Here is a 60948-nt window from a genome sequence, read left to right as displayed (position 1 = left end):
TCTGCTCAGGTGTCCCTGGCGCCTTGACGAACTCGGCCTCTCCAGTTCCTCACCTGGTGAGACCTCAGGACAGCGGACTGATTTTCCGAGGTCCCAGACCTGGCTTTGAGGGGCGCGGCTCGCAGCGGCGGGTGTAGGGGCGACTGCCAGCCCTCACGCCGCCTCAGGGTGCGTTCGGAGGCCGACACCTGGCGGACGCCTCCCCGCGGGACGCCACGCCTGCGCGCCGGGGATCTGGGATAAGAAGTGCGCGCCTGGCTTGGGCTGCGCGTCGCTGGGACACCAGTTTGCGCGCAGGGCTCAGGCGACCGTGCGGCCATGGACATGCCGCGGGGCATTGGCACCTTCGTGGTGTGGGACTACGTGGTGTTCGCGGGCATGCTGGTCATCTCGGCCGCCATCGGCATCTACTACGCCTTCGCTGGGGGCGGCCAGCAGACCTCCAAGGATTTCCTAATGGGCGGCCGCAGAATGACGGCTGTGCCCGTGGCGCTGTCCCTCACCGCTAGCTTCATGTCGGCCGTCACCGTCCTGGGCACCCCCTCCGAGGTCTACCGTTTTGGGGCCATTTTTAGCATCTTTGCCTTCACCTACTTCTTTGTAGTGGTCATCAGCGCGGAGGTCTTCCTCCCGGTGTTCTACAAACTGGGAATTACCAGCACCTACGAGGTAAGGGGCAGGGTGGGCTGGGACCGTGGAGGGCGCGGGGTAAGGGGACTCTGCAGACCTCTGGAGGCGTTTTCTTGGGGGCAGACTCTCACCGCCACATCGAAATCTCTCCCCGTCCATCATCACCCTCCCTACATTCCTCCCTGTCCCCCGACCCTCCCCTGGCATCCCTTCCCTTCTACTGAGAGGTGTCCTCTAAGGGTGAAAAAATCCTTGGGATTTACTCTCCTGGGCTTAGTGAAAAAAAAGAGGCTTCCAAAGTGAACGGATTGGAATAGTAGTGCTCGCTAAGATCCTTTCTACCTTTAGCATCTTTGATTCCCGAGCAAGAGGAAAGATTTGGGGGGAAGGTAAGTTCTTCAGGTCTCAGGCCCTGCTTCTTGAAATGAATCCTCTTGTTTCAGGTCCTCAGTGCCATTCACTCTTCCAAGACGGTGAAGAATTTGTGTTCCCCTTCCTTCCCCTTCCACACACACCCCCTTTCCACTGAAACAGGCACCAAGTGGCTAAGGTGTACCAGTAACTGTATTTGGGACCAGATTCTACCACTTACTAGCTGGGTGACCTTGGATGACTTACTCAACCTTTTGTGCCTATTTCCTCAAAAATAAAATAATATCACCTACCTCATCCAGTTGTTGGGAGGATTAGATGAGATAATGCAAGGTGTAGCATTTAGAACAGTGTTTGACACAGAGTAAGTGCCAGATAGATGTTGGCCATAATTATTGTGGTGGTGCTAGTTGTGGTGGTGGTAGTTATCTTGGGATCAGTAAGAAAATTAGGCAGCATGGTTCTCAAACAGCTCTGCCTTCTCTATGGAAAGATAATTAAGGAAAACTGTCTTTCCTCTATTGCACAGATCCCCTGGCTATAGGTTTTCTCAAGTTGTCTGCAGGAAAGGGCTTTGAAAAGATGATGCATGTTTAGTTTAAAGAGCTGTTTAATGGGAGGCGGGGGCGGGGGGGGGGGCGGGATCAAAGCTCAGGGAAGTGGTGGGGCCCAGTTCAGTGCCTTCCGTGGTCTCCTTTACCCAGGCACTGATCCATGAGCTCCATAGAACAAACCTTCAAAAGTTTCCTCTCTATTAAGCCATTACCCAGAGAACTCCAATCCAGGGGTTCTGGCAGGTGATTTCCTAGTGAGGCTGGTTCAACTGGTGCTGGAGACAGGCCCTCAATGGCACAACAAACATTGGTGACACATTCTGCCTGGGCTCTAGTCTTCCAGGGCGAGGCACCCCGGGCAGCGTTGCCTTCCATTCACTCTGGTACTGTGTTTGGGAGAGCCCAGTAATCATCCCAGAAGTGAGCAGGATGCAGTTTCTCAGGTTTGCTCAGAAGTGACAAACTGGTGAAATTCCCCAGACCAAATTCAGTTCTCAGTCATTTTTTTTTTTTTTTTTTTTTTTACTTCTCCTTATAGTGAGGAGAAACAAAATATAATTTCAGACTATGACTTCTTTTGAGAACTCAAAAGGCTGGTAACACTGGGCCCATGCCCCCTGTGGCCACTGGAACTCGAGTTTACAGCTCTTGCTGTCACTCTCTATTAAACTTTGATATTGAGGTCTTTGTGTTTTCATGATGACTGTTTTTTGGTAGAGAAATTTTTATCTGCATTTATGTCTTTATCAAAAAATGTGAAAGGGAAAATGGACAGGGGTAAAGGGATCTCTTGTTTCCAGGGAGATGTAAGAAAACATATATCTTAGTGGCTGGGAGGAATATTCCAACATGTTAATATGTGAACACCTGGTCAATGTCACTTATGTATGTTACCTGATGGAACCTGGAGGCATTTGAGTCTGTGAGCTCTGATCTACAGCTAACCAATTCCCAAACTTGGAAAGGGTTTGAAGAATCTGGCATGAGGACTTCATCTCTACAGATGAATGCTGCTCTCATAATCACTGACCCATGCCTCTTCGGGGCTACAATATTAACTCAGCCAGAAACAGATTTCCCTCATGTTTGCAGTGGTAGAGGCTAAGTTAGCAGGGGTTCCAGCTAAAAATGGCAAAAAACAAAAGTTCATTGAATGCTGAACACATGCCAGGCACTGGCCTACATTGCATGTTTTACATACATTATCTGACTCACATTCAGAACAATCCTCATGAGGGAAGTACTATCAAGAGCCCCATTTCGTGGACGGAGACTCAGAGTAAGTTAAGCTACTAGGAATGTGAAGCAGTGTAGACATATGCCTAGCAGCATACTGGCTGCTTCTGAAGGCTCTGATGAGTCTGTTATAACCCCAAGCAATACTTACACCAGTGCAGAGAGAACAAGGGAAGCAATAGAGGACGCGTGAAGTTGTGGGCACACTGCAGGCATCCACCTCTGGGGTACCAGGCAGTTGGGAACAGGGAAGTTAGGCAACATGTTAAGACCCTCCCTAATGGTCATGGCAAAGACTTTCCTGTGGAGTATATTGTTTATTGTTTTATGCTGAGAGGTACAGAATCTATACAGAATATGCAGTACAGTGTTGAGTGATTGATAACCTGGCATTCTTGCTCAAGTATGAAATCTCTCCTGGTTGACATTTCTTTAGCGAAAATTAGCTGTTCACAAACATTTTTTTTCATTTATCACTGCCTTCAAAATGTAGTCCTGATAGGTGTTTAGCAACTTCCAGACCCAAGTATAATGCAGGAATTCAATTTGATCCATCAATTCTTCAAGATCTTTCTGGAGCCAACTAAATCTGTGTTTAAACTGAGTTGCTTAGACCTCATGTTTGCTTATTATTTATATATTTATTCATATCAACAGAAATGATTCAAAGTTCTGAGGACAATGAGAGACCATGATTAATTTAGGCACCTATCATTACTCTATAATTATGTCTAGAAATCTTACAAGTATTCCCTAAGGCTGCCACACAGTAACTTGGACATCTGGTCCAGTCTCCAGATATTTCTTCAGCAGCCTAGTAATTGATGACTGAAATCATAATAGACTTCTTGGTTCTATCTTGAGTTGGTCCTTGAGCTTAAATCACAGGTTTCCCTGGATCAACTGATCAACTTACATGGTTCAGCTTGGTTCAATTTATTTGTGTCTCCAGCAATTTGGATGCATGTATCTAGCATAAACAAGACTTCTCTTCTATTGATGTCCATTCACATGTTTAGTGACTCATAGAGATTTACAAAAGAAATAAACAAACAAAAAATAAACTTCTAAAGAAATACAATAATACTGCCCTGTTTCCAGGCTTAATAAACTTCTCCAATCTTCTAAAAAGGCTTCCAAAATATCCTTGAATGATTTTGATATATGTAATTCATTGAGATTCAATTTTCTTCAGGCCCATTGATTTGGATACCACTAACTTCTTAATATCTTACTTTTTGAGTTTACATTTCCCCATCCGTTTATGTCATTGAATAGTCTCCAAACCCTACAAAGTGAGAGGGAAACAAATTATTATTATGCCCCTCATTTTAAAGAGAAAGAACCTGACATTTGGAGAATGATTGCCACAAGCTGATGGAGTCAGGTGTGGGACTGGGTCAAGGGTGGAACTCTTCCTCCAGCGTACCACACAGTACTGTGTATTTGTCATCCATCAGTGATTTGGGAGTGGGGTCTTACTTTGTGTTAGTTTCATCCATTCACTTATTGAGTCTTAAATATGTAGTCAGATTGTTTATATATGCCGAATAATGTGCACAGATTTTGGCATCAAAGGTTTTACATGTGTACTGTGGCCCTGACAGGTTTGCAAAGTTGTCAACTTGGTGTTCTCTCTGAGTCCCAGTGTTCTTGTCTTTAACATGGGCTTATACACAGTATCTGGCTCATAGAGTTGTTGGGAGGACCGTGCACACAGCAAGTACTCTGTATGTGTTAGCCGTGATCATGGGGCAAAAATATCAGATGTTTTTTCCTCAGATTGTTACCTAACGCCAGTTTTTTCTTCTTCTTTTCTACTATATGAAGATTGTTGTCAGCCTTAAATTTCTTAGTAATTATATTCAAGTTAGAGAATGTCTTAGATCCCAGCTCCGAAATTCTGTGATCCTAACTCTGTAATATGTATATTATAATATATTATATAACATAGGAGACAAGCAGACTATGTTATAAGACATAGCAGATTTCAAGTAGAATGGGAAAAATTGGCATGGTCGTTGGCGCTGAACAGATACGGGCTTGGGTGATTTAAGTTTAAAAAAATTTGTTAGAAGGACATGGGGGTAGCTCATAGAACAGAGGGACAAGCTGAGTAAGCAAGGCTTGGAAAAGACAGAAACCAGGGCAGCCTTTTCAGGCCACTCTGTCAGGATCAGTCATGTTTTATCTTTGTATCTTGCCTTTAAGATTCAAATACCCAATGGAAGGAAAAGCTGATTGGCTGAGCTGGGATCATGTGACTTCCTCTTGGTCAGTAGAGGCAGGGCAAATGACTGACTATTCCATCACAAGAGTCTGCAATCAGAAAGGGTTGATGCCCCAAGTGAGTCAAGGAAAATGTATGGAGTAGATGCCAAGAGGAAGAGAACAACAGATTGCTCACTCTAAAAATGTAGAAAGTAATTTCACTTGTATGACATTCTGGAAAGGCCAAACTAGAGAGGGAGAGCAGATCAGTGATTGCAAGGGTTTGGGGGAGGGAGGAGGGCTTGATCATGAATGGGAAGCCCGAGGGAGTTTTCTGGGTGATGGAACTGTCTTGTGTCCTGATTGTGACAGGGGTTACCTGAGTCTGTGTGTGTTAAAACCCACTGAACTCTACGCTAAAACAAGAGTCAATTTTGCTGTATATAAATAAAAATAATACTAAAATAAAAATACAGAATCCAAATCGGTTATGAAGTTGCTTTACATTTCTAAATTTAAATTTTCTTCTTGAGCTTCTGATTTTAAAAAAGGCATCCAGAGGAATCACATAATTTTTTTTTTTTTTTTGCAACAGTATTTAGAACTTCGATTTAACAAATGTGTTCGTCTCTGTGGAACAGTCCTCTTCATTGTTCAAACAGTAAGTAGCTCTCCATTTATTTCATCTTTTGTCAGCTAACATGTTTTTAACCATGGCATCTGGATTAAGCTTACCTGGGAAACACATGAAAGACAAAAAAGAGGTGTTGAGAACATAAGGGAACACAAAAGGAGAAACACTTGGCACTGTACAGCATCAACCCTTAAGATCATCAAACAATGTTTCGGTAAATGCTTTACTTCCTGGAAAAGTAGAATGATTTAAGTGAATGTTAAATATTATACTGGTGAAGCAACAGTCGGAAAGTATGCTTTCCTTTATCTGACCTCCCTTCACCTCCACCAAGGTGACAGGAAGGGCATTACTACATGACAAAGATACTTACTTGTTGCTGACAGTGCGAATTCTAACAAAAGGAAGACAAGTAGCGTGTTCATAGTATTTCTGTAACATATTGAGTAATAGGTACGAAAAAATTAACTTCCATAGGAAGACAGTAGGAAATAATTTTCTTTGAAATCATGCTTTAAAAGTCAGCGCTCTTTTAAAAATTAGACTCTAAGAACCAACTAAAGCAGTCCTTAGAGTGTAAAACAACAGAATCCTAAGCTCTGGAGGAGTCTTTAAAGCCAAATACTCAATCCAGTAATTCAAGAACATGCACTTACAGATTTACTGATTGACACGAAGGGAAAGCAAGGATTTGCCAAATGGCCAGTGACAGAGAATGCTTTCCACTGTTCACCCTGCTGCTGGAAGATTGTAATGATCATTGTCACGATTATTTATATACACATTTTCCTCTTGTCAGTTAAGCACTTTAGGGCTGGGTTTGCTAATGGAGATTGTGGAAGAGATTCGCATTCTTGTCTCTAATTTCAATTCCATTTCCAGTCAAAAGCTACCTAAGGGCCAGCCGCAGTGGCTCATGCCTGTAATCCCAGCATTTTGGGAGGCTGAGGCAAGTGGATCACCTGAGATCAGGAGTTCAAGACCAGCCTGGCCAACACATGGTGACACCCCCATCTCTACAAAAATATAAAAATTAGCCAGACATGATGGCAGGTGTCTATAATTCCAGTGACTGGGGAGGCTGAGGTAGGAGAATCTCCTGAACATGGGAGGCAGAGGTTGCAGTGAGCCAAGATCATGCCATTGCACCACCCCAGCCTGGGCGACAGAGCAAGACTATTTCAAAAAACAAAAAACAAAAAAAACAAAAAACAAACAACCAAAAAAGCTACCTAAGGATTTGCTGCAGTGAGACAGACAGAGTGCCTCTGTAAATTATGTAACTCAACTTCATTTTATATCTTTGCAAATTATGTAACTTAAGTTTTATCAGTCTTTCACAACTGCAGTGTAAAAGGAAGGAATCCTTTGGGGTCTCTTAGAGAGTTGAGCCTGGTAGCTTGCATTCACCAACTGTTCAGATCTCTTTGGATCTTTGTTAGAAATGCCAACAGAAATGAGAAGTGGGGACGAGCGTTAGGAAGGTGGCCTGTGGTCATGTTTTTAAATCTTCAACTTGGACAGAATAATGACTGTGGAAAGTTAGTTCATTTTTGCAAAAAGAGGGGAGATTTAGCACCTCCCATTTGAAGGACTTCATAGTTCTACTCATGTAATATAATCAAACATTCAAAAGGTACTGAATAGGTTTTTATTTTCATAATATGCTTTTATGGAATAATCATGGAATTCACTTCTATGGGATATATTTGAAAGATCAAACACAGTAAAAATTATATTTTGAGGAAAAGACTATTTCTCTTCCTCACTATTGTACCCCAGATCAATAAATAGTTGTTAAATATATGAATGAAAATAATGAATGATATTAAAAAGATAGAATATGGTTTTTGTTGGCTTTCAGGATTTTTTAGTGCAAATTTATACTTTTGTTTAATTTATGAACATTAAAACTTTTAGAAATATGTTTTCCAAATTTTTACTGTTTTCTCGATTAGTTATGCAGGGATTAACAGTTTGAAGACATAATTGAGGGGTCATCTTTTATATTATTATTTTTTCTTTTTTTCTAATTATTTTAGATGTGGGAAATTTTTTTTCAAGATTGAGTTGCTGGATCAGTGACCATTTACACTAAGCACCATATAAAAGTCCATATTTTTACATAAGTGTGTTGCAAAAAAATGTTTTTAACTGATGACCATACCATAAACAGAAGAGTCAACTTGAATAATATTTTTCAAGTTACAAACAAATTTTATTAGGCATTTTGAAACTATTGTTTTAATTCATAATTGAAGTTATAGGAAAACAATCAGTATTTTATAACTCAGACATAATTCATGAATTTTATAATTCATTTAATTCATTTGGCTTTCTTTCTCCCCCCTAGATTCTGTATACTGGAATTGTTATTTATGCCCCTGCCCTGGCTTTGAATCAAGGTACATTTTAGAGTTGCCAGTTAGGTAACTCACATTTTGGGGTTCACTTTCAACAAGCCTTATTTTTTCCTTGGGGAGATGGGGAGATGGAGGAATGCTTCTAGTAACCTACATCAGCCTTACTCGTGGGGCAGGATGGGTGCAGTGTCTATGATAGCTTCTTTGGGTTTTTGGATGGGTAGCTCCAAAGTGTCTGTAGACCATTACAGAGGTGGACTTCTCCAGGTGGTACTTCTCTGGGATGTGCTCACCAGCCCATTCATCCCTTTAGAATTAAAGCCCCCTGTAGCCAAAGTCAGGATTGACAGCATCTCCTCCTGTGAGCCCATCTCCAGGAAGCTTCCCTGTAATTCTGCTCAGGCCTGTTGTGAAATCTGGCAGGGAGAAAAGCTTTTCTTCTCCACGCTTCTAATAAGGCCCAAAATGAAAGAGAAACAGAGGCATGTGATTTGAATGATCAGACTGCTCCTAGTGACAAAAGGACAGATGTCTGTAGCACTCTTACAAATACATTTATGAAGACTGTGCTGCTCAACGAAGTATCTATACTCTCTAGATTTGGGAAGATAAATGTAGCGAGGCTGGGATAGTTTACTGAAGCAAAGGTTCATGCTAGTCATAGTTTCAAAAGGTTTTGGGGAAACACCATGCCCTTTGAATTCTTATCTATTCGATGTGAATTTCTCTAAAACGTCCTTGTAAAATGGACATGTGGACTCTGTGATGGGAAGAAATGTGGTACGATTCCTGGGGTTAATGTGACATGAAGAAAATCTACTAACTCTACACTCTATTTTCTTGATTTTATGATAGACATGACAGTAGTTATCACCTAAGTTTATAAAGTAAACAATATTATTACCAAGAAGAACTTCATGTATAAGGTGCTCTGGAACTCTGAGTCCTGGGCATGTTCCACATCAGTATTACCAACATGACAAGAGGATCATTTCATATATCAAGAACTGAGTTATAAACTTCATAAGTTACCTGTTTAGGCTTTATGTGTAGTTCAACATCTTAGGGTTTTAAAGTGTAGTTCTGGGAATAATCAGAGGACTGACTTTAATCTGTGAAGAAATCAAGCCTTCTGTTCTTATCAGGCTCAAACCACTCCCTGAGAGTAAATTAGAACGAAAGTGAAGGCGTTTTGATGACTAGAGTGTCACTTGTGTGTTTTGCTGTGACCAAAGCTGTAGGTACAGGCATAGACACAGAACTTAGTGTGCAGTAGATGCTCAGAAAAGCTTATGTGACTGAGTTGAAACTTCACATTCTGTAGGTCTAACCTCCTTTGTTCTTTTTTGGGAAACCTCAAACAAATACTAAGAGAGAATAGAGCACCTTAATATGCTCATTCATCACTCTACAGTAATATTTATCAACTCGTGGTCTATTTTAATTCACTCCCCCTTACCTCTACCAGATTATTTTTCTGCAAATATGTCATTTCATCTGTATTTCAGTATGTCCTTTGGAAATAAAGACTTTTAAAGCTATAATTATGCCATCATCGTATCTAAAATATTAATATTAATCTCTTAATTTCATATCAAGTCAGTGTTCACATTTCCCTGATTTTTTCAGTGTTTGTTAGAATCAGGATCCAAATAAGCTTATGTGATTGCAATCAGTCGATCTCTCTTAAGTTTCCCTTTTCTGCTTTTTAAAATTGAAAACCAGTTTTTTTCTTTCTTTTTTTTCTGATCGCATGATGCCTATTGAGAAAACTAGTTTTTATTGAGGTCTATATAATATACCTCAACATACAACATACAATAAAATGCACAGAACATGGGGAAGTGTACAGTTGGATGAGCTTTAATAGTTGTGTCATAGCTTGTGTAACTACCACCCAGCTCAAGATACAGACTATTTCCATCATCCACTCCCAGAAATTTTCCTTATATGTCTTTCTAATAAACCTCCTATGGGCCCAAGAAACCATTTTCTGACTTATGCTACCATATACTAGTTTTCCCTATTGTTAGATTTTATAGAAGTGGAATCATATAGAGCCTTTTTATGTCTGGTTTCTTTTGCTCAGCAAAATGTTTTGAGATTCATTCATGCTGCGAAATGTATCAGTAGTTCATTCCTTTTTTTTTTTTTTTTTTTTTTTTTTTTTTTGCTGGTAGTACTTCATTGTATGCATCTACCGACATCTGTTTATCCATTCTCTTGTTAGAGACACTGAGTTGTTTCCAGTTTTAGGCTATGGTGAAGTGAGGGTGCCAAGAACATTCTTCTACAGGTTTTGTGCATTTTGTTTTTCTTTTTGACGCCTGTTTTCACTTCCATTGGAAATGAAATATATGGATGTAGTATAAAATTAAAAATAATTCTAGGTCCGGCGCGGTGGCTCACACCTGTAATCCCAGCACTTTGGAAGGCTGAGGCGGGTGGATCAGGAAGTCAGGAGATTGAGACCATCCTGGCTAACACGGTGAAACCCCGTTTCTACTAAAAGATACAAAAAATTAGCCGGGCGTGGTGGCGGGCGCCTGTAGTCCCAGCTACTCGGGAGGCTGAGGCCGGAGAATGGCATGAACCTGGGAGGCGGAGCTTGCAGTGAGCCAAGATCGCGCCACTGCACTCCAGCCTGGGCAACAGAGGTAAACTCTGTCTCAAAAACAAAAAACAAACATATATATATAAAAAATTCTATTTGGATCCAGCTGAGGATAGAAATATGTGCAAATTTACGAGAAATTGCCAAACAGCTTTTCCAACTGGTTATGTCGTTTTACATGTCCACTACGCAATATGTGAGAATTCTCGTCATTCTACATCCTTGCCAATATTTGATATTATTCTTTTTTATTTCAGTCATTCTAGTGGGTATTATCTATTATTTTATAGCTGTTTTAATTTTCATTTATTGCTGTTTTAATTTTCATTTTTATATGACTATTGCGGCTTAGCTTATTATTAGACTATTATGGCTTAGCTTATTGGCTCCTGAAATAATAAAGTGAATAAAGACAAATAACCTAATAAAAAGTGAGCCAAAGACTTGAACACTTCACAAAAGCAGATATTCTTCCAATATATCACATGATATATCTATTCATTCCTAGACCTTTAATAATTTCTCTTAGTGCTCACTTTGGCAGCACGTATGCTAAAACTGGAGCAATACAGAGAATATTAGCGTGGCCCTTGCACAAAAATGATATGTAAATTTGTGAAGCATTCCATATTTTTTAAAAAAGAAAGAAAAGAAATAATAAAATAAAATAAGATGTCTCAGTAATGTTTTGTAGCTTTGGATGTTGAGGTCTTTTACTATTTCTTAGATTTATACCTAGATAATTGAAGTTTTTATGCTATTGCAAATGGCATGGTTTTATAATATTTTTCAATTATTCATTGCAAGTATATAAAAATACAACTGACTTTTATATGTTGATATTCCATCCTAGAACTTGCTGAATTTACTTTTTAAATCAAGCAGGTTTTTAGAGATCCCTTAGGATTTTCATGTTGTTTATGAATAATGACAATTTTACTTCTTTTCTAATCCTCATAGTTCTTAGTTCTCTTTCCTGTGTTATTGCAATGTTAATGTGGAAAGTTACATTGACTGAGTTTTGAATATTAAACCAAGTTTTACTTTCTTGGGATAAACCCTGCTTGGTCATAATATATTATCCTTTTTATATATTAATGAATTTGATTTGATAACATTTTGATAAGGCTTAATAAATGAATTGAGAAGTGTTCCCTCCATTTTCTGAAATAGTTTATATAAAATTGTGTATTTATTACTTACATGCTTGGTAGAATTCACCCTGAAGGCACCTGGGCCTACTCTTCGTTTCTGTAGAAAGATTTTGGTTACGGGTTCAATTTCTTTTGTAAATATAGAGTTATTCATATTTTAAAAGTCTTGTGGCGTCAGTTTTGGTAAATTGTATTTTTTAGGGAATGCTTCCATTTGGTCTAACTTATCAAATTCATTGGCATGAAGCTGCTTATAATACCCTCTTGTTATGCTTTTAATGTTTATAGTATCTATAGTGACATCCCTTCTAATTATTCCTAATATTGATAAGATAACTTTTCTATCTTCTTATCTTGATATATCTTTCTAGTATTCTATTGATGTTTTAAATCTCTTCTAAGAACCAATGTTTTGACTTGTGGATTTTCTTTGTTTTCCATTTCATTAATTTGTGCTGTTTATTGTTTCTTTTCTTCTAATCACTTTGGGTTTTCTAGCTTCTTAAGGTGAAGCTTAGGTCATTGATTTTAAATATTTCTTATTTCATAATGTAAACATTTAAAGTTATTAATTTTTCTTTTACCACTGCTTTATCGGCAGCCCATAGATTTTGATACCTTGTGTTTTTATTTATTTCTCAAAATATTTTCTAATTTCTCCTGTAATTTCTTTTGCCCATGGGTTATTTAGAAGTGTATTGCTTAATTTTCAATATTTGAGGATTTTCTATCATGTCTTTTTGTTATTTATTCCTAAATTAATACTGCTTTGGTCAGAGAACTAATATGATTTTAATCATTTGAAATTTATGAATTTGTTTTATGGCCCAGGATCAGGTCTATCTTGAACATTCCATGTGCTCTCAAAAAGAACGTATATTGTATGCTTGTTGGATGTAATGTTCTATAAGGTCAAACGTTTAGTTGGCTAATAGTGTTATTATCACATCTTCCATATCTTTATGGATTTTTTTTTTTGCTTATTCTATCAATTGCTGAGAGAAGGATGCTAAAATCTCCAAATATAATTACTATTTTTTCTATTGCTCGTATTTCTCTGTCAATTTTTACTGAATGTATTTTGAAGCTCTTTTAAAGTCTCTTTTTAGATTTACAATCTCCCTTCTATTTCTTTTCATTTAAATTGCAACTTATTTGCTGAAGAAACTGGGTTATTTGTTCTGCCCAGTTTTCCAGGTTCTAGGTTTAACAATTACATCTGTATGGGGTCATTTAATGTTCACCATTCCTCTGTATTTCTTGTAAACTGGTAGTAGTTTACTAGTTGTAGTTAGATCTAGACTCTTCTTCAGACTCCGCTTCAACTTTTTGGAAATCATATTTCATAGGCAGTATCTATAAGTTTATTTCCTTCAGGAGACCCAGAATGTCGTTTAAAAAATTATCAGCAGCTATTGATGATCATTCTAGATTTATTATTTCATTAGGGCTTATAAAATGGAGTATTCTGGTTCTGTGAATTCTTCATTAGTTAGATGGAATACTGCTATAAAGAGAAACTTCCTGTTATCAACTATTTATCTTCTCTGAAAAATAGTTTGTATAGGAAAGGGAGGATAAATGTCAGATTTTTCCCTTTATGAATTTTAAAAATATTAACTTGGTTCCATACTATCCCCCAAGGGTGACTGAGATTTTAAAAAAATTATTACGAACTCATGGATTTAAATGTTTGCTGTTATTTCATAGCATTATCGTTAGTATTATTATTGATTCTCAACCCATTTTTATCCAGCAGGTGCCGTCTTAAGTTCCTCCTGATTTTAACGTTGGCTGCATATTGGACTCACTTGGGGGGCTTTCAAAAATACCAATACCTTGGTCCCCATCACCAGGACTCTGAGTTAATTAGGCTGTTGAGTGGCCCAGTTATCAGGATTTTATAAATCTCCTCTGTAGATTTTAATGTGCAGTCACGATTGAGAGCCACAGATGTAATAGTTTTAGAAGAGCAACTCTAAGCCATAATGAATAATATAATGGCCTAACACAGTTAAAAATATTATTCTTTGTTGTTCTTTTTTCTTAGGTGTATCTCAGTAGGAATGTATGTTAAATTATCGTGTTAAATATTTTGTGACATACTTCCTCTGTGTAGTAATGTCACAAACTTGATGTACAGTTAGGTTCCATTTATTTCATTTCGCACTTGATTTTTGAGGAGCTTTTTTTCTAATTTAAATTTATAATTATGTGGAATATTTATGTATTCCAAAGTGAAATGTATACATCAAAATATGTTTAAAGTAGCCTGACTTGTATCTCTGTCTTCTCTACCCGGTTTTCTCCCTCTCCTAGAAGTAATTTTTTGGCTTCAATTTATCCTTTAATTTTAGTATATGTACTGCTGAAATGAGCACAGTTCTTTTCTTTTAAAAAAATGAAATAAGACTCCCCACTTCTTAAATAGGAGCAAATTATAAAGACTTTTCTCCATCTAGATCACATTTTGGTAGCACATATCTTAGTAACACCTTCTTCAAGGACTGGTGAAATAGTGGGTTTACATGGACACACAGAGGGGAACAACACACAGTGGGGCCTATTGGAGGGTGGAAGGTGGGAAGAGGAAGAGGATCAGGAAAAACGACAAGTAGGTTAATGGGTACTAGGCTTGATACCTGGGTGATGAAATCATCTGTACAAGGAACCCCCATGACACAAGCTCACCTGTGTAACAAACCTCCACATGTACGTCTGAACTTAAAAGTTTTTAAAAAAGCATTACCGACTGGGCACGGTGGCTCACGCTTGTAATCCCAGCACTTTGGGAGGCTGAGGCAGGTGGATCATGAGGTCAGGAGATTGAGACCATCATGTCCAACATAGTGAAACCCGTCTCTACTAAAAATACAAAAAATTAGCTGGGCATGGTGGTACGCGCCTGTAGTCCCGGCTACTCAGGAGGCTGAGGCAGATGAATTGCTTGAACCCAAGAGATCACACCACTGCACTCCAGTCTGGTAACAAAGCAAGACTTCGTCTTCAAAAAAAAAAAAAAACAAAAAAACACAAAAAAAGCGTTACAGTCACCTTTGTTAAATTTCTAAAATCAGATCTGCAATCTTGAATGTTATAAAGATTACATTTGGATCCTTTAACGTTGTCTTCATTTGAAATTTGAATCTACACATCATAGCAATTTGATATTGTCATTATGATTGTCAGTATGATACATTATCCTCAAATTCAAGTATTTGCAACATAATACATAAAAATAGAGTGTTTATTTGAACTGTGTCTAATGGGGAGAGAGATAAGAAATACCCATCACAGTATCAAGGAGTTTCTTAGCTTAATTACAATATAAATGCCTTTCCATGTATTGAATTAAGCCAGTGTCAGATCTGTGTGTCTGAGGGTAGAAAATTATCAAATAGAATTTTAAACTCCGTTTGTTTTTGAGCCATTTATGAGATTTGGACCTAGTTTTGGCTTTAGGCAAGTGGGTATAGAGGAAGGTGCCTGATAAATAATATAGCTTCCTTCTCTGATGATTTTTGAGGATTATTTTTATTGTGCTATTTCTTTTTTTTTTTTCTACAGTCACGGGATTTGATCTGTGGGGCGCGGTGGTGGCAACAGGAGTGGTCTGCACATTCTACTGCACACTGGTACGTCCAGGATGTATTTCCCTTTTCACCCTACCCACTTGCTTTGCAAAATTGAAAATTCCAGTTGTTGTATACTGTAGTCTGGTTTTTCCATACCTACGTTCCTATTCCTGACCTCCCACAGGGTAACTTTTTTGTGTGAGAAATAGTCTGTAGTATAATTTGATCCTTTATAGAAAATGGAGCATAACTGAAATTTTTTCTTTCATTTGATCCATTGCAGTGGTTCCCAGTCTTGTCTCCTGATTCATCTGTACGGTTGCCAAGTTTTTATATTTGTGCTCATACTATTCCTCAGCTGAAAAACCTATTATAGGTCTGGGCCCAGTGGCTCCTGCCTGTAATAGCAGCAATTTGGGAGGCCAAGGTGGAAGGATCGCATGAGCCCAGGAATTTGAGACCAGCCTGGGCAACATAGTGAGACTCTGTCTCTACAAAAAACAAACAAAAAAAAGTTTAAAAATTAGCCAGGAATGTGGCATACACCTGTAGTCCCAGCTACTTGGGAGACTGAGATGGGAGGATCGCCTGAGCCCAAGAGTTTGAGGCTGCAGTGAGCTGTGATTGCACCACTGCACTCCAGCTTGGGTGGCAAAGAAAACCCTGTCTCAAAACAAAAACAAACCTGTGATAATTTCCCCTTGCTTCTAGATAGGGGTGACAAAATATGCAAAACCAGCATGGCTTGGCACTGATATTATTATGTGTGCTGGTCCTCAGCAGTGACAAAATCTTATGGAATCCTTGATACTCTATGTCTTAACCCTTTAGGTGCTGGATCATGTAGAAGATGGGGCCTTCAGCCAGGTGCTGCTTCAGCTCAGGTCATAGAGAAACTTGGGAAATTTCTGGTGGTGGCTAGTACAGATCATTTATAGTATTTAACAGCAGATATGACCACCTGAGTGCAAATCAATTAAACATCAGCTCTGCCTGTAGGATAAAATTCATATTATTTACTAGTAATTTGACTCGAATTTTTCTTCCCAACAATCTCCTGACACTGCTCCACTGCATTCTGTGGAATGTATCTGGCCACATTCAGCACGCCGTGTAGTTTGACTCCTTTATGCTTTTGCCTATGCTGCTTTCTCTGCTGGACAGACCCTCCATCTTTGCCTCTGCTTATGTTTGAAGGCTTGATTTAAATATATCCTTCTGTATGAAGATTCTCCCAACCTGACTGTTTCCCTTGAGTGCACTTCTTGGCCAACATTCATGTTTTTATCATTTTTGTCCAGCAGAGTGTATAAGCAAGTAGATACTTAATAATGTCCGATAGAAGCATTAATCCTAATATACTTTCCCTCAAAGGGTGGTCTTAAAGCAGTTATCTGGACAGATGTTTTTCAAGTTGGGATCATGGTGGCTGGATTTGCATCCGTGATTATACAGGCTGCGGTGATTCAAGGTGGAATCAGCACTATTTTAAATGATGCCTATAATGGTGGAAGATTAAATTTCTGGAAGTAAGTGTCTACTACTTGGGCAACTGAACACATCTTTTATATTCTTTAAAAATAATCTCTTTATTGAAATAGTAGATTTACATTAAAAAACAAACCAACAAATTGCTAAGGATGTGGTAGAGCAAATTGAAGCAGAGAAGTGAATATGTAAGGAGCCTCCCTCTGTTCTTTAAGGGATTAAACCAGTCAGATGGTACTTAGCTACATGGTGCTTAGAGCGATGTTTCCTCCTGAGAAGGGATTTAAAGCAAAAAAAAGTATTTTCTTCCAGGTGTTAAAGTCCAGAATAGGTTGAAAAGTGGGACAGGGTGGTAAGGAAAGAGACAGTGGAAAGTTAAGAAAAGGCAGCTTCTGGCCGGGTGCGGTGGCTCACATCTGTAATCGCAGCACTTTGGGAGGCCAAGGTAGGTGGATCACCTAAGGCCAGGAGTTCGAGAGCAGCCTGGCCAACATGGTGAAACCCCATCTCTACCAAAAATACAAAAAATTAGCCAGGCGTGGTGGTGTGCACCTGTAATCGCAGTTACTTGGGAAGCTGAGGCAGGAGAATTGCTTGAACCCAGGAGGTAGAGGTTGCAGTGAGCCAAGATCACGCCACCACACTCCAACCTGTGCAACAGAGTGAGACTCTCTAAAAAAAAAAAAAAGGAAAAGGTAGCCTCTTAACAGACAAACACTAGCATATAGATTAGCACCTGCCATAAAAAAAAAAAAGAGAGAGAGAGAGAGAGAGACACTGAAAGATAGTGATTTCATCTTGACAATTCTTTGTTTTAAGCAACTTTGAGAGTTTCTCTTTTGATGTTGTCCTGGCAATATATAGTATATTAACATAGTAGCTTATGATTATGTATTGTAATTATATATGTATGTGTATGTCATATATAATGAGCATTATCTAATATTAAGTATTATTTCTAGAGAATTGACTAGGAAAGTTGTGGTCGATGCTTCAAGTGACAGTACAGCACATGATGTAACATGTTTTAAACAGCGATTCAGTTTTCCTAAATAAAGAACAATGAAGAGACTAGATATTTCATCCCAAGTATATCACACAATTCAAAAGAATATTGAAAACACCTTCTGTTTTGGATCAATAGTGTTGTCCTTTTACAATATGGAAAGGCACCCATGTCGTCTTGAACTAGCCTACCTTCTCTTTGAGATAGCAGCCCCACTTTGAGTAGGCAGTCTTAAGAAACAAAACCCATTTTGCACTTGGTGGCTCTTTTCTGGTCTTCTGAAAATAAGCACCAAAGTTTGAGAAAAGCTTTTTCAGAAATTGGACAGGGTCAATGTGTTAATGTGCAGGAATAGATTTTAGTGAATCAACTTCAACTATTTTCAATATTTATTTCCTTCTTTTAGCTCAAGATTCAGATTCTAAGGAAAAGAGCCTCTAGTTGCCTAGCTTGGGACATGGTTCCACCCTTTGGCTAGAGCAGAACAAGATATTTTGACTGATTGTCAATCGAGACTATTTAATGGAGAAATGGTGGTTTCCCCAAAGCAAACCTAGGTTGCTGTTACCAGAACAGGGAAAGGGGAAGTCCAGGAAGTGGAAACAACCAATGGCTACTCTTGATTACTCCCAAATCTCTTCCTGGTAGGCCAGGCTGAGGAGAGAGGGTATGGAACCAGTCATTTTTCTGCAAGATAGCTGTCACTTTATATGAAGGATACATATATATTGGAGCACCGAAGCGATAGCTTATATACATTAGTAAGAGATTCTTAAAAAAAGATTAGACATTTTTATGACCTTAGCTTTGAAAGTCATTAAGCAACAATAAAAAACCTATTTGTGTTTCATACTTTTCAGGAGTATCCCTTGTTGTTCTGATATGTTTTGAGAATACGGTAGACAAAGTATTGCTCAAATTAAGATAAATGAAGAGAAGAAGGATATTGTATTGGTATTTTCTGTGTTGTCTGCCATTGGCCTATATATTCTGTATGGCCTAAACCACTAAATTGAGTGTTTTAAATCTTGTCATATTTCCCTCAGATAGCTCACTGACTCCTTTTGTCTCTTCAGTTAGCTAATGTAGTAGCTTCTCTCTTGGGAAGAAAGGGTCAACACTCTTGAAACTCTTAAAACATTGATATGAAATAGAGGCTCTTACATTTCCATAAGAATTCCAGAATATGCATACAATTAGAGCACTTTACTCAATGGATCTCAAATATAAGATTTGACATGAATTTGCAAAATTTCATAATTTTAAGGAAGTGCCCATGAAAGCTAACTTTGCAGAAAGTTTTCTAGCTCATATTGTGTATCAGAGATGAACAAAATCATTCCTTCCAATAAAAAGGATTAAAAGATCTTTCAAACATGGAAGTCAAGCTTTCTCTGTGACAATGTTTTGGACTTACGTACATGATGTCATCAAGTGGTTTTAAACTATTAGTATTTAGCTTGTACACACAGCATTTTAATAAAGCATGATTACAGTGACATGCAGCTTTTAGAAAATGCAAAACTTTAAACTGCATTAATTGACTGATTAGTTGAACATGAATATAGATTAGAGCTATGACTACATGTGCTGGGAGAGGAATTCTATACACAATGTGTTATTAATTTTGTGTTCATTTTAGTGCCATCTCTACTGCTGCGGTACACTTAGGAATGTTTTCCTCTCTCTCTTTCTCTTTGTTTCATGTTCTCTGATTACATCATGTCAGATTTGTTCAAATGACAGTTTCCTTAGATCACAGGAGAACAATTTATATAAATGCTCAGAATGATTGCAACATTCATTTCCCCCTAGTCTCTTCTAGTATTTCCAGATCTCTGAAAATAATATTTTTCATTTCATTGAACTTAAGTTGGAAATATTTCTACCTTTTAAGTTAATTAATAAATTTGTACATATTTATGTATGTGTTGTATATATAAATATACCTTGCTTGCTTCCAAATATAGTCTAAGAGGATTTTTTTAGTCTCTGCTAATAGTTCAGATTTGTTTTCTCTTTCTTGTCATTTAGTTTTAATCCTAACCCTTTGCAAAGACACACCTTCTGGACAATTATTATAGGAGGGACCTTCACATGGAGCAGCATCTACGGTGTCAACCAATCCCAGGTGCAGAGATATATTTCTTGTAAAAGCAGATTCCAGGCAAAATTGTAAGTCATACACCATGGTATATGAAGCATTAATAACCATCAGTTGTCTTTATGGAAACTCTTCTAGGAAAGTCACGTTTAGCTCCTTTATGTGTTTTGTGTCATGAAATTCCAAGAGATAAATGATATATTTGGTTACAAAAGGACCAAGAACAAAGTGGTACTGTATGTTTTAAATCAGCTATTTGAAGATATTTATAGAAATTATTAATGAAAACAAATCAGCATGTGTTGTGCATCTATTTGCATAAGAACCTATGGGGGATAAATATATATGGCCTTTGTCATGAAGAAAGTTAATCTCAAATTAGGAAAATACATGCAAGAATGCTAAAAAATAAAATAATATTAGAGATATATAACAGTTTCATGAAACAATATAACAATAGAGAAAATGTTCCAGAGTATATATAGTGCTTTGTCTTTCATTTTCAGACACAGTCATACGTTTATAACCCTGCTCTAATACTTGCTACTTGAGTGATCCTGGGCACATTCTGCAGTCTCTTTGAGCTGCAGTTTCTAAACTTGTAAAAGGAGCATAAGAAATACTGTATACCTCATGGGAGGTGTTGTAAAATACTGTGTTTGGCATACGCGTGGTAAAGGCCTAGTAAATGTAAGTTCCTTTTTCCACTTCAACTGATGTGATGTGAAGGTGGAGGATGGATGAGAGATTCCTATTGAACTGGCAAAATGAATATGAAGAATGATCATAATTTGGGCAGGTGGAGAAGAGTAGGAAGGCATTCTAGGTAGGTGGAGTGATTTGGATGAATTCACAGAGGTAGGAAAGACAGCATGGTCCAGAACTCTCAAGCCCATCTTGGTTTGAGCAAAGAGTGTGGAATGGTGGCTGGTTCCTTCTTCGGAGGCATCACATCACTGCAGTGCTCACCACTCCTTGTGCTGATAAATAGGCTGACTCTGCTCACATGCTTTTAGGGGCTTCAAAGCTCTAAGGAGATTGAATAAGAGTCCAGGGTAGATAGGGTGAGGGAAGGAGGGACAATTCTATTTCTATTCAAAGGAGAAAATGAAAATATTGTGATGTCATATGTCAGAACTCAATATATTGAAAGTAAATTGGTTTAGAGATTACCCAAATCTTTGAAGAACTCACAGTGAAAAATCTATATGAATATGGATATAATAATTGGATATGGGATCCCCCCAAAATGAACTTAAGGATTCTGGTATTTTAGGGAATTTTGGAGGAATGTAATTTGTAGATACAGTAGTCTATTATACTTTTAAATCTATACTAGAGCTGATACCTGTTCCAGAGTAATTGTGGACAAGCTCTTCTTCTCTTCCCTTGGGAACATGAAACCCAAAAAGCCCGACCTGATTACTTAAATAACAGCATTAGAGCTTTCTTGATAAAAATCAATTACCATAAGCATATTGGATCTGCATGAAGCAGACTCTCTGAACCCAGGGGACTAATTTTCATCTGCCTTCTTGCACTTATGCTATGGGGAGAATTAATGCCTGCTAAAAAGCCAAGACCTACTGATAATGATTGACAAAAGACAGTGTGAGATGTTGATAAATGGTCAATTTGAACAGCATAAAAGTGATCTTAAACAATATATTAAACTCATATATAAGACAGAGGAGGTGTTTGGGCAACAGAGTATCTGGACATAATTTTCTGGTGATTTGGAGATGAGCTAACAATAGCAAAACATACTGCAATGTTAGTCAATTCAAGGGAGAAGGGTAAATCTGATAAACCCATCTTTGGTTCTTCCAGAAGCAGACTCTGAGGTTGAGGTTAGCATGGAAGAGTTTATCAGAGAATCACTATATGTAAAAGGGAAGAAAAGGAAATAGGAAGAAAAGGAAATAGGGAAGAAAAGGAAATAGGATTGACGAGAGGCTAGACTGTTATGCAATCTGAACAGAGGCCTCAAAGGGAGTTCTAGAGCTAGGATGGCTCTTCAGACTAGTCCCATGTTAGGGTGAGGGGACTGGGCCTTTAAACCTCTGAATCAATTTTTCATTGGATGCAGACTCCCTGGAGCATTGGGAAGAAGGAGGCATGACTTCAGGGATGGTACCTCTTTTCCACTTAGGGCAGCTCATCACTGTCTACTACAGCACCAGTGGAAAAAATATGTGGCCATCTTAGCAAGAGAAATGTTTGCTATTCAACTGATTATTAAGACATAGGATTCAATAACATTAACACTAATATCAATAACCAATATCAATAACTTAACAGGGGTTTATTGCATGTAAGTACCATGTTTCATTTAGTTTTATAACTTTGTGACGTGGGCATTGCTATTCTATGCTTCAATGAAGAAACTGAAGATCAGATAGGTTGAATTACTTGCCCAGGGTCACATATGGTAGAGCCAGGATTTATGCTCTGAACTGGCTCCAGTGCTGTGTGTAAACCTTTATTCTCTACTGGAGCACACACAATATATTACAGTGCTGAACATTGTTTGAGAAGATACCTGTCCAAGGAAGACAGGTTTGCATTCTTACTTAATGTGTGGTCTTATAAACAACATTTAAACAAGTTTCATGAGTTACTGTGTAAATGTTGACAGTGTTTAGCAGTTTACAGTGGCATTACTTTTAAAAGGAGAATGAGTAATAGTTAATGCTCGGTTGACGATTAAAATCCTTATTTCATGACAAGAAGACCTGAAGTAGTATAACTAGGTACCTTTATAAAGCTACCAATGCCCCTGGAGCTTCGACCATGAGCGTACACTCTTTCATGGGGAAGTCCCATCCGTTCAACTATTTACAAATACACTGTCGATTGATTGGTATCATAAGCAGAATATTAGACTAGAATAAAATAAGTAGTGTTTTAGACAATCAAAAGATATTGTGCATTTATTGAGTCTAATCATGAGGGTCTCTTTTGTTTATATAACAGGTTCCCTAATCTTTGGGACAGAAATTACAGTTGTCTTTTGCTGGTTTGTTTTCACTTCTTTAGGTCTCTCTACATCAATCTTGTGGGACTCTGGGCAATCCTCACGTGCTCAGTGTTTTGTGGACTCGCCCTATATTCTAGGTACCGTGACTGTGATCCTTGGACAGCCAAGAAAGTGTCTGCACCAGACCAGGTTCAGTACCATGTCTTTCTTACAGGTGTATGAATAATATTCAAAAAGCTTATGAGTTGAGAGGAAGGATCATTCCTATTCTTGTAGAGAAACGGAAAGTGAACTTGCCATAATCATCTTACGTTTCTATAAAACTTTGGTAAGAATTTATTTTAGCAGGTATAGCAAGAATGAAGAGTACTGCATCTAAAATTAAAATATGGAAACACCAGGAAAAGTCAAGTAGAGTGTTAAATAGAAATAGCTCAAGGTTAGGAGTAGGAATGTAGACACAGTTTTGTTTTGTTTTTTTAAAACTACACAAACCATTGTACTATAGAACATTTTGTGGGTGCTTGTTAGAGCATTCATTTATAAACAATTTATCTTCCAATTTTTAAATGATGGAGAGATGGATCTAATAAGTGAATATTTATTGAGTACCCACTCTGTGGTGAGATTCTGTGCCAGGAGATTGACATGCTTCATTTAATTCTCACAACCCCGTAATCCTGATTTTACAGATGAGGAAATGCTTCTCAGAGAGGTTATATGACTTACCCAAGGTCACATTGCTAATAAGTAAGAATAACTATGAGCAGTTATCAAATACCCACCATGGGCCAGGCACTACCATAGATGCTTCATATAAATTTCAACTTTTAATCTTCACAGTCACCCTCTGATGTAGGTTCTACGATTATCTCCCTTTCAAAGATGAGAGAATTCAGACCTAAAAAATTTAAGTGAGTAACTAGCTAGTAACCTGAAGCCAGGATTTAAAACCACGCCAGCTGCCACCAGAGTCCTAACTTTGAACCTCTGTGCCATTTATTGTCTTTCAAAAAGGGGAACTAGAATTCAAACCCAGGATTGCCCAACTCTAAAGCCTGAGTTCTTGCCAAAATTATTTTCTAAGACTCGCCTGCAGAACAAGTTCCTAGGGGATTCATTAGAATGAAAATAGATTGAATTTCTGTTGATGCAAATGCATCTCATGCTCCCAGAAAAATACAACTTTGTGGAGGCTGGAAAATAAAAACACCCTGGGGCTGTTTCTCAACCCTATCTTACCTTATGCCCTCCTTTTGATAAACACACCCTCCCTGTTCTCTCAGAGAAGGTAAGAATCACGTTTACTGTGAAGATGGAGGCACTCTTCTGTTACATTCCCTCTAATAAAGAATATTTTGTGACTGTTATCAATCTATATTGTCTGTAGTTTGTATCATGAAGACAATAAGGACTTAAAAAAAAGTTTTTAATGTACTTTGCCTTTACCCTGGGCAAAAAAAAAAAAAAAAAAAAAAAAAAAAAAAAAAAAAAAGTCCCTACGACTTCCCACCTTTGAGACATCTTGTAAAATATATTCAGGGTGTCTTGCCTGTACACGCTTAGACAGCCCGTGAAGGTTTCTCCTCAACTGATGTTTCCAGGACTGTGTTAGTTAACAAGTAAATTCAATTAACATTTCACTGGGGATACCGTGCAAATAAGACAGTGGAAGATTGTGTCAGAACCTTATTACCCAGTCGTGGTGGCTCACGCCTGTAATCTTAGCACTTTGGGAGGATGAGGCAGGCAAATCACTTGAGGTCAGGAGTTCAAGACTAGCCTGGCCAACATGGTAAAATCCGTCTCTATTAAAAATGCAAAAATTAGCCGGGCGTAGTGGTGGACTCCCGTAATCCCAGCTACACAGGAGGCTGAGGCAGGAGAATTGCTTGAACCTGGGAGGTGGAGATTGCAGTGAGCCAAGATCAAGCCACTGTACTCCAACCTGGGTGAGAGAGGGAGACTGTCTTAAAACAAAAAAACAAATACAAAAAAACCCCTTATCCTCGAGAGAGCAAGGATATGTTTCTCTATGCTCTGCCTGCGTTTGCCCAGAGGAAGCAGGCCAGTTCCTAGATGTAGTTTTACTATTTTCTTCTCTATCAATCCTATTTCATTGTTTCTACCTATACTTGAGGGAGCCACTCAGACATGAAATAATTACATCGCAGATTTTTGAGAAAGTTGAAGACAGGATAGAGGATTTTGGACCTTGCTATAACACTATAGATGGAACCTACTTTTGCTATTTGTGGAACATTGTTTAAAGTTAAACTTTTATGATATTTTGGGAAAATTGGGTCTTGATCTCATATAGGGATAAATGCTATTCCATTTTTCTGAGAATAAAGAATTAGTAAGCTTTGGAAAAGTGGAGAACGCAATCCTAAAAGAACTGAAACAATCCTACTGTTGAAACATTCCCTTTCAACAGTGGAGGAAGTTCTTCCATATCCCATAAGCACACTATTGTTAAATGAAATTGAAGAGGCTATGGAAGCTGATAAAATAGGACATGCCATCTGCTCTGTACTGTGGGAGAAGTTCAGGTTTTAATGCACATGAGAGGACACTCTTCTAGAAAATTGTCCACTTAGGACTCTTTTGATCGGAAACTGATTTTGTAGAAAAACTGCCATGCAACAGAGTCCTGAAGTCACACGCTTTATTATCCTTATTTGATATTTATTTTTTAAAATAGAAGTTATCAAAAGCAAGTTAGTATCAGGAAGTTTTTTGAAAGAAGCAAGTTTAAGGGATTTCCTGAAGTCATTCTCCACCCATCACTATGTCTCGTACTTGATGCAGCTAAAATTACATCTTCTATCCTGGGCAGTGACTAAAGTTCACAAAATGGCCTTGAGTCATCAAGTAAAGTTAAGCAGATGCTGCTTACTTAAGCACAGAGGTGTGTCAAATATATCCTTTAAAACAACTTATTATTCCCAAGAATAGCAACTACATTGTTTTGAGCATTTATTATATTCCATATACTATACTATGAGTTTTACATAAATTATCTAAATTAACTTTTACAGCAACTCTATAAGGTTAGTATTATTACCACTATTTTATAGATGAGGAAGCTGGGGCTCAGAACTTCAGTTACAAAAGCCGTATCTGTGTGAATCCAAAGCCTCTTTACTTAACTACTGTGCTATTCGTTTCTCTAAATGTTAGTAGTTAAAAGGTTTAATTTTAGGTATTTGAAAATTTCAGTTGTGTGGAATAGCTCCTTTCAGTTCCTGAAGGAGACAAGATAAATGATAAACTAGGCATTCATTAATTTTATTCAGTAGCGAAAAGTACTTGGAAATAAATGTTGGAATTTTTCAGCTCATGCCTTATTTGGTACTGGACATTCTGCAAGATTATCCAGGACTTCCTGGACTTTTTGTGGCCTGTGCTTACAGTGGGACGTTAAGGTATGAACTATGACTCTAATAACACATGATTTCTCTGTTGGGATCTTTCTTTTGTTATTAGATACTTTAGGGTGATAATGTGAAGTTCTGGGCATGGACACAGGTGGCCCAAAGTAGGCAATCTGCTGCATGTGTCCTCTCTGTGGTCTGACTTATCTCTGTGGACTAGTGTCCTGTTGTCATCAGCTCCACTTTTAACTAGGTCCCTGCTCTCTAATATACCATCATACATCCTATGATGTGATACTCTATGGTCACAATAATGATGATCAGTTGATGGTAGCTTTCACTGATGATAAAAAATGGGTGCCACAGTCTTGATTGAAAACACACATGAGGCTAAAGCATGGTCAACTGGAAAATTAGAATGAAATCTTCCATTTACATGTTGAATAATATATACTGCCCAAAGTGTCTTACATTTTGTGATCTATCATTGCCCTTTCCTCCAGAGAATTGTTATTATCAACATGTACAGTGTGCGTTAGTGGGGATTCAGGAAATTCATATTGTTGACATTTACAGCACATGGTAGGAAGGACTTATGACAGTCCTTTCTATGCACAAAGAAAAATAATTTTTAAAGTTGTTATTTATAAGAATATGGAGTAATCTGTGTAGATTCTTTTAGACACTGAAGATTAACTGCAAGTGGAAGCAACATTAACATATCCTTTCTCTTTTACTGTCAAGCCTGTAGCTATTGCCTGAATATCATTTTTGGATGATAACAGTTTCCAGAAAGGCAGTGCTGTGATTATTAAAAATAGCATAGTAGAGCCGGGTGTGGTGGCCCACGCCTGTAATCCCAGCACTTTGGGAGGCCAAGGCAGGTGGATCGCGAGGTCAGGAGATCGAGACCATCCTGGCTAACACAGAAAAACCCCATCTCTACTAAAAATACAAAAAATTAGCTGGGCGTGGTGGCGGGTGCCTGCAGTTCCAGCTCCTCTGAAGGCTAAGGCAGGAGAATGGCGTGAACCCGGGAGGCGGAGCTTGCTGTGAGCTGAGATCATGCCATTGCACTCCAGCTGTCTCAAAAAAAAAAATAATAATAAAATAAAATAAAAATAGCATAGTAGAAATCAGGTTATATTTTAGAAGTGTCAATTTGTTTCCCCCTTTCTCATTCCCACTTAAAGTATTATTAAAGGTAAAATATTATAAATCAAAAGTTTTTTTTCCCTTACAGCACAGTGTCCTCCAGTATTAATGCCTTAGCAGCAGTAACTGTGGAAGATCTAATCAAACCTTACTTCAGATCGCTCTCAGAAAGGTCTCTGTCTTGGATTTCCCAAGGAATGAGTAAGTTTCTGTTTTCACAATTCCATTTTAGCTCAGAGAGATGATTTTTTTGAGACACAAAAAAATTTTTTTCCACTGAAGCTACAGAGGAAGAACCTCTGATTATGAATGGATATTCACATATGTATGCCTATGACAATGCAGATTTTTTAAAATGTTTGTATCAGTGTTTAACGTTACCATATCTGTAATCAAGATTTGGGAGACACTTCAAACAATTAATTGTCAGTGAACCACAAACGACAATTTGCAGGGGACCGATTTGGCTGTCCTTTTTTTCCTGTGCCTTCATCCTATCCTAAATTTGTGTTAAAATTCTTAGCCACACACACACACAAATTCAACTATTTTCCTTTTCAACTGTAGTCCACAGTTCTAAGAAATATCCCTACTTTGGAACCAAGAGCCACACTTTTTCTGTGTTACCTAAGAAGGCACTGAAGATTTCTGTGTTACCTAAGAAGACATTGAAGATTAACTGCAAGTGGAAGCAACTTGCAGTCAGTTTCAGTTACGTAGTCTTCCCATAAACACTTCCCAAACGTTTACAGAGGATTACATTAAATTAGATTAATAGATTAGATGAATTGAAGATAAAGAAACAGAGTGTTATGAATTTTGACTCGTCTTAGTTGTCTGTTCTGTCTGCTTATGTACACTGTCCTGGAGATGAACTATAAATTTGTGCAAGAAATTCTCAACTTCTGTTCTGTTCAATTGTAGAGCATCATTAGGGGTTAAATACCAGCTTGAATAGACTGGTTTAAGCACCTTCAGTTCCCAGATGTCTCAAATGTAATATCCAACTCAAAGAAATCTTGCCAATGTACTGCATTCTTCATTTTGACACCTTGAAATGAATGACTAACAAATTCCTTTTTGAGAAAGAATCTTTAACCTCAACACAATAACATTAATAGACGGTCAAAGAAATAGTAAATTATACCCTATTAGGAGTCATAATTCTATGTAAAATTGCCACAACTGTAGCCTGGAATGAGTCCTTAATTTATATTCTTCAGTGTTCCCTAAATTTAAATAGTAATGCATCATTTTATTATGTACCCAATTTTAATCCTGGAGCATAATTTCAGAATGATGCAATGCTTCCTAAAGGGGTTTTAGACTGGTTCACTGTGGGATTATTGAAGCTGTGTGGTTAGTAGAATGAATAGATGCTTTTGAAGTGAGACAAACCCACTCTTGTTTTGTTAATTTACTAGCTGTTAACCTTGAGAAAATCCAGTTACCCATACAAGCCTCTATTTCTCTATATGGAAAATGGGCACACAAACACTTTGCAGAATTGGGTTTTGAGATAATGCATATAAAACAGGAGGCACTAGCTGGTGCTCATGGAATGATGTTGATGAATGACAAATCAACTTTGCTAATATAGATGAGATTTTCATTCATTTTAAAGGGTACTATGAAATCATAATCTTGAAGTATATGCAGTAAAGACATAGAGAAGAATGTGACAGATGATTTGAATGTGTTTCCAATAACTTTGAGTTCCCAAAATTATAGGTGACTGTTCATAACCTATCAAATGGAGAATCAAACCTAATATATTGAAAATATTATTTACATTAAAATTGAGAGGCATAAAAATCATGTCTATGAGAACTCTTTGAAAAAATATTTAAGATTTTTCATTCAGCTGCATTATTTACTCAATATATTTAACAAAGCTATGAATGCTAAAATAAGATAGAAATAACATAATATAAGAAATACAAAAATTTTATGATGGGCAAATTTCGCATTCATTTTTTTTCTGTATATTGAGTTTTGCATCTGGGAAATTATATCAACTGATTTCAGGTGACTTTTGCTGAATGAAAGTATTAAAGGGCTTTTTGCATGGTATTTCCTATAACTTAAAAGGTAATACATGTACCTGGAGAAAATCTGGGAAATACCGAAAGTCAATAGAAAAAAATATTCCACAATCTGACCACCAGTGGTGGCTTGAGAACTTTTATAAACAAGTTTGGGCTAAGCGTGGTGACTCACGCCTGTAATCCTAGGACTTTGGGAGGCCAAGATGGGAGGATCGCTTGAGCCCAGGAGTTCGAGGCCAGTCTGGGCAACATAACGACAACCCATCTCTATTTAAAAAGAATTTTTTTAAAGAAGTTTGAAGAAAACAACTTAGCAGAAGGGCAGATGTGCTTATCAGAAGCTGCCTTTCTTTGCTAGTTTAATAGGAAGGGCTTGAGGATATTGACGGAGATTATGAGGGGTCTAAAAGTCCTCCAACACCCCATGGTGTCCATTGTCACTTCCCAAGGGAAATGAATGCTTAAAGTCAGAAGAGTCTAATTTCTGTTTATTACTCCCTCTCTCACCTTCTACAGAGCAGAGCTGAATAGTATTCTATTTTTGACAAGCTGAAAACAGAGACCTGACCCTTCCTTTATATACAAATGTTTATGGAGGATTAGATTAATAACACAATATAGTTCTTAGTTTTAAATCCCTATAGTTAATTCCAGGAATTCTTATATAACCTGCTGTCGTAACTAATCCTGGGACACAATGTAAGGGCTTTGTCCTCTTGGAACATTGTTAATGTCAGAGGTAAACAGCCCTTTCCTTTATTCACTGGCTCTGATGTGTGTGTCCATTCTTCACCACAGTCATGTTACTCACTTTGAATCAAAGGTGTGATGGATTATTCTATTGAGAATTCTAATTCTCTGGGTCTGGATTTTACTCTGGCTTTTATGTTGTCCATTTAGGTGTGGTGTATGGAGCCCTATGTATTGGAATGGCTGCGCTGGCATCACTTATGGGAGCTTTGTTGCAGGTGAGAGCTGACCCGTGGAGGTTTAAGTCATAAATCACTGAATCTTTTTTTTAATGTTGATGTCACCATCCTTCCAGACTTCTCTCAATGTATATTGACACCTGGACATATCAAGTGGCAGAGATGACTATGCTTTAAAATTTTTTTTTTAAATTAAACTTTGTGTTTTGAGATAATTGTGGATTTACATGCAATTGTGAGATATAATACAGAGAGACCTCATATACTCTTTACTCAGTTTCCCTCAATGGTAACGTCTTGCAGTGGTAACATCTTGATAGTACAATATCAAACCCATATATTCTGTATACTAGCTCTTGGTCAGATGTAGTTTTCAAATTTTTTTTACACTGTAGTTTGTCTTTTTATCCTTGTAACAGGGACTGTCAAAGTACAATTTTTTTTTTTTTTTTTTTTTTTTTTTTTTTTTTTTTTTTTTTTTTTTTTTTTAGTTTGGATAAAATCTAGTTTATCAATTTGTCTTTTCATGGATTGTGTTTCTGGTGTAGAGTCTAAGAACTTTACCTAGCCCCAGATCTTGAATATTTTCTTCTGTTTCTTTTCAAAGAGTTTTAGAGTTTTACATTTTATATTTAAGCCTACAATCCCTTTGGAGTTAATTTTTGTATAAAATATGAGACTTAGGTTGACATTCTTTTTTCCTCTATGAATGCTCAACCAGCACCTTTTGTTGAAAAGGCTATCTTTCTTCCATTGACCTGCCTTTACACGTTCATAAAAAATCAATTAAGAATATTTTTCTGGGTCTATTTCTGAATTCTCTGTTTTCTTTCACTTATTTATGTGTCTGTACTTCTGCCAATACCACACAGTTTTATAATTTGATCATTTTGATTACTGCAGCTTTAAAGTAAGTTTCAAGATCAGGTCGATTGATTCCTCTCACTATATTCTTAGTTTTCAAAATTGTTTTAGCTATTCTAGTTCTTTTGCCTTTTCATATGAAGTCTAGGATAATCTTGGTCTGTATCTACAAAAAAAATCTTGCTTAAATATTGATTGCCTGAAAGCTGTTTATTCATTTGAGAAGAAATGACATCTTTACTATGTTGAATTTTCTAAAACATGAACATGGTATATCTCTTCATTTATTTAGCTTTTCTATGCAAATCGTATTTTTTATGTTGGTGTCTATGTGTTCAATGCTAATATGTAGAAATAAAATTAATGTGTTTATATTTATCTTCAATCTTGTGACCTTGCTGAGCTCATTTATTAGTTCTGAGAATTTTTTGTTTCTTTGTTTTATGTTTTGGTTTGTTTTGGTATATTCCTTGAGATATTCTACATAAACAATCACGTCATTTTCCAATGGGGCAGTTTTATTTCTTTCCTTCTGATCTGTATGTATGCCTTTTATTTCCTTATTACACTGACTTCAACTTCCCTGTCATGTTGAATAGAAGTAGTGAGAGTGGAAATCCTTACCCAGTTCCTCAATGTGAACAGGAAACTCTCTATTCCTATTTTTTTTTTTCTGAGAGTTTTCACCATAAATGGGTGTTGAATTTCTTCAAACACTTTTTCTGTCATCAATTTATATGATCATGTGATCTTCTTCTTCAGCCTACTTACATGATGGATTACAGTGATTGATTTTTTAATGCAGAACCAGCCTTGCACACTGGGTATAAACCTTGTTTGGTCATGGTGTGTAGTTATTTTTATATATTGCTGAATTCTATGTGCTAATATTTTATTAAGAATTTTTACATCTATGTTCATGAAGAATATTGATCTGTAGTGGTGCGTGTGTGTGTGTGTGTATACTGCCCTTGGTTTTGATAGCAGGGTTATACTAGCTTCATAAAATAAAATGGGAAGGATTCTGTTTTCTATTTTCTAGGAGAGATTGTCTAAAATTAGTGCCAATTATTCCTTAATTATTTGGTAGAATTCTCTAGGGAAAGCATCTGGGCCTGGTTTTTTTTTCTTTTTTTTTTTAGTTTTAAAATTATGAATTTAATTTCCTTATTAGTTATAGAGGTATTTCAATTATCTCTTTCATATTCGATGAATTGTGACAATTTACGTTTTTGAGGAATTGATCCATTTTATCTAAGTTTGCAAATTTATACATGTATAGTTGTTCATAGTATTTCTGTACTATCCTTTTGATATCTGCAGGACCTGTAGTGATAGCCCCTGTTTCATTCCTAATATTTGTAACGTTTATCTTATTTTTTTCGGTCTTTCTACAGGTTTGTCTATTTCATTGATGTTTTCAAAGAACCAGCTTCTTTTTTCCATTGATTTTTCTGTGCTGTTTTTCTGTTTTCGTTCATTGATTTTTAACTTTTATCTTTATGACTTCTTTTCTCCTTGCTTTGGGTTTTAATTTGCTATTCTTGAGGTGGGATCTTAGGTTATTGATTTGAATCTTCTCCTCTTTTCTAATGTGAGCATTTATGCTGAAAATTTCCTTCTTGGCACTAGTTTACCTGTGTTCCATAACTTTTGACATCTTGTATGCTTATTTACATTCAACTGAATGCATTTTTAAGTTTTCTTTGAGATATTCTTTTGATTCATGGATTATTTAGAAGTATGTTACTTAGTTTGCAAGTATTCAAATATTTTCCTGTTATCTTTCTGTTATTGATTTCTAGTTTGATTCCATTATGATCAGAGAACACACTATGATTTCAGTTCTTTTAAACTTGTTGAGGTCTGTTTTATAACCTAGGGTGTGGTATTTTGGCATATGTTCCATGGGCGCTTGAAAAGAATGTGTATTCTTTTTTTATTAGGTAGAGTGTTCTATAACTATCAATTAAATTCTGTTTGTTGATGGTTGCTGATTTTCTGTTTAGTTGTTTTATCAATCGTTGAGAGAGGGGTGGTGAATTCTCCAAATATAATTGTATATTTGCCTATTTCCCTTTTAGTTCTATCAGTTTTTGCTTTGCTTCATGCATTGGGTCTTATTGAAGGATTAACCTTTCTGTTATTATATAATGTCCCTATCTGTCTCTGAGAAATTTTTTTGCTGTGAAGTCTATTTATCTGATATTAATATAGTTACTTCTACTTTCCATTGATTAATGGTTGCATAATATATTTTTCCATTTTTTCACTTTGAACCACCTATGCTGCTATATTTGAAGTGAGTTTTTTTGTAGACAGCACATAGTTGAGTCTTTTTAAGAAATCCAACTTGTCAATCTCCGTCTTTTCATTGGTGTACTTAGACCATTCACATTTTATATAATTACTGGTATGTTATGTTAAGGCTTAATCATCATTTTTTAGTTTTCTGTTTGGTATTTCTGTTTTTTATTTTCTGCCTTCCTGTGAGTTGTTCTAGGGTTCCTTCTTTCTACCATTTCCTTTCTGTTTAGAAAACTTCTTTTAGCCATTCTTTTAGCATTCCTTCACCTGAGAATGTCTTGAGTTTCCCCTTATCCCCAAAGGATATGTTTGTTGGGTGTATGATTCTGAGTTGTTAGTTTTCTTTTCCTCATGAGTTAAAAAAATATTTTGCTACTTTCTTCTTGTCTCTATCATTTCTGATGATAAATATGCTACTATTCTAATTGTTTTCCCTTACAGGTAAGGAGTCATTTCTTTCTGGATGCTCTCAGGGGTTTTTTTTGTTTTGTTTTGTTTTTTCTTTAGTTTTCAGAAGTTTAATTATGATGTGTCTTGGTGTATATTTCTTTGTTTTGAGTTTTTGATGTGTCTTGGCATGTTTTTCTTTCTTTTCCTGTTTTTTTTTAGGGTTACTCAGTTTCTTGAATCTTGAATCAGCTTCTTTCATAAGTCTGAAAGAGATTTATGTCTCTTGCCAAATTTGAGAAGTTCAGACATTAATTCTTTGAGTACTTTTCCAGCCCATCGTCTTTCTCTTTTCCTCTGGGACTCTCATGACATGAATGTTAAAATTTTTTGTTATGATTCTACAGATCCCTGAAGTTTACTTTATATTTCTTCATTTCATTTCCCTCTGTTGTTCAGTTTGTGTTATTTCTATTGGTCTGTCATTTAGTTCACTGATCTTTTTCTCGGTTCCCTCTATTTTGCTGTTGTGCCCATTCATTTAAAATTTTTATTTCAGTTATTGTATTTCTTCAGCATAACAATTTCATCTGGTTCTTCCTAATATCTTCTTTTTTTACTGAGATTTTTCTCTCTATGTATCTTTTTTTCCCTCTGTTTTTTCATTAGTTTCAAGTGAGTTCTAATTGTTAAAGCGTTTTTTAATCATGGCTGTTTCAAATTTTTTATCAAATAATTCTATTTCTGTAATCTCTGTATTGACATCTATAGATTGTCTTTTTATATTTAGTTTGAGATCTTCCTTGTTCTTTCTATGAAAAGTTAATTTCCACTGAAACCTGGGCATTTCAATATTATGTGATGAGACTTTGAATCTCACCTTCTGTTTTAGTTGGCTTTCTCTGACACGACTTCAGTAGCATAAGGGAGGGTGCTGCCTCATTACTGTCAGATGGAGGTAGAAATCTAGAGGGAGGAGCTCCTCGTTATGCAGGATAGGGGTATGTAGTATACTATGAGACATATTGTGGCTATAAGATTAATGATGGCGCATAAAGCCCACTGAAATATCTTGTAGGACTGATACTACATGTCTCGTGGGAATTTACAACCCTGGCTCAGGGATTTCCAGGAAACAAAGCCACCTCAGCACAGATGCAGCTTTCATAAACCTTAGAACAAAGCTTACTTTTAAAATAATAGCTTAAATACTTTTTACGAAAGAAACACTTGGTAACTAACCTGGACTAAATACAGGTATAAGAAAGGGAGAAGGAACCCCCCAAGGTCTGACAATGGTCTCTGGAGGAAGACTCTCTGGTCAGTTCATCATCTGACTCCCTGACTGTATCTGGCCCATGACAACAGCTTATTCTCACTATCCATCTTCTAAGAGTGCTGCCAGAATAAACTGATTGAGCATTAGATAGTGCCTAAGACTCATCTTTGATGTGAAGTGAACAGAAGAGGAGACATTGTCCCTGGGGAAGTTGGTTAACTAGGTCCACCTACAACCTCTGAACACAACTGGCATTGAGGATAGGATAAGTAAGTGAGCAAGTATGTAATGACACCCATTTCTAAGGAAGGACTGGGAAAGGGTGACTGGGGACTGGTTATGATTAAGAAATCAGATGAAGCCCTCCGGAACACTCCATAGTGTGTCTGGCAGTTCTTATTTTACTTTCTGGTCTGTTGCTGCCTTCTACATACACTTTGTCTGTGCCTCTGTTGTGAAATTGCCACCATGAAAAACCTGCCAAAATTATTCTTAAGACCATTCTGGCCCCCAGTAACTGGGGACAGGCTCTAAGGAGGAGGAAGCAGAGGTGGAGGATGCCCCGGCTTGAAGAGCCAACCGCTGGCTGGTGTGTCTCTGGCTCCTGCTGTGGGAGGTTGCTTCTTGCCCCCAAAGATCTTGGTATCGTGATGCCACAGACCAAGAAGGCAAAGGTGAAGCTTACCTGCTGAAGGGTTATGTGCTGTTGTCCACCAGCTAGGGACTTAGAAACATATTTCCCCAGGGACTAACATCACCAGTGAAATCCACAAGAATCATCAAAGGGCACGTCACAGCTGTTCCCAGCCCACCATGCACTCCAGTTGAGACAGCGTGGCTTCTCAAGGGGTGTGCCCCACCCTACGATGCCTGCTGAGTGTTGCTGGCAGCATCCCACAGGCAACATGCCCAAGTCACGCGGGCTCACTCCAGAGTCGCGTCATTCTGCCTGGCCGATCCAGAGCCCTGTGAGCTGTGGAATGATGATCCTGAGTGTGCTGGCTTACCGCTGGCTACACCACAAGTGTCACCAGTCATCACCTGGGCTGAGAAAGCAGCTGCCACCTCCACAGCTGGCTGAGATGAGGAAGTGTGTCCTAGACACCATACAAGTCCATGAAGAGGTTCATGCCTGTTGTGGACAGAAATTCAAAGCCCCTCAAAGACCTGGTGCAGGAACCCAACGAGAAAGGCACCACCTGGCTGTGCTATGTGTACCTGACAGGATGTGCTTTGCAACTCAAAGGCTGAGAAATACAAATACAACAGCCAGCGGCTATCTTTAAAGATAATAAGATCATTTCCTTATTTCAAGACCCTGTCGAGCTTATCCAGGCAGAGTGGAGCAGGTAGACATAGTTGTCCCTGCACTCCATTGCAGTGGCTATTCAGGCCTGATGAATAGCACCCCCAGCATGAGCCTCTTTTCATCAAGGGCTGAAAGTGGCTAGTGTATACTGAGGAAGAAGGGGAGCTACTATGGCGCTTAGGCATGCTCCAGTGAGTTTGCATAGCCACCTCTCCCATGGAACAGGGGCACAACTGGGAGACCCTGGAACAGGCTACCTTGCACCCAGATACCTTACAGATGTTTTTAAGGAGAGCCGATCATAAGCCAAACCAACTCTCCTGGCCCTGATGGCCACAGTCCCTGAAGTTAATTGAGCTCTGTAGGTCCTCACCACCCTGGAAAATGCTGCAACAGAACCATCCAACAGTGTTCACAGCAGCACCTTGCTCCCCACCCACCACCTAGGACCTTGCAGCCAGAGGTCTCACACTGGGCTCTGCTCTGCCTGGCCTTCCCATACCCATCACCTACTGGATGAGGCCCAGTCCAGCTGTTCCCAAGGGCAGAGTGACCTCTACTGGCAGTTACGCTGAAGGGTGCTTTCAAATTGGCTCCTGTCTGGCAAGCCTCATGAATTCCTGCAAACCCTCCTTAATATCAATATCACCCAACCATCCCATCCACTGACCCAACACCCATCTGGATGGCTGAGCATCAACTTCCACCTTTGGGAAGATGCTTTCACTGCTAACATTCCTGTCGTGTGCCCAGGATGACCCAAAGACTGTCCCACCCATCCTGCTTATATCCCTCCCTGGCAAGAGTTTCACTGGTGTATTTGTCTAGGGGTCTCTTGGGCCACCACTGTTTCTGCAGCCAGTGCCTCCTAGAGACATTTGGTGCCCCAGTTGTGCCCGGCAGCCATCTGGAATGGTCAACACCTTGAACTTTGGCTTCATCAGGCCATGTTCGAGATCATGATTTTAGATCTTTGACAGCACCTCAGCACACGGTGTCCCCAGACCTAATTGCTTAGTTCTGTGTCCTCCTTATCCTTCTGTTCCATTTTCACATGTCATTGCTTTGCAATCAAGCAACCCCAAGCCTGCTACCACTGAGTCCATTCAACTCCTTTTACCTGCTTATGTAATCGTGTTTCCAAGCCCCAGTGTGCCCGTGTTCTTTTGCTGCTACTCCGGGTGGCCTGACTTTCCACATCCAAATGTGGCTTCTCCAGACCTATTCACCGATTACTCAGCCCTGAGGTCACTGACAGCCTCCACCACATTTTGGCCACCCACTGAGCAGCCAACCTTCCAGCCTGCTGGGGACGCCTTCGCTGGTCTGCCACACATCCATTGCTTCCCGTCCAGACTTGGTCGCTACCTGTCCTCCATTCTTCCCTCATCATTGGTGAGTCTGCCCCAAAGCCACAGCTGAGCCCCATTCTCATGAACTCCCCTGACTGCTCAGCTGGACACTAGATCTACTCTATACTCTCTGAGATGATACAGTTCAATTCCAGATTGTTCCGAGGGTGCCACCGACTCGTACTCACTGTCCTGCAGAAGATCTGTTTCTCAAGATTTGACTGACCATGGAGTGCACTTTCAAGCTCGGGCAGCCTCTCAATTATTGACCCCCTCAGGGTCAGGGGTGGAGTGTGGTATACAGTGAGATGTATCATGGCTATACGATTAATGATAGGCATAAGGCCACTCAAGCAACTCACAGGGTCAGTCCTATCTGTCCGGTTGGGGATTTCCAACCGGATTTCCAGGAGACCAGGTTACCTCAGCACGATGCAACTTTCACAAACCTTAGATCAAAGGTTACCCTTATAAGCATAACTTAATCTCTCTTTGTGAACAAAACACCTGGTAACTGACCTGGATTGAATACAAGTATAAGAAAGGAGGAAGGATCCTCCAAACTCTGAGAATGGTCTCTAGATGAAAACCCTCCTGGTCTGTCAGTCATCTGACCGGTGACTAAATCTGTCCCACAACACCATCCTGCTCCTGCTATCCTTCTGGTGCTCTTAGCGCTGCCAGAATAAAATGCACGGGCATCAGACGGTGTACAAGACTCAACGATGATGCAAAGTGAACTAAGGGGAGAGGCTTCCCTGGGAAGCTGGTTAACTAGGACCACCCAGAACATTCGAGGACAACAGGGTGGAATTCACTGACATCATGGAGGAGGTGGCTTTGTCACTGCTGGGCCATGGTGAAAGTCCCGATTTTCCACTAGGTCTCCTGTGACATTGCCAGCAGGGAGGCAAAGGGTGCCTCGTGATAGGCTGGGGGTATGGAATCTAGGCTGGCATGGGCGTGGGTGGGGTGAACAGATTATTCTGTGGAATGGAGTGGTTGGGGTCTAAGAGTTTTCCATCTTCATAGGCTGCTCCTTTCCTGGCCCTGTGACTGAGAGAGAACAGGACTTTATGAGGGGTTTTTATCTTATTTCATTTTTTTGCTTGTGTCTGTTGCCGTTTCGAGGCTAGCTGGCTTCTTTGACTCTCAGGCTGGAATACATGAAGCAAAAAGAAAATTCAGGGAACTCACACTGTACCATTCTTCAGGTCCAGGGTCCCTAGTGGGCTGCCTTCTTTCCACCTTTCAGAGTCGTCTTATGTTTATTTTATATGGAATGTCAGGATTTTTAATTTTATTAGCAGGAGGAATAGAGAAATGTATGTTTATCTTCTCAGAAGTAGAAACACTTCATTGAAATTTTTTTTTTTGGTTTATTTACCTGAAGGGTCTTCCACATCCTGTGGCATTTGCTCTTCTGATTAGAGAGCATTTTTGTGTTGGAAAGCTCCCTCCTGCTCCTGTGGAGCTGTGGGCCTGGAGAGGACAGACCAATCTTTAGAACAGTGTCTTCTTCCTGAACCCTGTGGTCACCTCACTGTCTTTAGCATACGGGCCTTGGCATAGACTTCTCCTCTGACTGCAACACCTTCCTCTCCACCTCGTCCACTGCCTAAGCCTTAGTTATTCTTCAGTTTTCATTTTAACACTGTACTTATTTAAAGAGACTTTTCCTGTTACCTGGATACGTTTGCATTCCCTTCTGCTAAATGTTTCAGGAGCACCTTGTACTTTCTTTATCATCTCTTGTCAAACTTTATTGCAGTTATTTATCTAATGTCTGTTTTACTGAATAGCCTATGATCCGTGAAGGTGGGGAAGATGACATTGTTGTTCAACCCTCTATCAAATATCTGGTGCCTACTGCAGTGCCCAGGACAAAGCAAGACGTTAACAACTTTAGCTCAAATGTTAACTAATAATGTAGTTAGGCTCCTAAATATCCTATGATCTGATCACCCCAAGTGCTCCCTGAAATTTCCCTGGCCACTTGGGCTGCTCCTCTGGGATCCCGGACCTCCTGTTGACGTAGAAACTTAAAGGTTAATACTGGCAAAGTGGGGGTCCTCCAGGATCTTTTTCAGTCCTAAGGCTTGGGGCCATTCTGGTTGGTTGTTGCTTAGGGCATACCAGCTGTTAAAATAGTTTAATCTCATCTCTGGTTATATGAAGGAATGAATTAGATCCAGAGCTCCAAGCCTGTCCAGCACTCCTAAACCATAGCCAGTCATACAGAATGTGCTTTCTTCATAGTCTGCATTAGTGCCTGGAGCTCTTATTGTGGTTGATTCCCCTTTTTCCATATATCAGCTATGGCCTGATTATATACAATGACATGTTCTAGCAGAGTCATCATAACTCCAAGCCAGTTCATCCTTGCTTCATCTCCAGCCAAGGTCTTCTTTCCTCTTCTTTCCTCTTATAGATCTTTTTGGGGTATCTTCCTTATGTCTCCGAAACTGCTCACAGATCACACAGTCATAACTTGCTTTGTGGGTCATATGACCTCTTGCAGTGGAGTCTGTCTCCCTTCTGACTGTACTCTGTGTAAACTGACTCAGGATCACATCCTTGAGTCCACATCATTTTAAACACTTGTTTTCCTCTCTACTTGGTACCACCTCTTTTTCTTCTTTCATGAAGTAGGCCTATTTAAAACAATAGCAACAATAACAACAAGCACTATTTCCTCTAATATTTCCTTGACATGATATTTTCTCTTTGATTCATTCATTCTGTTCTATTAAACCCCTCTCCTCTCTGGGCAAACCAGTGATTCCCTGCTCTTCTTTTATGGTTCTGTCCATTCTTAAGAACTGGGCATTTGATTATTGGGATCATATATCTCTTGGAAGCTTCATTTAGTTGCATTACCTCATGCGATGTTTGCACTGTAAAACTTTTTCACTATCCTGGATTTGGTATCTCTACATCAAAGCAGAGGTTGCAGTTATCTGATTAGATTTTAAATCTATTTCTATATGATTTGATCAGTCTTTTAAAAATCATATTTATCATTCTAGTTTCATCCTTAAGGAACCAAATCAGGAATGGCCAACGGGTTTCGTCCTCCTCTCTGGTCACATAGTAGTACTTGTCCACAGTTTTGAGAGGATTTTGAGATGATCAAAGCACAAAGGAGTGCTGTGATTTATAAACATCTGCAAGAGCAATGCTAAGAGGAGAGGTATCATTCATGATTTATACATTCATATAGGCACTCCCATTGTCTCAGGCCTCTTTATCTTCTTTGTGTTGTGTGGCCTTTTTTGAGGCTACCTGTAGAAACAGATGGATACTTGAGACTGAGACGCAGAAACTTGTAAGTTGTAATGACGTCTTTTCCAGTGACAAGGCTATCATGACTAACACAATGATTTTCAGAAGGAGGCTGAATACTTTAAATCATTATCCTGATGAAATGACTTTGAAATATTTTAGTTTGGATTTGAGATTGCTAATTGCTGACATTGTATTATTTTTGTAGGCAGCACTCAGCATATTTGGTATGGTTGGTGGACCACTTATGGGCCTGTTCACTTTGGGCATTTTGGTTCCCTTTGCCAACTCAATTGTAAGTACAAAGAACGAATATGTGTGAGGATTACTTTTTGAACTATACTAGCAGCTCTACACAGTTTTCTCGGTTGTAAAGATATGGTTCCTTTGAGATTTGTCATTAGCTACTTGTCTTGATGACTTAAATTATTTCTATTGACTTTAGTGGAGTATACAAGGAAGTACTATGTATAGGGACCCTAAAAGTGTGAAGTTCAATGGAAACTTCCAGAACCACATAGGGCAATTTTAAATATTCATAATATAACTAAAGGAACAACATTTTTTGTGCACTTACCTACTTGCCCTTCTCAAAAATTAATAGCTAGGTTTTAAAAGAGATCAATAGGCTCAGATATGAGAGATTTAAGGGCAGTAAAACTTAGGATTTCTGTGAATAGCCATAGCACAGCAAAGAGATGCAACACAATCTTACCACCTTGGCCAGGAATTTTCTACTCCTGACATTTAAAGCTGTAGCTCCCACAACATGATTTAGCCCCAAAGGGGTGATCATAATTGGGAATATTTTCCAGAAAGACATAATATCTCTGTCCTTCTACCTAGACATATCTGTGCTTAGAAGTGCTAACTTTTGTTTGGAATAAATGAGCTAGAAATTATTTCTCTGAAACCCAGGAGAAAGTCCACCGGTTCAGTCTGGCTGTAAGATGTAGTTCAGAAAAAACTGATAATGTATGTACAGTTGCTTCAGATATAGAATAGCCATTCAACTCTGACTTCACATTTGGAACTCTATTTTCCTTATAAGGCATTAGGAATTGGTAAGGCAGATATTAATAAGGACTATTGTGGTTATTATTTATTATCCTCAATGAAATGTCATATGAAAAGCTACTTTTGTAGGAATTAATCACAATGAAAGAGATTTGTTTGTGTCCACCTCAGAATGTTGAAGCTTGGATTAGACGCTTTGCATGATGAAATGCATTAGTTTGTTAAGTATCAGAAAAGTGTATTTAAAAATCAACTTTTGATGTTTGGCATTTGTTGCCAGCATGCATTTCCTCCAGAAGAGCTGTAGCTGACTAAGCTAACATGTCCTTTTCTGGGGGCGGTAATGGGAGAATAACATACTATTTCTCCTGCCATGAACAGTATCTTTCTTTAAAAAAAACCATGTCCAGGTTTTTCACTAGCAGATTATCTGCCTTCCTTCAAAGTGGGCTTTCTCAGTCCGTTTACCCTCCCTGCCTCACTACCTTTCATTCATTTATTCACTTGTTCATTTATTCAATAGATTTTTATGGGCTGAGGACTGTCTTGGGAGAAGAGAGCACTGAATGTTTCTGCCCTTGTGGGTTTTATAATTTTGGGCCATGTTGAACTTGGCTTTCTAATATTAATTTTGACATCAAAGCAAATTGTATTATTTTTCTTTTAAAAGCATTCTTGTTTTACAGGGAGCACTTGTTGGTCTGATGGCTGGATTTGCTACTTCTCTGTGGGTTGGAATTGGAGCTCAAATGTATCCTCCACTTCCTGAGAGAACGTTGCCGTTGCAGCTTGATATCCAAGGCTGTAACAGCACATACAACGAGACAAATTTGATGACAACCACAGAAATGCCATTTACTACTAGTGTTTTTCAAATACACAATGTTCAAAGGTATTGAATTAAGTTTTATTACATTACACTTTAAAAAATTTATGCAACAAGTAGAGAACTCCAGTTATTTTTTGTCTTGCTTACAACACTGTGATTTTGCCTAATTCTGGAATGAGTAAAACCCGTGTGGCTAGCTATACTATTTTCTGCAGCAGTAACAAAAAATGTCATATTTTCATAATTTTTCTAGACATTTCTGCCTTACCTACAGATGTAAGAAAACTTGAATATTAATGAGAAAATTCTATTATGTGTAAACTCTCCTAAACACCAGCTCTTAGCTGCACAAAGAATTATTGTTGTCTTGGAAAAACTTTTAAAATGGAAAGCACAATTATAAATAAATATTGCTTGTATAGTCTTTGAAGGATAGATTTTACTGACCCCAAGCTACAATTATTTAAACATGTTAAATAATTGCCATTTGTTCAGTTGAAGATTCCAAATCTTTAAAGCATTAACAGTGATTGCAGCTGTCATCTTCATGCTTGATTTCAGTCATGCAGTACACTTTGGAGCCTCGAGATGCTGAAGTTGTCTGATTTAACATAATGATATAGACCTGTGGGGAGAGGCATGCTTTACTGTATAGTGCATGTGAGGGCAAGACTTTCTTTAGTGGATATATAAATGTCCAGCCTTAAAGCACAAACCCTGTGGATATGTTCGAGGAATGCAAAGATGATGCCATTGCCCCCAAAATATTGCCCCGGTGCCAGCTTATCTGGAACGACATCATTATAGAGTCATCCGTTTGGGGTTAAGACACAGCATACCCCCTTAAAATGAACACACTCCTGGGAGAAGGAACATGATCATACATATAGCCATTGTTAGCAATTCGTGTTCCAGAGGGAATTCAGCTATGAGAAAGCTAGCCAGTGGGACTTTCAGGAGCGTTCCAGGCAGGTAAGCTCTATATGGTTCAGTGAAAAGGTAGTTCCAGAGTCTGAGGCATATTTGAGGGAAGTTTTACTAGGTGAGGTGCAGTGTAGAGAGGGGCAAGGACATGTGGGGAGCAGTCTGGACAGGCATGAAAGCACTAATGAGAGGGGACTGGGAGAGTCATTAGAGTCAGAAAGGGAGAAAAGATTAATTGAAGGTTAAGTGAGAAGACATACAGGATGTACTTCTTGTTTTACAATTTTGCTTAGCATTTTCCTAATTATGTAAATATTTGCCCTTAAGAGTCTAAGGCAAAATGGTTATTTGGATTCCTGAAAGAAATAAATTAGCTGAAGTTTATTCTACGCCTGGTACCATAATAATCAGTTTTGCATGTTAGTTTACTTATCAAATATTTCAGCTTAATAAACAGGAATTTTTGAGCATGGACTATGTACCCAGCACTGTGCTGACCATTTATTTAGTATCCGTGGAAGAAAATCTTTCTCTCCCAGCCACTGTTTCCTGCCTTCCAGAAAATTCTAATCTAGTTGGAGGGAATGTGCAAAACAATAAACTCAGTAAGCATGCTAAGTATGAAAACTAGGATATAGTAAACAATAAATACTTGATACATTTTTGTTAAAAGAGTGAGTACAAAGTTGGAGTGTAAGTTAGCATTAAAACTTCAGAGATGTACTACTACTTCAAGAATGCATAGGTTTGGCTAGATGAAGGGGAAAATCTAGAAAGCTATTCTTGTCACCAGAAGGGAGATTGGACAAGAAAATAAATTAAAACATGCATTGTGGTAAGTAATATTCACAGGGTATCATGGGAGCCAGAAGGAGGAAGTCTGCCTGACTGGAGTCAAGGGAACCTTCTTAGAGGAGAATTGCATGGGCTGGAGTTAGTCAGGTGGCGGGATTGAGCACAGGGACACACGGAGGGAGGAGTATGTGTCACAGAATGAAGAAACGACAAGTGCAAAGGCTTGAAGGACTGAAGGATCAGGGCATCTTAGAAAAATCATCCTAGTTCCGTATGGCTGGAGCACAAGGGTTGTGAGTCACCCAGCTGTAGGTTGAATGTGTGATCCTTTGGTTGCCTAGATACAAATTGTTTCGATTGCCTAGATTCAGTATTGATTTTTTTAAGTTTCCAATATTTGATGGTTACATTGGTAGCTTGCTGTGGTTTTAATTTGTGTTTTGCTTATGATTAATGAAGTCAAATGCATTTTCATTTGTTTGTTGGCCATTTGGATATCTACTTTTGCTACTTAGTCCATTTGAAATGGAGTTTTTAGTACATTTGAAATGGATTCTCTGTCTTTTTCTTATTTACACAGGAGTTCATGATGTATTCTAGATATGAAATATGTTTTGAAAATATTTTTCTCCCATTCCATGGGTTGCCTTTTTACTCTTTTAATGATACATTTTTTTTTGTCAGTCAAAATCTCTTAATTTTAATTGATATCTGTTTCTCAGTTTTTTCCTATATAGTCCTTTATGTGTCTTGTTAAGAAATTGTTGTCTATCCTGCAATCATAAAGATATTCCACTAATTTTTCATTTAAAAGCTTTATTGTTAACCATTTCCATTTGGGAAGTGTAATCCACTTTGGAATTGATTTCTGTGGGTGGTGTGATCAAGATTATTCTTCCCCATGTGGACATTCGGTTAACCAAACTGAATTCAAACTTATTGAAAAGACTCCCCTTTTGCCCTGCTGAATGTGCTGGTGATGAAAACAATGTTAACCAAGTAACTATTTTTCTGTGGATCCATTTCTCAATTCTTTAGTCTGTTCTATTTTGTCTGTCTTTGGCTCAATATCACACTCTCTTAATTTCATTAGCTCACCTCAATGTGTTCCCCTTCTTTCTGGGCTCTTGACACCTCAAGTTCTCATTGTTTTGTTTTTGTTTTTGTTTGAGACAGAGTCTCGCTCTGTTGCCCAGGCTCTAGCTCAATGCAACCTCCACCTCCTGGGTTCAAGTGATTTTTGTGCCTCAGCCTCCCAAGTATCTGGGATTACAGGCATGTGCCATGACTCCTGCCAATTTTTGTATTTTTAGTAGAGATGGGGTTTCACCATGTTGGCCAGGCTGGTCTCGAACTCCTGACCTCGGGTTATCCACCTGCCTTGGCCTCCCAAAGTGCTGGGATTATAGGCGTGAGCCACCGCGCCCAGCCAAGTTCTCATTGTGTTGATCTCTCTGATGTCTTCAAAAACCTGCCTCCCTCCCATGCCCCAGGTTTTATATATTGTTCTCAGCAGAATGATTGGTCTAAATCAAGCAGCTGTCAAAACTGAAAGTGGAATCCTAGAGCAATCATTGTAGAAATGATCATAGAATTTTCATGTTACTCTTTCACTTAAAACATTGCAATGAGTGCCATTGCCTGTAGAGTAAAATTCCAACTCATGTCCGGTCCCACAAAAAGTCCCCTGCCTATCTTTCATCTTGTAATCGCTGTCTTCTCACTGTGCCTCAGTCAGCTTGTGTTTAGTCTCTGAGATGCTTTCCTCAAGAACGTTTTATTTCTCAGATCTCAGTTCAAATGTCACTTATTCCCAAAGGTTTTCTCTGACCACTTGTAGGGTAGTTCCTCCCTCTCCATCCTGTTAATAGCAAATCATTTTGTTTTATTTTCCTTACAGTGCTTTCTACTAGTGGAAATTATTATAGTTATTAATTTGTTTATTATATTTATCTCTCCATTAGAATATAAACTTTATGTGAGTAGGAATCTTATTTACCTTAGGTTTAAAAAATAATTTCAGCTTTTATTTAGATACCTGTGCAGGTTTCTTACTGGGGTAAACTCTTGCGTCTCTCCCTTCAACCTCTAGTCATCCCCAGTGTCTATTGTTCCCTTCTTTGTGTCCATAAGTACCCAGTGTTTAGCTCCTACTTATAAGTGAGAACATGTATTTGGTTTTCTGTGCCTGCATTAATTTGCTTAGGATAATGGCCTCCAGCTGCATCCATGTTGCTGAAAAGGACATGACTGTGTTCTTTTTTATGGCTGCATGGTATTCCATGGTGTATATGAACCACATTTTCTTTTCTTTTTCTTTTTTCTTTAATTTTTCTTTATTTTTATTTTTTTACCTTTTTTTTAATTATACTTTAAGTTCTAGGGTACATGTGCACAACGTGCAGGTTTGTTACATATGTATACATGTGCCATATTGGTGTGCTGCACCCATTAACTTGTCATTTACATTAGGTATATCTCCTGATGCTATCCCTCCCCCTTCCTCCCATCCTATGACAGGCCCCTGTATGTGATGTTCCCCTTCCTGTGTCCAAATGTTCTCATTGTTCAGTTCCCACCTATGAGTGAGAACATGTGGTGTTTGGGTTTCTGTTCTTGCGATAGTTTGCTGAGAATGATGGTTTCCAGCTTCATCCATGCCCCTACAAAGGACATGAACTTACCCTTTTTTATGGCTGCATAGTATTCCATGGTGTATATGTGCCACATTTTCTTAATCCAGTCTATCATTGATGGACATTTGGGTTGGTTCCAAGTCTTTGCTATTGTGAGTAGTGCCGCAGTAAACATATGTGTGCATGTGGCTTTATAGCAGCATAATTTATAATCCTTTGGGTATATACCCAGTAATGGGATGGCTGGATCAAGTGGTATTTCTAGTTCTAGATCCTTGAGGAATCACCACACTGTCTTCCACCATGGTTGAAGTAGTTTACAGTCCCACCAACAGTGTAAAAGTGTTCCTATTTCTCCACATCCTTTCCAGCACCTGTTGTTTCCTGACTTTTTAATGATCGCCATTCTAACTGGTGTGAGATGGTATCTCATTGTGGCTTTGATTTGCATTTCTTTGATGGCGAGTGATGATGAACATTTTTTCATGTGTCTGTTGACTGCATAAATGTCTTCTTTTGAGAAGTGTCTGTTCCTATCCTTTGCCCACTTTTTGATGGGGTTGTTTGTTTTTTTCTTGTAAATTTGTTTGAGTTCTTTGTAAGTTCTGGATATTAGCCCTTTGTCAGATGAGTAGATTGCAAAAATTTTCTCCCATTCCGTAGGTTGCCTGTTGACTCTGATGGTAGTTTCTTTTGCCATGCAGAAGCTCTTTAGTTTAATTAGATCCCATTTGTCAATTTTGGCTTTTGTTGCCATTGCTTTTGGTGTTTTAGACATGAAGTCCTTGCCCATGCCTATGTCCTGAATGGTATTGCCTAGGTTTTCTTCTAGGGTTTTTATGGTTTTAGGCCTGACATTTAAGTTTCTAGTCCATCTTGAATTAGTTTTTGTATAAGGTGTAAAAAAGGGATCCAGTTTCAACTTTCTACCTATGACTAGCCAGTTTTCCCAGCACCATTTATTAAATAGGGAATCCTTTCCCCATTGCTTGTTTTTGTCAGGTTTGTCAAAGATCAGATGGTTGTGGATGTGTGGTATTGTTTCTGAGGGCTCTGTTCTGTTCCATTGGTCTATATCTCTGTTTTGGTACCAGTACCATGCTGTTTTGGTTACTGTAGCCTTGTAGTATAATTTGAAGTCAGGTAGCGTGATGCCTCCAGCTTTGTTCTTTTGGCTTAGGATTGTCTTGGCAATGTAGGCTCTTTTTTGGTTCCATATGAACTTTAAAGTAGTTTTTCCAAATTCTGTGAAGAAAGTCATTGGTAGCTTAATGGGGATGGCATTGAATCTATAAATTGCCTTGGGTAGTATGGCCATTTTCACGATACTTATTCTTCCTATCCATGAGCATGGAATGTTCTTCCATTTGTTGGTGTCCTCTTTTATTTCGTTGAGCAGTGGTTTGTAGTTCTCCCTGAAAGGGTCCTTCACATCCCTTGTAAGTTGGATTCCTAGGTATTTTATTCTATTTGAAGCCATTGTGAATGGGGGTTCACTCATGATTTAACTCTCTGTTTGTCTGTTATTGGTGTATAAGAATGCTTGTGATTTTTGCACATTGATTTTGTATCCTGAGACTTTGCTGAAGTTGCTTATCAGCTTAAAGAGATTTTGGACTGAGACGATGGGGTTTTCTAAATATGCAATCATGTCATCTGCAAACAGGGACAATTTGACTTCCTCTTTTCCTAATTGAATACCCTTTATTTCTTTCTCCTGCCTGATTGCCCTGGCCAGAACTTCCAACACTATATTGAATAGGAGTGATGAGAGAAGGCAACCCTGTCTTGTGCCAGTTTTCAAAGGGAATGCTTCCAGTTTTTGCCCATTCAATATGATATTGGCTGTGAGTTTGTCATAAATAGCTCTTATTATTTTGAGATACGTTCCATCAATACCGAATTTGTTGAGAGTTTTTAGCATGAAGGGCTGTTGAATTTTGTCAAAGGCCTTTACTGCATCTATTAAGATAATCACGTTGTTTTTGTCTTTGGTTCTGTTTATATGCTGGATTATGTTTATTGATTAATATGTTGAACCAGCCTTGCATCCCAGGGATGAAGCCCACTTGATCACGGTGGAATAAGCTTTTTGATGTGCTGCTGGATTCGATTTGCCAGTATTTTATTGAGTATTTTTGCATCAATGTTCATCAGGGATATTGGGATATTGGTCTAAAATTCTCTTTTTTTGTTGTGTCTCTGCCAGGCTTTGGTGTCAGGATGATGTTGGCCTCATAAAATGAGTTAGGAAGGATTCCCTCTTTTTTTATTGATTGGAGTAGTCTCAGAGGAATGGCATCAGCTGCTCCTTGTACTTCTGGTAGAATTCAACTGTGAATCCATCTGGCCTGGATTTTTTTGGTTGGTGGGCTATTAATTATTGCCTCAATTTCAAAGCCTGTTATTGGTCTATTCAGGGATTCAACTTCTTCCTTGTTTAGTCTTGGGAGAGTGTATGTGTCCAGGAATTTATCCATTTCTTCTAGATTTTCTAGTTTATATGCATAGAGGTGTTTATAGTATTCTCTGGTGGTAGTTTGTATTTCTGTGGGGTTGGTGGTGATATCCCCTTTATCATTTTTTATTGCGTCTATTTGATTCTTCTCTCTTTTCTTCTTTATTAGTCTTGTTAGTAGTCTATCAATTTTGTGGATCTTTTCAAAAAACCAGCTCTTGGACTCATTGATTTTTTGAAGGGTTTTTTTGTGTCTCTATCTCCTTCAGTTCTGCTCTGATCTTAGTTATTTCTTGCCTTCTGCTAGCTTTTGAATGTGTTTGCTCTTGCTTCTCTAGTTCTTTTAATTGTGATGTTAGGGTGTCAATTTTAGATCTTTCCTGCTTTCTCTTGTGGGCATTTAGTGCTAAAAGTTTCCCTCTACACACTGCTTTAAATGTGTCCCAGAGATTCTGGTATGTTGTATCTTTGTTCTCATTGGTTTCAAAGAGCATCTTTATTTCTGCCTTCATTTCGTTATGTACCCAGTAGTCATTCAGGAGCAGGTTGTTCAGTTTCCATGTAGTTGAGCAGTTTTGAGTGAGTTTCTTTTTTTGTTGTTGTTTGAGACGGCGTCTCGCTCTATTGCCCAGGCTGGAGTGCAATGGCCGGATCTCAGCTCACTGCAAGCTCCGCCTCCCGGGTTTTATGCCACTCTCCTGCCTCAGCCTCCCGAGTAGCTGGGACTACAGGCGCCAGCCACCTCACCCGGCTAGTTTTTTGTATTTTTTAGTAGAGACGGGGTTTCACCATGTTAGCCAGGATGGTCTCAATCTCCTGACCTCGTGATCCGCCCGTCTCAGCCTCCCAAAGTGCTGGGATTACATTGAGTGAGTTTCTTAATCCTAAATTCTAGTTTGATTGCACTGTGGTCTGAGAGACAGTTTGTTATAATTTCTGTTCTTTTACATTTGCTGCGGAGTTCTTTACTTCCAACTACGTGGTCAATTTTGGAATAAGTGCAATGTGGTGCTGAGAAGAATGTATATTCTGTTGATTTGGGGTGGAGAGTTCTGTAGATGTCTATTGGGTCTGCTTGGTGCAGAGGTGAGTTCAATTCCTGGGTATCCTTGTTAACAAACAAAGCTGGACGGATAATGACTTTGACGAGTTGAGAGAAGGCTTCAGACAATCAAACTTCTCCACACTAAAGGAAGAAGTTCGAACCCATCGCAAAGAAGCTAAAAACCTGGAAAAAAGATTAGATGAATGGCTAACTGGAATAACCAATGAAGAGAAGTCCTTAAATGACCTGATAGAGCTGAAAACCATGGCACGAGAACTATGTGACAAATGCACAAGCTTTAGTAACCGATTCGATCAACTGCAAGAAAGGGTTTCAGTGATTGAAGATCAAATGAATGAAATGAAGCGAGAAGAGAAATTTAGAGGAAAAAAAGAGTAAAAAGAAATGAGCAAAGCCTCTAAGAAATATGGGACTATGTGAAAAGACCAAATCTACATCTGATTGATGTACCTGAAAGTGACAGGGAGAATGGAACCAAGTTGGAAAACACTTTGCAGGATATTATCCAGAACTTCCTCAACCTAGCAAGGCAAGCCAACATTCAAATTCAGGAAATACAGAGAACGTCACAAAGATAGTCCTCAAGAAGAGCAACTCCAAGACATGTAATTGTCAGATTCACCAAAGTTGAAATGTACCACATTTTCTTTGTCCTGTCCACCATTGATGGGCACCTAGGCTGATTCCATGTCTTTGCTATTGTGAATAGTGCTGCGATGGACATATAAGTGTATGTATCTTTTTGGTAGAACCATTTATTTTCCTTTGGCTATATATCCAGTAATGGGATTGCTGGATCAAATGGTTTATCTACCTTATTTATGGCTGACTGTCCAATCACAAGAGCAGTGCCTGGGACATCATGCAGAATTGAATGAATAAACATGGCCTTCAAGTATTTTAGTATATAGTCAAAGTGAAATTTCACTTTCAATTCCTGATCCGATAAGATAAAATTAGGACAGCAGGTTATGACATTAAAAACATTATTAAATATTATATTTTGACATTGCCATGAGAATCACTGGTATATACTGGTAGTTGCTAGTGGCATTACATGAAATCTTACAGTTGTGCTTTTGCTCTCTTAGGACTCCACTGATGGATAACTGGTATTCTTTATCATATCTGTACTTCAGCACTGTTGGAACTTTGGTAACATTATTAGTGGGGATACTTGTCAGTTTACCAACAGGTAACTATCTAAACATTAGTATTGTTGTATTTACCTCTATATCAGTTTTTACTGTATCTGTTTTATAGCTTTTTATGTTATTTTACTGTGATCCTATTGACAGCTAGTTTAATTATTTCTTCTGTTTTACTCATGGGAAATCTGAAGGCCTAGACTAGAAAGCAGAAGACTCATTTCTATTTGAATCTTGGTTCTGCCCTTTAGGGCCTGCATGAACTTGGGCAAGTCACGTAGCTACACTGAGCCTCAGCTTTCTTATGTGTAAAATGAGGACAATAATAATTGACCTGCCCATCTCACAAGTTGCTGTAAGACAAAAATGAGATGCTTGAAAAAAACTTCATAGCTACTATGGTGTTAGGGATTTTACACATATTTTTACAATAACTCAATATGCTCTGATCTTTACATTGTCCCATATTCATTCTTTGTAAACTGTAAGGAAGCATAGACAGGTTATATCTAAACATAGTGTGGATGCTTTTTTTCAGATGTTTATCGTTTTTTTAAAAAGTATGTTTATTTTTAAAAAATCAATTTGATACACATAGTATATAAATTGCTCTCTGGGATTGCTATAGAACTGTTATCTTGGAACTCCATTTTGTCCTCATTCTGTGAATTCTCTTGGGCCCTGTTCCTGTGTTGGGTTTTCTACTGCCTATATTCATTACTTCTCATTCTCATCTACTCCCTTAATTGAATGGAACACATCTTGTAGCATATTCTCAAGAATGAGTAGACAAAAGAAGAGGTTTTGGAAACTTTGTGTGTCTGAAAAAAATTATTTAATCTATCTTATGCTTGATTGATTGTTTGCGTAGAAATTCCCAGGGTTCAAAAGAACTTTTCTTTTTCTGAGAGGATGTCTGAAGTTTTTTCTAGCTTGCTATGTTGCTGTTGTGACAGTGCCATGCTACCAGCTGACACTTTGCGTGTGTCCCATTTTCACAATGACTGCCTTGGCCTAGGCCTTCAGTAAGGCTTGTTCAATCTGAAGATCCATGTCCTTCAGTTCTGGACATTTTCTTTTTTCTTTTCTTTTCTTCCTTTTTATTTTTATTTTTTTTAAAAATAATTTTCTGTGTTCTCTCTCTGGGAACTCCTATTAGTCAAACATTTGAATCAGAATCATGAACAGTTCCTCTAATTTTCTCGTTTTTTCCTCTCTTATTTTTCATCTCTGTGTCTTTTAGGTCTACTATGTGGGATATTTTTTTACTTACTTTTCCAATAATTCTCAAAGGAGTGCTCTGATCCAGTTTTGAGAATAGTCTGTAGGGGAACGAGGGCAGGGAAGAGGCTATTGCAGTAACCCAGGTGAGAGATCACAGTGCTCGGGCCGGGGTAGTGTGGAGTTGGTGAAACGTGCTGGGCTCCCTGACTCCCTACATCCCCTCACACATATGCATCCATAGCAGCCATGCCAGGTGAAGGGTGCACTGTCTCCTTCAACATGTGTTACAACTAGTCAGAAATCGTACACTGTGTTCAAGGATGTCTGATGTCTTTGTTTGCTCCATGATACAAAGTTGCCAGGACTGTGCCACGTTACAGAATCCTGCTATCATTTTATGTTTTCTTGGTACTGGGATAGCACCGTCTCTCAAACTTCTGTGACACTTGTATTTATAATCATAAAATTTGTTGCTATCCATTATTTCTCAAACAGATGTTGGAAAATATTCTCTTTCTTTTCCAAAAGGTCTGTGCTCTCTCTCAAAAATAAAATTCCCAGCACAGTAGGTTTATTAATTTTTTTGGTCCAGTTTGATATATTTTAAGACAGATTTTTTTTGTTGTTATTGTTGAGATGGAGTCTCACTCTTTTGCCCAGGCTGGAATGTAGTGGTACAATCTCGGCTCACTGTGTTTCAAGGGATTCTCCGGCCTCAGCTTCCCGAGTAGCTGGGACTACAGGCGCGCACCACCATGCCCGGCTAATTTTTGTATTTTTAGTAGAGACGGAGTTTCACTATATTGACCAGGCTGGTCTCGAACTCCTGACCTCAGGTGATCCGCCCACCTCGGTCTCCCAAATTGTCGGGATTACAGGCATGAGCCACCATGCCTGGTCTTAAGACAGATTGTCATCTTTTCCCAGAAGTCGTTCAGTTTTTCAGATCTGGAATACAACTAACCAGTCTCTCTGCACTATTTGCCCTTTGGCCCTTATTTTGCTCAGTTTTTAAAAGAAAGTGGAGTATCAGAGTGCCTCCTTTGAGTACTCCTTTTTTTCTTTTAAATGCTTTGATTCTGAAAAACCATATACAGCTATATCTTTTGTTTCAAAAAGTAACGCTCTACCTCAGTGACTGGGGTCCAGTAATAAAAGACACTTCGACTTCATTAACTTCACAAATAACTTATTCCTACTTCACAGAAGCAGTGAGTACCTTGGAAACTGTCGAGAAGCACACGATTTTGATGTTCCTTGGGAAACAGATTTGAAAACCTATTGTAGTATACTAAAACTCCCGTAAGAGTTCAGGCCTTGCAGACTTGGTTGGCGTTTCAGCACTCCCCTGATTTTTACTATGCAGAAGGCTACATTTTCATCAGGAAAATGGGGGCAAATCGTTTCCTAAGTGAGATCACAAATCGTGGGCACAGTGATTGTTTTGTTTCTCTGTTTCTCTAGCACCTAGCAGCATCTCCAGCACACAGCAGGTACTCAATAACATTGCATGAATTCATTTAAAATGGATTCTATCTCCAGAACAGCAGAGGTTCCCATAATTAAAAATCTAGTATTTGTACTAAAGTAGTGGTTCTTAAACTTTAGAGGGCATAAGGATCCCCTTGGAAATTTTATAAAAATCAGGCTTCAGGGGTCCTACCCGCAGAGGTCCTAATTTGGTCAGTCCAGGCTAGAGTCTGGGAATCTGCATTTTATGTACATTCTCTCAGTGATTAGAGTAAGGGTAGTTTGAGGACCACTCTTTGAGGTACACAATTTTTAAAAGCATCCTCTTTGATTCACAAAAAATACCAAAGCAGAATAGATTTTTTTTTTTTGTAAAGAAAACCTTAAGGAAGAGGATTTGGATCAAACATCAGTCAGCATACTGATTTTCATTTAAATAATTTATTCAGCAGTTCAGAATTTCCTGCATTTCTTCATAGACATGTATATTTGTAGCCACGAAAGTGGGGGAAAAGCAGCCCCACTGTCTGAGGCAGAGGCAGATGGTTTGATATTTTACTGATGGCATGGAGGGTGCTTTTAAACCAGTTTCCCTACCAGCATTGGGCCAGATGACTGTTTCTCTAGTTGAATACCAGATGAAGCAGTTGGCTTGCATTTTTTGCTCTATCTCACATGTATATATGTGATATATATATATTTTATATATATATATTTTATATATATATATAACAAGACTCATATTTATTATAGTGAGAGGCTTTCAAGACCCAGGGCTGACTAAGGGACGGGGAATTGTGGGCTAAGTGATCAGCGTTTTTAAGTTTCCCTTTCTCTTTGTGTTTTATGAATGTATGGAGTTGAATGTGTACAAGTTAAATGCCTGTATAATGGAATGTCTCTGTGTAGTTACTGGTGTCCTTTTTAACAACGTAAGTCATGTACCTTTTTTTTTTTTTTTTCCAGGAGGAAGAAAACAGAACTTAGACCCCAGATATATACTAACCAAAGAGGACTTTTTATCCAATTTTGATATTTTTAAGAAAGTGAGTTGGCTTTCATTTACCATGAGTTAGGAAACTGGGCTTTATTACCTGGATAGAACACTAGTTAGTCCTCAGCCTCTTTCTTGAAAAGTGATGGACAAGAAAGGTATAGACCCTATATAATCTGATCTATATATGTTGGACAGCTGTCTATCCTATGATGATCTATGTCTGTTTTATAGCTCCCTATCCTCTGATACGCTATACCTATTGTTTATCTGTCTACCCTTCGATGAGCTATATCTGTTGTATATCCTCTTTCCTTTGATGATCTGCATCTGTTGTATATCTCTCTATCCTCTGATAACCTATAACTGTTGTATATCCCTCTATTCTCTGATGAGCTATACCTGTTGTATATTTATCTAAATCTGTCTATCCTCTGATAATCTGTATCTATTGTATCTCTCCAAATATCTATCTATCCTCTGATAACCTGTATCTGTTGTATATCTCTCTATATCTGTCTATCTGCTGATAATCTATATCTGTTATATCTCTCTGTGTATCTGTCTATCCTCTGATAACGTAAATCTGTTGTTTATCTATTGTCTGATGGGCCATTTTATATCTATCTTCTGATAACCTGTATCTGTTGAATATCTACCCTCTGAGGAAGTATACCCGTTCTATATTTCTCTCCCTCAGTAGATTAGAAAGCTGATGTAGAGAAATAAAAATAGTAGGAACAATTATTTAGAATTACATGAAGGAAGAGCTTCTTTTTTTCCCCTAATCACCATGTTAACATTTTCTTTTAGAAGAAGCATGTTTTAAACTATAAATCGCATCCAGTGGAAGATGGTGGAACTGATAATCCTGCTTTCAACCACATTGAACTGAACTCAGATCAGAGTGGCAAGAGCGATGGGACTCGTTTGTGAAGCAGCTCTGATACTAGATGCCCTTAAATGATGTTTCAATTTTATATGTTTTCTAAGATAATTGGATCAGGTTTTCTTTGTGTGTGTGTGTTGTATCATGAGTGTTTGGGGGATAAGGTTTTGTTAAAACAAAGTCTGGACTATCTTCACTTACTACATCATTAATTGATGTTACTCTGGAGTTTAGAATTTTGGCATTGACATTTCCCTCTCTTTCCTTTATTTCAATGAAGCTGTAATTGTGAAAATTATAACTACATAGACGCTGAAAGGCTAATACACATATATGCACATGTATTTGATTGTCAACAGTACATTCTTAAATTTGGGTATTATTGAAAATATTTTCCATGCCTTGGTGCTAGCATATAAGTTTGGAAGATTGCCGAAATCATAATTCATCTTGAAAAGAGCTTTTTGGCTGGGCGCGGTGGCTGAAGCCTGTAATCCCAGCACTTTGGGAGGCCGAGACGGGCGGATCACGAGGTCAGGAGGTCGAGACCATCCTGGCTAACACGGTGAAACCCCGTCTCTACTAAAAAATACAAAAATCTAGCCAGGCGAGGTGGCTGGTGCCTGTAGTCCCAGCTACTTGGGAGGCTGAGGCAGGAGAATGGCGTAAACCCAGGAGGCGGAGCTTGCAGTGAGCTGAGATCCGGCCATGCACTCCTGCCTGGGCGACAGAGTGAGACTCCGTCTCAGAAAAAAAAAAAAGAAAAAAAAAAAAGAAAATAGCTTTTTACCCTCCTACCACATACACCATTCTTAGGGAGCAATGAGGTAACAGGTCTGTGTTGTCTGGATCTTTGCTTTTTATTTCCCCATCAGCCCAGGGCATATACTAACCTGCAAACTGATTCTGGATCAGGAAGGTAGTAATCAACAAGCATTCTGTCTGCGAAAGACCATGGACCCAATGATCAAAGTCTTCTTGGTGCTGTTCATTAATTCTTGTGCCTTTTGGCTTGTTTTCTAGAGTTTCTGGACTTCGGCTGCTGATACTGTCTTTATTTTTATCTGCATGCCCAGTTTCTGATCTATCAACTTGGGTTTTGTTGTGCACTCTGCCTGAGCTTGTCTTCATAATTTTCCGTTTATTGCCCTGGGCTTGGATATGTCTCAAGACACTCAAGTGAATCATGCCACCCCCAATCCTGGCTTATCAAGTCCCAGACTATAAATTATGAACTCCCATTAGCTTGGTACTAACATGTACTTGATGTAGGTACTTATGGATTTGATGATCCAAGAATATTCTTCAAAATGGTTAAGCTCCATGGAGTTAGATGACTGCACTTAATGCTATTAAGTTGAACTTTTGAAGGTCAACTAATTTGCAATCAATTAAACTTAAAGATACATATGCCTAGAAATTTTGAAATGTTAGTATATTTATCCAGTTAAAGAGCTAAATTATATAGGCAAACGCTATGTTTTGTTTTTTTTTTTTTAATGTCTGGACTCAAAAAATGCTTTGTTCCGTGTTTTAAAATTTTTAAGTAGCAGTTTCAAAGTTGCTTAGCTGTTTATTTTGCTATGTTCCCAGCTAAGAGTTTGCTTATAGGATTTCATCAATAACTTATTTTTTGTACAGTTTCCACATTAGATACTGTTTAAAAGTTCTTTTTTAAGCTTTTCAGTTTTTTTAGAAACATAAGAGAAACATTTAGATACATACAAATGTTTTTATGATTAAATAATTTTATGCTTATTTTCTGATACGTGTTATTTAGGTAATCATACCCTGTACATTTAGAGGTTGCTAACTGACAATGTTAAGAAATAAAAAAAAAAAAAATGGCTGGGCATGGTGGCTCACGCTTATAATCCCAACATTTGGGAGGCTGAGGCAGGAAGATTACTTGAGGCCAGGAGTTTAAGTCCATCCTGGGAACATAGTTAGACCTCATCTCTATCAATCAATCAATCAATCAATCAATCAATCAGTCTTAGCTAGGCATGTTGCCACATACTTGTAGTCCCAGTTACTAGGGAAGCTGAGGTGGGAGGATAGCTTGAGCCCAGGATTTCGAGGCTGCAGTGAGCTATGATTACACCGCTGCACTCCAGCCTGGGTAACAGAGTGAAATCTTGTCTCTGAAAAAAAAAAAAGAGAGAGATTTATATAACATTTAAATTGACTACATAAACCTGGGCAATGTGATGAAACTCCATCTCTACAAAAAAATACAAGAATTAGCTGGGCACGGTGGTGTGTGTCTGTAGTCCCAGCTACTGAGGAGGCTGAGGTGGGAAGATTGCTTGAGCCAGGAGGTCGAGGCTGCAGTGAGCTGTGATTATGTGACTGTACTCCAGCCTGGGTGATGGAGCCCTGTCTCAAAATAAATAAATAAATAAAAATAAATAAGAAAAATAAATTATATATTCATATATTTCTTATGTGGATATATGTTATTTTTAAATCACTATATTTGTAAGCAAATATCAAATTTTTGGGAGTCTTTCCACAATGTTTTAATAAGTAGAAAGATGTTTGTTTTACATGAATGTGTTTTGAACTATGGTTATTTGTTTAATAATTCTAAATGCACATGTGTGTAAAGTGCTTCAGTTTTGTAAATCAAAGTCAGGTCACTTAACTTTTTGTCTTACCTGATTGCCAGGGAGTTACGCCATGTGTTCTTAATGAGAAACATGATGTTTCTGTTCTTGTTCATTTTCCTTTAGACAAAGTATATTTTTGTGACATTTAGAAGTATCAATATTTTAGTTTTATAAACATATGAGAATGCCGGATAGAATTCTTAAGAAAGCAATGTAATATTATTAACTAGAAATAATTTATCTTAATTTCTAAATTTTTGGATAAAACTAAATAAGAGTAAAATGTTAATCCATTGTCACATAAATTACATAATCTGCTACTCTTAGTTATTTTGAATGATAAAAACACCAGTGCGGGAAAAGCCACACAAGTTGTCTGTCAATGTCTGTTTTACTGTTGACAAGTTGTATACCCTTGAATTGACCCCTAATCTCCTCTAACAATGGTACATAGCACTAAGTTCCTACCTACCTCACAGAAACAATGTCAGTAGAAAAGATCAGGTTGAGCTCTTTGGCAAAATAGCACTTTACTAACTCAAATAGTGTTATTTAATATTTCAGTATGATTGGGAACCAAAGTTTGAGACAAAAGTCATTTGCCAGTTTTTAAAAAAATAGAGCTGTTAATTTGCAATATCATGATGTAGAGATAGTACCTTCTCTTAAAAATATGTGTCATGGAAATGTTAAAATATATTTAGGAGTCAGCAGGATTATTCAGATAAAGGGAATGTAAACTTTAAAGAAAAATATAATTTGGGAGGCAGAGGTGGGTGGATCACGAGGTCAGGAGTTCAAGACCAGCCCAGCCAACATAGTGAAACCCCATCTCTACTAAAAATACAAAAATTAGCTGGGTATGATGGTGCACACCTGCGGTCCCAGCTATTTGGGAGGCTGAGGCAGGAGAATCGCTTGAACCTGGGAGGTGGGGGTTGTGGTGAGCTGAGATCATACCACTGCACTCCAGCCTGGGCAACAGAGCGAGATTCCATCTCAAAAAAAAAAAAAGGTACATGTGGTATTTGCTTTTCCATTCCTGACTTACGTCACTTAGACTAATAGCCTCCAGTTCCATCTAAGTTGCTGCAAAATACATTATTTCATTCTTTTTTATGCCTGAGTAGTACTCCATGGTGTGTGTGTGTGTGTGTGTGTGTGTGTGTGTGTGTGTGTGTATCACATTTTTTATCCACTCATCGGTTGATAGGCATTTAGGTTGATTCCATATCTTTGCAGTTATGAATTGTGCTGCGATAAACCTGTGTGAAAGGTGTCTTTTTGACATATTGACTTCTTTTCCTTTAGGCAGATACCCAATAGTTGTTCCAATCCAATTTTTAATTGGGGTAATTTAATCTTTTAAAAGTTAGTCCAAGTTAATTGTTGATAATATCAGGACTTTAAAATAGAAACAGAAGTTCTTAACCTGAGTGTTTTTTCTTTGTCTTGAAAAAATATCGATTTGAAGTTTTAAAATTCTATTTTCTATCTCAAAGCTGTAGTTTTGCTTGTGGGGTATAAAATTAAGTGGACAACTAAGCTAGAGAACTTAGGTGCCAAAGATGATGATGTTTATACCCAATCACCCAATTTGGAGCCACGTATTAAAGAAGCAGTTGCCAGCGTTTCCCCTAGCCTAAGTTTCCACTTGTCTGTTCTGCCTTTGG

General features: G+C 38.3%; 1 protein-coding gene and 1 non-coding gene across 2 annotated transcripts; both read left to right on the top strand.

Moving 5' to 3' along the window:
- Positions 1-276: 276 nt before the first annotated feature.
- Positions 277-58267, top strand: SLC5A8 (solute carrier family 5 member 8). The gene is made up of 15 exons (XM_008004393.3): positions 277-669; positions 5599-5664; positions 7991-8042; positions 15336-15403; positions 16718-16872; positions 19872-20012; positions 22981-23110; positions 26261-26349; positions 27542-27654; positions 30402-30469; positions 41422-41508; positions 42917-43122; positions 52030-52133; positions 55747-55826; positions 56588-58267. The coding sequence occupies exons 1-15, from the start codon at positions 319-321 to the stop codon at positions 56708-56710; spliced, it is 1833 nt and encodes a 610-aa protein (XP_008002584.1). The 5' UTR covers positions 277-318; the 3' UTR covers positions 56711-58267.
- On the top strand, positions 11143-11249 carry LOC119623943 (U6 spliceosomal RNA). Its single transcript, XR_005240044.1, has one exon. It is a non-coding gene; the product is annotated as a U6 spliceosomal RNA (small nuclear RNA).
- Positions 58268-60948: the final 2681 nt, after the last annotated feature.

The sequence above is a fragment of the Chlorocebus sabaeus genome, chromosome 11 (assembly GCF_047675955.1).
Source record: "Chlorocebus sabaeus isolate Y175 chromosome 11, mChlSab1.0.hap1, whole genome shotgun sequence".
NCBI lineage: Eukaryota > Metazoa > Chordata > Mammalia > Primates > Cercopithecidae > Chlorocebus > Chlorocebus sabaeus.
This window is presented reverse-complemented; position numbering and strand designations above follow the sequence as displayed.

What these genes read in the sequence shown, in the direction of transcription:
- SLC5A8 (XM_008004393.3), top strand. Translation starts at nt 319, where the DNA reads ATGGACATGCCGCGGGGCATTGGCACCTTCGTGGTGTGGGACTACGTG. An exon ending in TCCTCTTCATTGTTCAAACA is followed by an intron (nt 5,665 to 7,990) that starts GTAAGTAGCTCT and finishes TCTCCCCCCTAG; the next exon opens with ATTCTGTATACTGGAATTGT. An exon ending in GGAAGATTAAATTTCTGGAA is followed by an intron (nt 16,873 to 19,871) that starts GTAAGTGTCTAC and finishes CTTGTCATTTAG; the next exon opens with TTTTAATCCTAACCCTTTGC.